Below are 72,089 nucleotides of genomic sequence, written 5' to 3'. Positions count from 1 at the left end.
GCAGTTTCCTGTTGTTTTCCTCATCTCAGTGGTGGCAGCAGTTTCTTATAGTAAGACTGTATGAGTGAACCTAAAAGCTCACGGTGCCTCCCGTGACTTTTGCTCCTTCAGCCTTGTAAACTTTTTTTTTTAAATGAACTTCTAATTCCTTCTGTTAAATTTCTTCCTACATGAAATATCCAAGGTGGTTTCTGCTTTTCTTTTCTCTTTTTCTTTTCTTTTATTTTGAGACAGAGTCTCGCTCTGTGACCCAGGGTGGAGTGTAGTGGCACAATCACAGCCCACTGCAGCCTCAAACTCCCCCCATTCAGGTGATCCTCCCACCTCAGCCTCCTGAGTAGCACGGACTACAGGCGCATGCCACCATGCCCAGCTAATATTTTGTATTTTTTGTAGAGACAGGGGTCCACCATATTGCCCAGGCTGGTCTCAAACTCCTGGGCTCAAGTGATCCACCCACCTCAATCTCCCAAAGTGCTAGGATTGCAGGCATGAGCCACCATGCCCGGCTGGTTTAGGTTTTTCTGACTGAAACCTGGATGAGATCTACCAGAGTGTACTAAGTTTTATACCCCAAAAGTACCTTTTATAGATATGATCCTTGAATTAATCACTACTGTGGAGGTCCTTCATCATGTGCATAACTGTTACGGATTCTTCTATAAAACTGAAGACTTCAGAATTCTCCAAGGCAATGAAGATAAGTTAACAACTATGTTAATCATCCTAATGGCACTTTGATTTAAAATCCATTTATTTGGTTCACGTGACCATTTCAAAAACCTTATTTATAGACATATAAAATGTAGGCTGAACCAGGTTTCTTGGTAAGAAAAGTACAATTTATAAAATTCAAACATACGTTTAGAAACTCGATGGCATTTTCATTTACTAAGAGCCATTAATAGTCATTCCTCAAGACAAACCTTTAACTTTAAATGATTGCTCTCCTAAATGTAAATGTAAATACCTTACATGTTTGTTTATTGTTCTCTCATTTAGTTTGGGAGAACTAGAAAGCTCATCTTCAAGTAACAGAAATTTGCTAGTAATTTGTATACTATTTCCATTAAATACAGAAGAAAAGTCAGACAGATTGTTATAAACACAATCGTTCTTTGCCAATTCTGCTAAAATATAGCAGGATAAAAGATGGTTCCAGGCCCCTCTCAAACCACACCCCTACTTTCAATCCCAGCACTTTTCATAAGTAGTGTATAGTATATATTTGAAAATATGATCAGAGATATTGCAGATCTGGTTACAGACCACCACAATAAAGTGAGTCGCATGAATAATTTGGTTTCCCAGTGCATATAAAAGTTATATTTATACTATACTATAGTCTATTATGTGCATAATAGCATTATCTAAAAAATAATGTGCATACCTTAATTTTAAAAATACATTTTGTTCTGTGCTCCCAGAGGTTGAAAAAAATACTGTTTTGCTAAAAACTGTTATGATCATTTGAGCCTTTAGTAAGTCAAAATGTTTTTCTGTGGAGAATCTTGCCTCGATATGGATGGCTACTGGCTGATCGGGGTGGTGGTTACTGAAGCTTGGGGTAGCTGTGAAATTTTCCTAAAATAAGACAATGAACTTTGCTGCATCTGTTGACTCTTTCTGTCACAAAAGATTTCTCTATAGCATGTGATGCTGTTATCAATGTTAGCATTTTACCTACAGAACTTTTTTCAAAATTGCAATCAATCCTCTCAAACCCTGCCACTGCTTTGCCAACTAAGTTTATATAATATTCTAAATCTTTGGTTGTTATTTCAACAGTGTTCACAGCATCTACACCAAGAATAGTTTCCCTCCCAAAAAAGCACTTTCTTTACCCATCCATAAGAAGCAAATTCCCATCCATTCAAGTTTTATCATGAGATTGCAGCAATTTAGTCATACCTTCAGGTTCCATTTCTAATTCTAGTTCTCTTGCTATTTCTACCACATCTGTGTGACTTCCTCCACTGAAGTCTTGAACCCCTCAAAGTCATCCATGAGGGTTGGAGTCAGCTTCTTCCAAATTCCTGTTAATGTTGATATTCTGACCTCCTCCTACGAGTCATTAATGTTCTTAATGTCATCTAGAATGGCAAATAATTTCCAGAATGTTTTCAATTTACTTTGACCAGATCCATCAGAGGAATCACTATCTGTGGCCTTATGAAATGTATTATTAAACAATAAGACTTGCAAGTCGATATTACTCCTTGATCTGCAGAATGGACACTGTGTTAGCAGGCATTTAAACAACATGAATTTCCTTCTGTGTCTCCATCAGAGCCGTTGGGTAACCAGGTACATTGTCAATGAGCAGTAATATTTTGAAAAGAATCTTTTTTTCTGAGCAGTAGGTCTTACAAGTGGGCTTAAAACATTCAGTAAACCATGCTGTAAACAGATATGCTATCATCCAGGATTTGTTGTTCCATTTAGAGCACAAGCAGAGTATATTAATAATTCTTGGCCGGGCACTGTGGCTCACGCCTGTAATCCCAGCACCTTGAGAGGCCGAGGCGGGTGGATCACGAGGTCAGGAGATCGAGACCATCCTGGCTAACATGGTGAAACCCCATCTCTGCTAAAAATACAAAAAAATTACCCGGGCACAGTGGCGGGCGCCTGTAGTCCCAGCTACTCGGGAGGCTGAGACAGGAGAATGGCATGAACCCAGGAGATGGAGCTTGCAGTGAGCCGAGATTACACCACTGCACTCCAGCCTGGGCGAGGGAGCGAGACTCCGTCTCAAAAATAAATAAATAAAAATAGATAAAAAAATAAAAAAATAAATAATTCTTAAAGCCCCTAAGATTTTCAGAATGGTAAGTGAGCACTGGCTTCAACTTAGAGTCACCAGCTTCATTAGGCCCTAACAAGAGAGTCAGCCTGTCTTTTAAAGGTAGACATTGACTTCTCTCTAGCTACAGAAGTCCTAGATGGCATTTTCTTCCAATAGAAGGCTGTTTTACCTATATGGAAAATCTGCTGTTTGGTGTAGCCACCTTCATCAATGGTTGTAGATAGATCTTCGGGGGAACTTGCTGCAGCTTCTACACCAGCACTTGCTGTTTTGCTTTGTACTTTCATGTTATGGAGATGGCTTTTTTCCTTAAATCTCATGAACCAGTCTCTGCTAGCTTCCAACTTTTCTTCTGCGGCTTCCTCACCTCTCTCAGCCTTCGCAGAATTGGAGAAAGTTAGGGCCTTGCACGAAATTAGGTTCTGGTTTTAAGGGAGTGTTGTAGCTGGTTTAATCTTCTATCCAGACCACTCAGACTTTCTCCATATTAGCAATAAGGCTTTCTTTTTTTTATTTTTTTTGAGACGGAGTCTCGCTCACTGCAAGCTCCGCCTCCCGAGTTCACGCCATTCTCCTGCCAAAGCCTCCTGAGTAGCTGGGACTACAGGCGCCCACCACCATGCCCGACTAATTTTTTGTATTTTTAGTAGAGACGGGGTTTCACCGTGTTAGCCAGGATGGTCTAGATCTCCTGACCTCGTGATCCACCCGCCTCGGCCTCCCAAAGTGCTGGGATTACAGGCGTGACCCACCGCGCCCAGCCTGCAATAAGGCTTTCTTATCATTCATGTGTTCACTAGAATAGCACTATAGCATTTTTAATTTTCTTCAATAACTTTTCCTTCACATTCACAACTTGGCTAACTGGTACAAGAGGCCTAGCTTTTGGACTATGTCAGTTTTCAACATGTTTTTCTCACTAAGTTTAATCATTTCCGGCTTTTGATTTAAAGTGACGTGTGCAATGCTTCTTTTCACTTGAACACTTAAAGGCCATTGTTATTAATTGGCCTAATTTCAATATTGTTGTGTCTCAAGAAATAGGGAGGCCCTAGGAAAGGGAGAGACATAGGGGAGTGGCTGATGCATGAAGCAGTCAGATACACACATCGTTTATCAATCAAGTTCACTGTCTTATATGGGTGCAGTTCATGGTGCCCCAAAACAATTAAAATAACAATATCAAAGATAACTGATCACCAACAGTATTGTAACAGATATAGTAATGATGAAAAAGTTTGAAATAATGTGAGAATTATCAAAATGTGACACAGAGACATGAGGTGAGCACATGCTGTTGGAAAATAGCATAGACAGACTTGCTGAATGCAGAGTTGCCACAAATTTGGGTTGCTTCAATTTGTAGAAAGTGCAACATCTGTGGAGTGTGTTAAAGCAATGTGCAACAAAACAAGATATGTCTGCACTCCATTTTGTATTAAAGCAGCACTCCACCCCTCCTTGATAAGATTGTAAGCTTCTTGAAGACAGGAACCAGGCTTTCCCAACTGGAGGAACTTTTGGTATGGTGTTCTGCATAGTAAAAACATCACTGAGGAAGTCACAAATTCACAGATTTGCAGAGAGAATCACCATTTGAGCCTTCCTTTAATGCCTGAGTTTTTCAAAGCCAAGTCCAGTCCTGACTTGCCTTAAACATCTAATTAATCTTATCTCTGGACTAATGAAACTGATTACATGGCACTTTGTAAATATCTAAGGTACTCCCCAAAAGATAAACAGCGGCAATGGTCAAGATCAAAGCCTTGGGTACGGAATGCAACTGTTATGGCTCGAGGGTCATGGCTGCCTGGAAGAACAATAAACGCAGGCTGGCTTTGATCATCTCACTCTGAACACAGAACCTTCAGTGGTTCCCCACTGCCTTCAAAAGCCCACACTTCTTGGCAAACTCCTCTGTGCCCCTACCACCTGGTCTCAGCCCACCCTCCCTGCCTTATCTTCCAATGCCTTTCACTACTATGAACAAGCTCACCAAACACTCCATGAACAACTCATGACTGCACTGACTAGCTTCCTGGTCTCCAAATACTTCCTTTTCTTTCCCCTGCCCCTCCCCATCTGGTGCATTCTGCATCAGCCAGCTCAGGTCCCTCCTCTTCTCAGAACCATCATGTAATGACCCTTTCCTACCACCTCATACAGTTGACACTTCTTGCATACTCATTAAGCACTTTTCATGTATTATCTCACTTCTCAAAATTATGAGGTAGGATTATTTCCTCCATTTTTGGATGAGGAAACTGAGGCTAATATTTTCAGACTGTGTAATTCAAGTCTCAGATAATATTTATAGCTCACTTATGCTCCAGAAGAAAATCTGGCCAATTTACTCCTAAAACAGCTGATGGATATCTATAAGATTTCTTAAACAAAGCAGTGAGTGCTTTCAAAATTCAGTATAATAATCTCAAAATTGCAACAGCATATATGGTATTTAAAAATACTTTACACACGTTGGCCAGGCGCAGTGGCTCACACCTGTAATCCCAGCACTTTGGGAGGCCGAGGCGGGCGGATCACGAGGTCAGGAGATCGAGACCATCCTGGCTAAATCGGTGAAACCCTGTCTCTACTAAAAATGCACAAAATTAGCCGGGTGTGGTGGCGGGCGCCTGTAGTCCCAGCTACTCAGGAGGCTGAGGCAGGAGAACGGTGTGAACCTGGAGGGGCGGAGCTTGCAGTGAGCCAAGATCGTGCCACTGCACTCCAGCCTGGGTAACAGAGCAAGACTCTGTCTCAAAAAAAAAAAAAAAAATACTTTACACATGTAAAGATGCTCAGTATCATTAATCATTAGAGAAATGAAAAATCAAAGTCACAATGAGATACCCCTACACGCCCATTAGGATGGCTACGATTAAAAAAAGAAAGAAAATAAGTATGGGTGAGAGTAGGGAGAAATTGAAACCCTTGGGCATTTGATGGTGGGAATATACAAGGTGCAGCTGCTGTGGAAAATATTTTGGCAATTCCTCAAAAAATTAAACATTGAATTACCATGTGATTCAGCAATTCCTCTTCTAGCGTTGAAAGCAAAGACTCAGATATTTGTACACCTGTGTTCATAGCAGCATTATTCACAATAACCAAAATATAGAAATAACCCAAATGTCAAAGATGAATGGATAAACAAAATGTGGTCTATACATTTATTGAAATATTATTCAGCTTTAAAAAGCAATGAAATTCTGGCACATGCTACAACACGGATAAACCTTGAAAACATAATGCTAAGTGAAATAAACCAGTCACCAAAGGACAGATGTTATATGATTCCACATAGATGTGCCGGCTGGAATAGTCAAACTCACAAGTAGAATAGTAGTTGCAAGGGGCCGAGGGGAAAAGGGAATTTAAAGTTCATGTTCCACGGCACACAGCTTCAGTTTGGGAAAATAAAAAGTTCTGGGCTGGACACGGTGGCTCACGCCTGTAATCCCAGCACTTTGGGAGGCTGAGTCAGATGGATCACGAGGTCAAGAGATCGAGACAATCCTGGCCAACATGGTGAAACCCTGTCTCTACTAAAAATACGAAACTTAGCTGGGTGTGGTGGCGCATGCCTGTAGTCCCAGCTACTCAGGAGGCTGAGGCAGGAGAATTGCTTGAACCAGGGAGGCGGAGGTTGTAGTGAGCTGAGATCGCACCACTGCACTCCAGCCTGGCGACAGTGCAAGACTCTGTCTCAAAAAAAAAAGAAAAAGTTCTGGAGCTAGATGGTGGTGATGGTTGCACAACAATGTGAATAATGCCACTGCACACCTAAAAATGGTTAAAATGGTAAAATTTTATGTGTATTTTACTGCAATACAAAATACAAAGATACTTTTATATCATGCACTTGATCCTCCCAAACACCCTGCGAGGAAGCAGAGGGGATTTACAAAGCAGAGTCGAGTTCATAGTTCTGGGTAGGGCCCGAGACTCTGCATTGCTACACTGCACCTGATGATGCTGGGGATCTACAGACCACAGCCCTGGGGCAGGACAAGGAAGTGGCAGGAATGAGATGCAAAACCTGATTCCCTATACTCACACTTTTCTTTTTTCTTTCTTTTTTTTTTTTTTTTAATACCTTATACTCACAGTCTTTTAGCTCTTTCAGGGAATCCCTCAGAAGCTACTCCAACCTCATGAGGAGGAAAGGGCTCACAGAGAACACAGATCCTCACCATCTTGATGGATTGATCAACTCAAATATTTCCAGGTGACCATCATGAGGCTCACCTATTGTTGTGAATGCCACAGACACCCTGAGGATATCTAAGTTACACCTGCCTTTGATCTTACACAGATTGCTTTAAAAAAAAAAAAAAAGACTACCTGTACTTTAGCTAAAATTAAGCTATAATAGAAACTAATTGGATTGCAAACTAGTTGAACTACTTAAAGCTTTCCTTAACAAGATTATTTGTCAGAAGTTCTAACCCCTGATGCACATCAAAATCATCGTTTATTTTTTAAAATACACATGCCCAGGACCCAGAGAGACTGATTCAATTGGTCTGCTGCTTAGTTTTGTTTTTTAAGTTCTCCAGGTAATAGCAGTCAGAGATGGAAATCATTGACCTAAGATTAAAATGCAACCTAAATTCAAGATATTTAATAAATTGCATTGGTTTATCTTCTTGATTGACATTACTAGATATCAGAATAAATTTTATTTATTTTTATTTATTTTTATTTTATTTTATTTGTTAACTCCAAATGTAAATGAAATACTTCAGCTATTTCATTGGGTCTAAATTTACTCTAGGGGCAAACTTTACGCAAAATCACGCAAGACTGCTAGCAGCAATTACATGCCCCTACCAAAACAAGGGTTAATTTTAGCATCATAAAAATCTCAAGTGGACCCACCAGTCTACTTAAAATTATGGTTAGGTTTATCTGCTTCATTCAAATCCATAGCTGCTTTACTTCCCCTGCTGAAACAGAGCTTGCCACCACAGCCATATTGATGTTACCCTTCTTATTGATTATCATCGTTCGTATTCAGCCGTAATTTGGATATTGCCAACCAACATTTCCAGCCAAGGACACTTCAAAATAATGCATATAAATTGTGTCTTATTGATCACAGAACATCTGCTGGCACTTAAGTATGTTGACATATAAACACGAACAGAAGTTCACAAGTTTGCATTTCTGATGTTTACAGAATTATAATTTATAGTAAAACAAACTTATACTTTTAAAAAAATCACCTTCATAAAGATAAAGTGGTATAAACACGAGGCTTAAATTACAAAAACCATTAAAAGAATATAAAGTCCTACAGTTTTTTTTCAAATGATTTATGGAAGGAAAACGTCATTATTTCTCTTTTATACTTGGTATCATTTAATTGCATTTTCCCACTTGCAAGATAAAAATAAATTTGCCAAATAATAATTACTGAAATCAGAAATTATAACGTAATGAAATAATGTTTTCTTAAGAGATATATATGTGTATATCTTTTCTTATTTTAAGATTTCAAGAGTTCACAGTAAGATTACCACAATGCTTGAGACACGTTTCCTGAAGATAGCTTGGCAGAAGCAGAGTAGAGCACTGTTATTAAATAAAACACATGGCCAAAGTCTCAACCCCTGTCATGAGGTGACTGCTGTTAACTCTTTATTAAGAGTTAACAGCTGCAGCTTTTCCCATAGAAAACAAGATAAACCAGGCAAACAGTGCACAGGTGCTGACCTGACCTGCTGCTGCTCAAAGTCACGGGAAGGCCCACATGACGTCATCAGGGGCACCGCCCTGACTCAGGGAAGTGCAGAAAGAGTTTCCTGGAGAAACTGAGGAACGATACGTTCACAGACGTATGTTGAGAAGCTGCCATCCTATCACTTCCTTTGCTGTGTTCCCAGAGCGAGAGAAATGATAACTGTCACCGAAGGCACTCCACGGTCTCATGGTCTCGCCTGTGCTAGGAAGCCTGGGAGAATATATGCCATGTAGACTGTGTAACAGGAATAATATTTGGAAACTATGAGTGGTGTGTTTTTTCATCCCACGCCCTAGTCACATTCCCTGCACACATTCCATAGCTCCAGGAAAGAGGGAGAAGAAATGCCATTCTGGACGGACAAGAATACGAGCCAGGCATGATGGGAAGTCAAAGCAAGCCTCCCGGGTCCAAGAGGAAGAGGATGGAGCCGATGAAGGATGGGCTGATGGATGGGAGCAGACAGTTGGACCCTGAATCCTGCCCCCTCATCCACCTCTGGATGGGAATCCTGGTACGGGGTGGAGCTGGGCTTCGGCTGGATTGGGGGAAGGCTGGAAGGTGAGGGGTCTTGGTACTCTGCTCTTCACTGGGAACTGCAGGAGGTGACTCCGGTCCTGGGCATCACCCTGCCAGTACAGGGTAGGCACAGCGGGGTGGAAGCAGCAGCCCAGTGTAAGTCGGGTAGGGAAGAGTCCTGAGTAAGTGTCCCTCACCAACACTGGCTCCTATGGAGCAAAGGGGAGTGGAGAGTCCAGGAGATAAGGTGCTAAGGGGTGAGGCAACTCTACCAGACAGGTCAGTTACAGGTCAAAGCTGAAATTCAAAAAGGTCTGCATTGCCAGGGAGAGCTAAGATGGAGAGCCAGGTAAACAGGGGAGAGAAGCTGCACCAGCTTCATGGACTGCAGCAAGACGATCCCCGTCATGAGATCTACTACTCTGTGGTCACCTCGGCACTATTGACATTTGGACCAGATAATTCTTCACTGATGGAGGCTGCCTGCACATTGTAGAATGTTTAGCAGCATCCCTGCCCCCTACCCACCAGATGCCAGTAGCACTCCCCTCCCCTCTTCAGTAGTGATCATCAAAAACACCTTGGGACACCAAATGTCCCCTGAAGACAAACACTGTAGGTTGAGAACCACTGCATCAGCCCTAGACACTGCTTGGAGAGGATGGCAAGGGAAAAGGCTGGAAAACTGAGCACCTATCCCAGAGACAGCTATTTCACACTGAGATCCCAAGGCCTGAAGAAAGTAAGATCCTATCAGTGGCAAGTTGAGGGACCTGACCCCTCCACCTCCACTCACCCATCCTTAGGCTACCCAGCCAAGTGGGTGCCCAAGAGCAATAGAAAATAACAACTCTGGGAAGAGCAGGTCATCATTCGATTTTACAGATGAGGAAACTGAGTTTCTAAGAGGTTAAGCTAACCATACAAGGTCATACACCCAGTTAGTGGCTGAGCCAGCATTCAATGCCAGTGAGGCTCCCTCCAAAACCATGCTCATTCCTATACAACTCCCTTTCACACAGTGCCAAGTTAGAACTGCATGTGTATTGCAGTGTCATCTCAAGAAGACGGAGCTCCCGTTGGGAAGGAATGATATATGCCTCTATGCCAAGCATGTCATTTGTGCTCCATAAATATTTGCTGAATGAGTGAATGGATGAAACCCTCTCCTCCACCTCTGGGCTAAGCAGGCTGTTTCCCAAGGCCTCACTGCACCTGGAAAAACAAGAATGAAGATAAAGCAAAGGCTAACAATTGCAGGACCAATGTTCCTTCTCAGAGATCCTTGAGCGAGGCAAAAATAATGTACAGCTGGCTTCCAATCAACAGCACTAATGCGTGCGTCAAGAGATAAACTCAATGAGATTGCAGAGGAGGGAGAGATGGGAGGGAGCGGTAGGAGCCAGGCAGGAGATGAGGGACCCGGAGCAGTGACTTGGGCTCAATTTGTAAGGACCAGAAAATTAGTGGGGAAGACCATTCCAGAGTTGAGTTGGCACAAGAAGTAAGAGCAGCCAGGCGCAGTGGCTCACACCTGTAATCCCAGCACTTTGGGAGGCCGAGGCAGGCAGATCACCTGAGGTCCAGAGTTTGAGACCAGCCTAGCCAACATGGCGAAACCCTGTCTATACTAAAAATACAAAAATTAGCTGGGTGTGGTGGCAGGCGCCTGTAATCCCAACACTTTGGGAGGCTGAGATGGGTGAACTGCTTCAGGCCAGGAGTTTGAGACCAGCCTGACCAACCTGGTGAAACCCTGTCTCTACAAAGAATACAAAAATTAGCCTGGCATTGTGGTGTGCACCTACAACCCCAGCTACTCAGGAGGCTGAGGCACAAGAATCGCTTGAACCCGGGAGGCAGAGGCTGCAATGAGCCAAGATCGAGGCACTGCACTCCAGCCTGAGCAACAGAGCAAAAAAAAGGAGCTGATACTGGGAAACAAGATGGCAAGATCGGGATGGGGTGGGGGGCAGGTGTGGGGTGGAGGTGCCACTGATGAGGAACATGAAGGTCAGGCAAGACATTCAGGGTATACAGTGGATTCCTGAGTAACAGTAGACTTTAACATTGATTGAGCGTTTACCATAAGCAGGCACTGCTCTAAGCGCTTTGCAGGGATTACCTCATTGGTAAATCAGTGGAAGGCTGATTTCCCAGCTGAGGAAACCTGGGGGAGCTCAGCATCCCTGAGGCCTTAAGGAAGGTACTCAGGCCACGTGACTCCTAAGTGACGGGACAGGATGGGAAACCAGGCTACTGTATGCCCCAAGAACCCATGCTGTTCGCTGCCAGCCCCTATCCCTTCCTGGCATGTGATGTGATCAAAGTGACATAAGCACAACACTAAAAAAGGAGATGAAGGCACCAAGGTTCCTTCCTCATACCCTTAATTTGCATAATAGTCAACTCAGGGTAGGGCTTAGGCAGGGGCGTGTTGGGATATTCAGGATATGTTGTAGCAAAAGCTAGAGCTTAAAAGCTACTTGCTAAATGACTGTCTCTGGTGTGTGTAAGATGCAGTCACTTTACAGTTGACTACATATTAACAGTCTTTGTTCCTTGGTTTTGTCCTTGGTAACCTGTATCATGTTAGCGTATTCATCTTAGTTTTTTTTTTTTTTTTTGAGATGGAGCCTTGCTTGGTCACCCAGACTAGAGTGCAGTGGCACGATCTCAGCTCACTGCAGCCTCTGCCTCCCAGGTTCAAGTGATTCTCCTATCTCAGCCTCCCAAGTAGCTGGGATTACAGGCGCCCGCCACCACACTTGGCTAATTTTTTTATATTTTTAGTAGAAACAGGGTTTCACCATGTTGTCCAGGCTGGTCTCAAACTCCTGACCTCAGGTGATCCACCCACCTCTGCCTCCCAAAGTGCTGGGATTACAGGTGTGAGCCACCGCCCCTGGCCTCATCTTACATTTAATACCACTAAGGAGATGGGGAACGCAATTGTATTATTCCCTTCCTTGATAAAAGCTCAGCTCAGCACCACCCTCAGTGAGTACCTTTGGGTACTTTGGGTACAATGGAATCTGGCGGCCACTGACTGTAAAAATGTGTAGCCAGCAATAATTCTGCTTCTTAGGAAATGCAATCCACATCCTCGCTGCTGAGGGCAACTGACTCGTGTGTGGGGTATTAGGAGGGGCCTTATTTGTATGTGTGTTTCATTTATTCATTCAACAAGTACTTGTTGAGCACCTACTATACACCAGGCACTGTTCTTTTATATTTATTTTTTAATTTTAAAAATTTTTTTTAGAGATGGAGTTTTGCCATGTTGCCCAGGCTGGTCTTGAACTCTTGGACTTAAGCACTCTACCCGCCTCGGCCTCCCAAAGTGCTGGGATTACAGGTGTGAGCCACCACACTTGGCTAGCCAGGCACTGTTCTAGGGGCTTGGGACACATCATGAATACAACAGACAAAGATCCCTTCCCTCACAGAGCTGGCATCTTCAGGGAGACAAGTAAGTAATTTATATAGGGTGTTAGAGGATAATTCCTGTCTTGGAAAAAGTAGAAAACAAAGGAAGGTCTAAGAGAGATCAGGATGGGTGAGGGGAGGAGTGGGGCGGTTTGTAGTATTACATGGGATAACCAGAAAAGATGACACTTGAGCCAAGACTGAAGAAGGTGAGGGAGAAAGCCAGGTAGATATGGGGAGGAAGCCTGGAGCTCAAGGCACAGCAAGGAGGTCAGTGTGGCTGGAATGGAGGAAGCTCAGGCTGAGGCCATGGTAGAACACAAGGTCAGAGCATGAGAGGCTGGAGAGTCACATCACAAAGGGCTGTTGGAAGGGCTTGGGCCCTTTACTGTCAGTAAGACGGGGAGCCCCTGCCAGGTCAAACGTACAGGTGTAGGACAGGTGTGGTGGCTCACACCTGTAATCCCAGCCCTTTGGGAGGCCGAGGCAGGTGGATCACTGGAGTTCAAGACCAGCCTGGCCAACATGGTGAAACCCCATCTCTACTAAAAATACAAAAATTAGCAAAGTGTGGTGGCAAACACCTCTAGTCCCAGCTACTCAGGAGGCTGAGACAGGAGAATCACTTAAATCCGGGAGGCAGTGAGCCAAGACCACAACATTGCACTCCAGCCTGGGCAACATAAGCAAAACTCTGTCTCAAAAAAAAAAAAAAAAAAAAAGCATAGGGCTGACGTGATCTTTCTTAGTCATAATAGAATAGCCTGTAACAGGCTATACATAAGAATAGCCTGTAACAGGCTATACATAAGAATAGCCTGTAACAGGCTATACATAAGAATAGCCTGTAACAGGCTATACATAAGAATAGCCTGTTACAGGCTATACATAAGAATAGCCTGTTACAGGCTATACATAAGAATAGCCTGTTACAGGCTATACATAAGAATAGCCTGTTACAGGCTATACATAAGAATAGCCTGTAACAGGCAAGGGTGAGCTAGTGCAGTAATCCAAGAGGGAGAAGGTGGTGGCTAAAGCCAAGGTAGTCATATTTCTCCCCCACTGTAGTGCCTGCCCAATGCTGTTCCAGAGCTGAGGAGTAACTGACGGGGTCAGAGTCAACCAAAGCAAATCCACACGAAGAGACAGCACAAGAGAGACCAATGTTGGAGAAAATGGGACACACCATCACGTACTGTGCAAATGGTAACAAAATGAAGAATCAGACACACAGATCCACTGGTTACGAAAAACAGTGTCCCGCCACCGGGACCACATTGCAGGCAAACAAAGCATTAACACCTGCAATATTGAAACCGCAGTCTCTTTGACCTGCTGCCCCCCGTGTAAGCTATCAGCTTTGTCTTTATACTGTCTGGGAATCTTTCCGTAGGGATTAGGGTTATGGCCAGTCCTTCCCCAGATGATTCCTGTCCTCATGTGAAATGCCTTGGTTCCCTGTGAGATGTCTTTCTCTAGCCATTTATAAGTACTGAAGAAATCCACTCTGTTCTAACAGGTTGCTTTAACTAGATTTCTAATGTATATTAATAGTTTCAAGAAACCACATAGGAAGTATTTTACATTTGTATTGTATTTTTTGCCATAGAAGTCACCACAAGTGCTTCTTTGCATTTTCTTGTCTCCTGAAGCAATTTCCTCTGCTATTGTTTTAGTTATAAAATGTTTTATTAATTTTAAAACTGGATTCTTTTGTGAAATTTTGGTGGTCTTGTGTTAAAATACTGATATGAAGGGCTTTGCCTGCTAAAGGAAACAAATATTTCTGAAGGTTTTAAAAGAAAGGTCCACTTGGTCCTTGTTTACACAGATCATTTATAACTACAAAACTGTGACTGAAGGCCGGGCGCGGTGGCTCAAGCCTGTAATCCCAGCACTTTGGGAGGCCGAGGCGGGCGGATCACGAGGTCAGGAGATCTAGACCATCCTGGCTAACACGGTGAAACCCCGTCTCTACTAAAAATACAAAAAATTAGCCGGGCGTGGTGGCGGGCGCCTGTAGTCCCAGCTACTCGGGAGGCTGAGGCAGGAGAATGACGTGAACCCAGGAGGCGGAGCTTGCAGTGAGCCGAGATCGCGCCGCTGCACTCCAGCCTGGGGGACAGAGAAAGACTCCGTCTCAAAAAAAAAAAAAAAAAAAAAAAAAACCTGAGACTGAAGAATGTGCATGAAAACCCACTTTGTATTTCCCACTGTTTTGTGCTCAATGGATTATCATTCTTAGATTATTCAGAATTCATTCAATTCAGCCATGCCTCTAAAGTTAAAAATGCCTAACGCCTCTTCCCCTGGGCTTTGAAGAAAAAGAAGGAATAATCCCAGGTTTTCAGGCCCTTTAGTGTCTCTCTCCAGTTTCTGACCCAGATTCCTGCTCAGGTGAAGTTGGCTGTTGGGTGAAAGTGCAGCTTGGTACTTCATCTTGGGAGCTCACCTCTTCCTCTGCCAACATGACTCTGGCACTGCCATCTTCACGTACTTCAATTTATCAGTGAAAGCTCCAGAGAGCATCCTATGACTCCCCCAGAACACCAGCAATGACCCCTATTTCCAGAGGTGGAGTTTGGGGACTGGAGAGGTCTCATGTGATGGAAAAGCAGTTCTGTCATTTGACAAGTATTTTTTAAGCATCTGCTACCTGCCTGCACCCTGCCTTCAAAGATCCACCATGCAGTGGCTCTAAAATGCTGCAGCAGGTTAGCCTTCCCCCTGGAGAGGACATTAAAAGGCTCTCGCAGGAGGTCTAGCTGTGGGACCACACTGGACACATGGAGCCATCCCTGTCAGTGCTGCCTGCGTATCAGAAATACCCAGCATGGGCTAACCAGGGGACATCACTGGGAATGATGTGATGAGCAGGAAACTCATCCTCACACCCATGGTTCAGAACACAAGGCCTGGGACCAGCCAGGTGGGAGTGAAATCACAGCCCTGCCAGGCACTGGCTATGTGACCTTAGACAGGTCACCTCCCTGAGCCTCGGCCTCCTCATCTGTAAGGTTGGGTCAGTCAAAGTGCCAACATCACAAGCTTATCAGGAAGGTTCGATGAATCCTCACACGTATTATAGGGCCTGGCACGAAATGCATGGCCAGGCCATGCTCACTGTTGTATTGGTTATCAATTCTATTTCAGCACAGGGTAACGAGCAGCAACTGTGGGTGGTTGATCACTGGTATGAGCAGGACATGGAGCTAATGACATTTTCCTCTTCTTCTTCTTCTTCTTCTTCTTCTTCTTCTTCTTCTTCTTCTTCTTCTTCTTCTTCTTCTTCTTCTTCTTTCTTCTTTTTTTTTGAGACGGAATCTCACTCTGTCACCCAGGCTGGAGTACAATGGCACAGTCTCGGCTCACTGCAACTTCTGCCTCCCAGGTTCAAGCAATTGTCCTGCCTCAGCCTCCTGAGTAACTGGGATTACAGGCACGTGCCACCACACCCAGCTAATTTTTGTATTTTTAGTAGAGATGGGGTTTCACCATGTTGGTCAGGCTGGTCTCGAACTCCTGACCTTGTGATCCACCTGCCTCAGCCTCCCAAAGTGCTGGGATTACAGCCACCAAGCCCGGCCTAATGACATTTTAAGACAAAAATATGTGGCAATCCTCCAGTGACCAGATTTGCCCTGCCCACCTCCAACAGCACCAGCCTCAGTGACAGAGAAGACACAGATGTCTGAATTCAGAGCAGAGGCCACATATGGAAGGGCTGGAACAATGTTTTGTTGTCACTGCTACTGCCGCCACAGCGGTTTCATTTGAATTGAATATGAATGCATGTGGGGGAGGACCTACCTGTGTTCTCCGATTGCCTCACCCAGCAGCTGTCCTCCTGCCTTACTCTGAAGCCTTTGGATGTCTGGCAACCCCTTGCCTCACTAAACACCCAGATGTGCCCATTCAGTGGTGGGAAACCTCTCGGTGTCAGATTGTAACACAATCAGGATTCTTTACAAGTTCTACTGCTTTGATCAAAAATGAGGACTTGCTTCTCAGCCTTCTTCTTGGCTCTTAGCCAAGGCTTTGGGTTTCTAAAGCGTGGGTGACATTTGGGCTGTGGAGGTAACGCTCCAAAAAGGGCAGGGAAGGCTCTCTTACGCTTTCTGATGGGGCGTTCTCTTGGTAGTGTGCAGCAGACCTCAAATCCTGTGAGCGATTTTTCTCCAGACGTGGATAAGAGGCCATTCTTTTTGTTCATTCTCCTGTAGACTCTGGTTGATGTCTTGCCAGTGTAGCAGGATGCTTCCCCACTCCAAATGGGCAGGAATCCAAGAAATGCCGTTTTCTTTTGTCCGGGCACAGATAGTTGAGGAAAAGCCCTGAAGCAAATGTACAGTTTATATTTCTCCAGCGCCTGTTGCAGATAGTCTCTTATTCTTAGCAACAGGACCAAGCCTGAGGCAAAATTCGGTTCAACACAAGAACGATGCTTTTCCAAACCTATAGGGTCCTACTGTGCATTGGGCTCTCGATCCCACTGTGCAGTGGTGTTTTCTCTTGTCCCATAAATTCCTCTCTACTGCTTGTGACATGAGTAACTCTGAGAAAGCAGAATGATTTTTAACATCATCTTGTAGCGAACTTAATCTGGAGGGCAAATCTGCTGCTAACAACCACACAACGGAAAGCCCACTTGATTACTTCCAAAGTCAAACCGAACAATCCTTTGCATTATCAGAGCCCTCTTCTGGGAGAGCCCACACGCAAAAGATCACATCTTGATGTTCGTAAAATAAGGCTTTGGTGAGTCAACAGGAGTCGAGGGCTTTGCTTGTGAATTCAGATTGTAGTTACTGGTTGTTTTTCCTTTAAGCCGCTAAGCTTGAATTAGATGAAGAGTGTGACTCATGAAATAGGTTTTATTTGAGGGATTTGGGGTCTTGATTTTAAATGTATGTTTATGGATATGGGAATGCTGTGGAAAAAAAAAAATATAATCATGGATAAATAATCAGATTAGAAATCCAGAATGCATTCCAGCTGTAGGATTCGTGTTGTTTTTGGCTGGCTTTGTTCTGGGGATGGGGGGAAGGAGTGCAGTCTATCCAAACTTGCCGCATGTAACTACACTTCCCACAGGATTTGTTTTTTTAACATAACAACAAATGCTTATACACTTAAAAGTGAGAGTTAGACAGTGTGTCTTTATTTTGATTAGCCATCCAGTAGTTTAACCCTGATTTTTTTCCACTCTAGTTTTCTAACCTCACCAGTGGCAAGAGTTGAAGAAAAACCCTTAGTTTTCACCGGGAACCTCATAACTTTTTTTAAACTTTTATTTTAGGTTCAGGAGTCCATGTGCAGGTTTGTTCTATAGGTAAACTCATGTCACAGGGGTTTGTTGTACAGATTATTTCATCACTCAGGTATTAAGCCCAGTACCCAATAGTTATTTTTTCTGCTCCTCTTCCTCCTCCCACCCTCCCCCCTTAAGGAGGCCCCAGTGTCTATTGTCCTTTTCTTTATGTTCATAAGTTCTCATCATTTAGCTCCCACTTATAAGTGAAAACATGCGGTATTTGGTTTTCTGTTCCTGCGTTAGTTTGCTAAGTATAATAACTTCCAGCTCCATCCATGTTCTCACAAAAGACAAGATCTTATTCTTTTTTATGGTTGCATGGTATTCCATGGTATACATGTACTACATTTTCTTTATCCAATCTGTCATTGATGGGCATTTATGTTGATTCTATGTCTTTGCTATTGTGAATAGTGCTGCAATGAACATTCATGAGTGTGTATCTTTATGGTAGAATGATTTATGTTCCTCTGGGTACATACCCAGTAATGGGATTGCTGGGACAAATGGTAGTTCTGCTTTCAGCTGTTGGAGGAATCGCCATACTGCTTTTCACAATGGTTAAACTAATTTACACTCCCATCACAGTGTATAAGTGTTCTCTTTTTCTCTACAACCTCACCAGCATCTGTTATTTTTTGACTTTCTAATGATAGACATTCTTACTGGTGTGAGATGGTATCTCATTGAGGTTTTGATTTGCATTTCTTTAATAATCAGTGATATTGAGCTTTTTTTTCATATGTTCGTTGGCCGCATGTATGTCTTCTTTTGAAAAGTATCTGTTCATGTTTTTTGCCCACTTTTTAATGGGGTTGTTTTTCTCTTGTAAATTTCTTTAAGTTCCTTATAGATGCAGTATATTAGACCTCTCTCAGATGCATAGTTTGCAAATGTTTTCTTCTATTCTGTAGGTTGTCTGTTTACTCTGTTGATAGTTTCTTTTGCTGTGCAGAAGCTCTTTAGTTCAATTAGATCCCATTTGTCAATTTTTGCTTTTGTTGCAATTGCTTTTGGTATCTTTGTCATGAAAACTTTGCCCATTCCTATGTCCAGTAGGGTATTATCTAGGTTTTCTTCCAGAGTTCTTTTAGTTTTGGGTTTTACACTTAAGTCTTTGATCCATCTTGAGTTGATTTTTGTATATGTTGTAAGGAAGGTGTCCAGCTTCAATCTTCTGCATATGGCTAGCCAGTAATCCCAACACCATTTATTGAATAAGTAGTCTTTTCCCCATTGCTTTTATCAGCTTTGTCAAAGATCAGATTGTTGTAGGTGTGCGGCCTTATTTCTGGGCTCTCTATTCTGTTTCATTGGTCTATGTGTCTGTTTCAGTGCCATGCTGTTTGAGTTATTGTAGCCCTGGAGTATAGTTTGAAGTCAGATAGTGTGATTTCTCCAGCTTTGTTCTTTTTGCTCAGAATTGCCTTAGCTTTTTGGGCTCTTTTTTGGTTCCACATGAATTTTAAAATAGTTTTTTCTAATTCTGTGAAGAATGTCATTGATAATTTGATAGGAATAGCATTGAATCTGTAAATTGCTTTGGGCAGTATGGCCATTTTAATGATATTGATTCTTTCTATCCATGAGCATGGAATGTTTTTCTATTAGTTTGTGTCTTCACTGATTTATTTAAGCAGTGTTTTGTAGTTCTCATTGTAGAGATCTTTCACATCCTTGGTTAGCTGTATTACTAGGTGTTTTATTCTTCATGTGGCAATTGTGAATGGGATTGCCTTCCTCATTTGGCTCTTGGCTTGGCTGTTATTGGTGTATAGGAATGCAAGTGATTTTTGTACATTGATTTTGTATCCTGAAATTTTGCTAAAGTTGTTTATCAGCTTAAGAAGCTTTTGGGACAAGACTGTGGAGTTTTTTAGATGTAGAATCATGACGTCTGCAAACAGGGATACATTGACTTCCTCTCTTCTTATTGGATGCCCTTTATTTCTCTCTCTTGCCTGATTACTCTGGCTAGGACTTCCAATACTATGTTGAATAGGAGTGGTAAGAGAGGGCATCCTTGTTTTGTGCCGGTTTTCAAGGGGAATGCTTGAGCTTTTACCCATTCATTATGCTGCTGGCTATGGGTTTGTTACATATGGCTCCTATTATTTTGAGGTATGTTCCTTCAATACCTAGCTTATTGAGAGTCTTTAACATGAAGTGGTGTTGAATTGTATCAAAAGCTTATTTCTGCATCTATTGAGATAATCATGTGGTTTTTGTCTTTAGTTCTGTTTATGTGATTAATCACATTCATTGATTTGTGTATGTTAAGCTAACTTTGCATACTCGGGATGATGTCTATCTGATCATGGTGGATTAGCTTTTTAATGGGATACTGGATTCGGTTTCCAAGTATTTTGTTGAAGATTTTTGCAACGATGTTCATCAAGGATATTGGCCTGAAGTTTTCTGTTTTTGTTGGGTCTCTGCCAGGTTTTGGTATCAGGATGATGCTGGCCTCATAGAATGAGCTGGAGAGGGCCAGGTGCGGTGGCTCACGCCTGTAATCCCAGCACTTTGGGAGGCTGAGGTGGGTGGATCACGAGGTCAAGAGATCGAGACCATCCTGGCCAACATGGTGAAACCCTGTCTCTACTAAAAATACAAAAATTGGCTGGGTATGCACCTGTAGTCCCAGCTACTCGGGAGGCTGAGGCAGGAGAAGCGCTTGAACCCGGGAGGCGGAGGTTGCAGTGAGCTGAGATCACGCCACTGCACTCCAGCCTGGTGACAGAGTAAGACTCCATCTCAAAAAAAAAAAAAGAAAAAAAAGGAATGAACTGGGGAGGAGTCCTTCCTCATCAATTTTTTGGAATAGTGTCAGTAGGAATTGTACCATCTCTTCTCTGTACATTTGGTAGAATTTGGCTGTGAATCTATCTGGTCCTGGGCTTTTTTGGTTGGTAGGCTATTTATTACTAATTCAACTAGAGAGACCATTATTGGTCTGTTTAGGGAATCAATTTCTTCCTGGTTCAGACTTGAAAAAGTGTATGTGTCCAGGAATTTATCCATTTCTTCTAGGTTTTCTAGTTTGTGTGCATAGAGAACTTCATAAATTTCATCCAGTTCAGGTACATTTGAGGGTTTCTTCTAACAAATGCATCAGTACTTTCCATTCCCCTTCCCTCCCACCAGTACACATAGGTTTGGTTGTTTTTAATTTGTTAGTCTGGTGTAGAAATGGAAAGATCCGTTAGGCATCAATTTGGAGTGTCAGGTTCAGATGAAGGCAAGAGGCAGGGACCATCCGTCCTTAGTATCTAAATGAACACTTCAGGATGGCCAGCCTCTGCAGACATCTTGGATCAGACACCACTCACCATAAATGTTGCCTCTCTGATGGACCACCTGTTGATCCAGGAGAAGCCAAAGCTGAAGAGGCCCAGAGTGAGGGAAGGAGGTATTCTGGAAATGTCACCTCCCATTCCCTAATTTGGGATCTTGGCTCTGAATCCTCATTTGAATGCAGGTGAATTAGACCATCTCTCATGTTCTTTCCAACTCTAAAATTTCATCCAAGCTTGATTCCCTTTATGGGCCCATGAGGTCTCAGAGGTCATGCAGGAAAATTAATAATAACTGTGCCCCAGGAATTAAAGGTCAGGACCCTGGAAATAAAGTCTGGAGACTTAAGTGTACATTGCCAGGAGAGCTCCAACATGTGATTTTTCTTCCTCTCTAAAATTATGTATAGGGAAGATGATTATCTATTAGAGGTGTTGTATTAATTAAGTGAGATAATGTGTAAAATGTACAGCACAGTACTAGGCACACAGTAGTTTCTCAATGAAAGGCTTTGAATGAATGGCTAAGTGCATAAAACCATCAAGCAAGCAACTTACCCCAAGCCTCTCAATTAGCAAGGCACAGAGCCAGGATGCAAACTGAGATCCTCTGATTTTAATTCTGGGGCTTATTCCCCTGTTATCATACCTACTGATTTGTCCCCAAAGTTGGTTGTCTGGTAGTTAATTGTGTCATTCTGAAGCAGAAGTTCTGCCTAGACATTCATTACAAATTATCTGGTTCAAGGTAAATAATCTCATCTCAATGTTGGAATCTCTCAGGTGGTTGGCAAGAGCTTGTGTCCACATTGTACACAAATCACCTGGGTCTTCCTCCTGTATTAGGTCCAGCATTCATACCTTTACTTATTTCCATTAAGCATTTATTGAGATCTTCCTTGGAGTATATGCTGTAAAGATAATAAATCTTGCGTCTGTAATCTTTCATTACAGAAATACAAGGCAGGGTCCTTAGACATCTGGGAAGATGAGGCAGGCACACACAAGAGTTGAGGTGCAGCACAAACATTATGCAAAGAGTCAAAGAGAATTCCTCAAATGAGAATGCACCATGGAACACCGAGAAGAGGGGGCTTGATGGGGACTGGGAGATGAGCTACAACTCTATCTTGAAGGGTTTTCCTGGAGGGGAAGATTTAGACTGTTCCCTGAACTATAATGTTCTTCTCTCAGGTACCCTGAGTGCAGGGAACAGTCTACATCAAAAATAGAATTCTCTACTCACCAAAATGGTGCTAATACTAGTAGTTTTCAAGCATTATCCATATCCTCTTACACAGTTGTTCTCAATGCATGGCCATGAGCATCAGGATCCCCTGGGGGTTGTGGTATAACAAAAAATATATTTGGTCTTTGTCTCTGGTTCCCAGCACAAAGCTCCTAAAACTCTTAAAATACCGTGAGTGATAGGAGCATCTTTTTTATACATAAGGAGCTCTTTTCAAGCCATATGTGAGTTTATGCTAATAAGGTGACTCTTATGGTTTGGACGTGTGTGTCTTTCCAAAATTCATATGTTGGAATCTAAGACTTGATGTGATAGTATTAAGAGGTGAGAGCAAGCCGGGCGTGGTGGCTCACGCCTATAATCCCAACACTTTGGGAGGCCAAGGCAGGCGGATCACCTAAGGTCAGGAGTTCAAGACCAGCCTGGCCAATATGGTGAAACCCCATCTCTACTAAAAATACAAAAATTAGCCAGTCGTGGTGGCGGGCGCCTGTAATCCCAGCTACTCAGGAGGCTGAGGCGGGAGAATCACTTGAACCCGGGAGGTGGAGTTTGCAGTGAGCCGAGATTGTGCCACTGCACTCCAGGCTGGGCAACAGAGCAAGACTCTATCTCAAAAAATTAATTAATTAATTAATTTAATTAAATAAAAAAAGAGATGGGGGGTCTAGGAGGCAATTGAATCGTGTGGATTCCACCCTCGTGAATGGGATGGGCACGTGTGAAAGAGCTCAAGGGAACCAGCTAGGCCTTTTGCCCTTCCACCTTCTGCCATGTGAGGACACAGTGTTGGTCCCCTCTGGAGGATGCAGCTACAAGGCACTATCTGCAGAGCGCAGCCCTCATCACACACCGAATCTGCCAGCACCTTGCTCTTAGACTTTCCAGCCTCCAGAATTATAAAAAAATTAATTTCGGCCGGACATGGTGGCTCACACCTATCATCCCAGCACTTTGGGAGGCCGAGGCAGGTGGATCACGAGGTCAGGAGATTGAGACCATCCTGGCTAACACGGTGAAACCCTGTCTCTACTAAAAATACAAAAAATTAGCCGGGTGTAATGGCAGGAGCCTGTAGTCCCAGCTATTTGAGAGGCTGAGGCAGGAGAATGGCATGAACCCAGGAGGCAGAGGTTGCAGTGAGCCGAGATCACGCCACTGCACTCCAGCCTGGGTGACAAAGCGAGACTCCATCTCAAAAAAATAAAACAAAATAAATAAATAAATAAATAATTTCTACCGGGAGGCCGAGGTGGGTGGATCACCTGAGGTCAGGAGTTTGAGACCAGCCTGGCCAACATGGTGAAACGCTGTGTCTACTAAAAATACAAAAATTAGCCAGGCGTGGTGGCGGGCGCCTCTAATCCCAGCTACTCAGGAGGCTGAGGCAGGAGAATCGCTTGAACCCGGGAGGCAGAGGTTGCAGTGAGCCGAGATCGCGCCATTGTACTCCAGCTTGGGCAACAAGAGCGAAACTCCGTCTCAAAAAAAAAAAAAATTCTGTTATTTATAAATTACACAGCCTGAGGTACTTGGTTATAGCAGCACAAATGGACTGAGACAGTGGGCCCATAGTTTTATGGGAAAGGCTGGCCACAACAGAAAGACCAGGCATGCAATTAGCGGGTTTGAACTTTCAGCCCCAACTCCCAACTTCCAGGAAAAGGAGAGGGACTGGAGATCATGCCTACAAAATGAAAACTCTTAACTGATGAGGTTCAGAGAACTTCTAGTTTAGTGAACACATTGATATGCCTTGAGAGGGATGCAACAGAGAGGGCACGGAAGCCCTGTGCCCCTACCCCTTCCTAGCCCTGCAGATCTCTTTTATTTGGCTGTTCCTAGATTATACCCTTTATAATAAGGCAGCAATTATAAGTATTGGGCTTTCCTGAGTTCTTTGAATCATTCTAGTAAATTGTCACACCTGAGCAGGCTGGGAGGCCTGAGGAAACTTTGAATTTGTAGCCAAGTTAAGCAGAAGCCCAGGTAGCCTGGGATGCTGAGACTTGTGGCTGGCATCTGAAGTGAGGACAGTTGTATGGGCTGGAGCCCTTCAACCTGTGGAGTCTAATGCTAACTCCAGGTAGTTAGTGTCAGAATAGCACCAATGTCAGAGAATTACTCTTGGAAAACAGCATAGGGGTATTTATTACAATTCAGATTCCTAAGCCCACAGGACAAACTGCTGAATCAGACTGTAGGTAGGGCCAGGGAAGCTGCCCAGGTGATTCTGAGGCACATCAGGTTTTGAGAACCACTATCATAGCTTCTGCTTTGGCAATTTCCATATCAAACCCAGAGTCTATCCTGCCAGAGGCACTAAGCTCAGAACCCTGGCAACGAACCAGCTTGCCAATGGTACTGCTCCTGTGGAATTGGAGAGACTGAACAACAGACACTTCTGGCATTTGCGTCCTGCTATTTCAAGAAGCATCTTCATCAGTCCTTCCCACCTGGCTTCTTTCTACATGATGATCCCTTGCGGGGAATTCTGTGGAGCCAAAAGGGAGGGGTGTATGCCTCAGGTTAGCTCTTTCCTATTAATAAATCCTCTCCAAGTTAGGAAGACCCTCATCAGCCCACAAGGCTTCCATATCTCCAGAGGCTTTAAGGCTGTGTCTGCTCATGTTGGGGAGGGGGAATACCCAAGGAAAGGTGTGGAAAGTCCATGAACACCCCCATCTCCACTCAGGCAGGAAAGGGCATTCCTCAGGCCCAGAAGCCTCTACAAGCCTGAAGAGCAGGGACACAGAGTTAAAACATTTCTGTCTTTGGTCAACAACATGCACCCAGATGGATGTTTTTTAATACAATAGACAATAAAAATAAAAGCAAAATACACAAAAAAATCATCTGCAATCCTGCCACACAATGACAACCACGGTTGGTCCTATATTTGCATTTGCTTCCAGTCTTTCTCTACACGTTTCATTTTATTTTATTTTATTTTATTTTTGAGACAGAGGCTCACTCTGTCGCCTAGGCTGGAGTGCAGTGATGCAATCTCAGCTCACTGCAACTTCCACCTCCCGATTCAAATGATTCTTGTGCCTCAACCTCCTGAGTAGCTGGGATTACAGGCATGTGCCACCGCACCCAGCTAATGTTTTCTTTTCCTTTTTTTTTTTTTTTTTAGTAGAGACAGGGTTTCACCATGTTGGCCAAGTTGGTCTCAAACTCCTGGCCTCAAGTGATCCACCCACCTCAGCCCCACAAAGTGCTGAGATTACAGGCATGAGCCACTATGCCTAGCCTCTCTACACATTTTAAAAACAAGCCTGAGATCTGTTTTCATGTTAATGACTAGTTTCCAGGACAGTAAACAGAAAAGCACAGTTTCTTCAGGTTCCTCTCAGCAGAGCATGTGGCTTTCGGCATCCAACAGCTTTTGTTCCTTGTGCCATGGAAAACCTACTCTCTCAAGGAAGGCTTTTTTAGTTTGTACTTGCCTGTTCATTTAAAAAAAAAAAAAAAAAAACCCAAACAATATCAAAATACATAGTCTTTCTCCATCCCATGTTTAATATGCATGGTTACAGATTCGCCTTTTCATATAAAAACATATAGGATATACATCTATACTGCTTTTTAATCTATAAAAAATTGAATAATAATGTAGATTCTCTTTGGTGACTTATTTTTTAAACCTACCAACACATTGTGGATACCATAGATTTTTTAGGGAGAAAAAGAGAAAGCAGAAATAAAAACTGGGCTAGAAAGTGAAAATGGCTTCTTTAATCTGGATGCCAGGAAGAAAGTATGTACAAGGTTTGCTATGCTAATTGAAACCACATCCCAAGACTATTATATACTTTGTGCTAAGTATGGGATTGAGAAATGTAACTACGTGGGTTGCCATTTCTTAAAGCACCCAGAACAAATAATAAATGTATGGAAATATGGCCTAAGAAAAGGTTTAAAATAAGTCTTAATCACATGCCATATGTGATTAAGCATATGGCATGAGCCTGAAATTGTACTTTCTTTTTTTAAACATACAATATTGTTAGAAAATAATGAATGCCAAAAGTACAAATTTACCTTTTCCTTTGAAAAAAAAAACAATTAATTAGTTCTCTTTTTTTAGAATTTTTTATTTTATTTTTTTGACCTTGGGAAAGTTACTTTTTTTCCATAAGTTATTGGGGTACAGGTGGTATTTGGTTACATGAGTAAGTTCATTAGTGGCGATTTGTGAGATTTTGGTGTACCCATCACCTGAGCAGTATATACTGCACAATATTTGTAGTCTTTTATCCCTTGCCCCCCTCCCACACTTCCCCCCAAGTCCCCAAAGTCCATTGTATCATTCTTATGCCTTTGAGTCCTCGTAGCTTAGCTCCCGCATATCAGTGAGAACATACGATGTTTGGTTTTCCATTCCTGAGTTACTTCACTTAGAATAATAGTCTCCAATCTCAACCAGGTCACTGCAAATGCTGTTATTTCATTCCTTTTTATGGCTGCATAGTATTCCATGGTATATATATACCATGGTTTATCCACTCATTGATTGATGGATATTTGGGTTGGTACCAAGATTTTGCAATTGTGAATTGTGCTGCTATAAACATGCATGTGCAAGTGTCTTTTTTGTATAATGACTTCTTTTCCTCTGGGTAGATACCCAGTAGTGGGATTGCTGGATCAAATGGTAGTTCTACTCTTAGTTCTTTAAGGAATCTCCACACTGTTTTCCATAGTGGTTGTACTAGTTTACATTCCTACCAGCAGTGCAGAAGTGTTCCCTGTTCACCACATCCATGCCAACATCTACTGTTTTTTTGATTTTTTGATTATGGACATTCTTGCAGGAGTAAGGTGGTATCGCATTGTAGTTTTGATTTGCATTTCCCTGATCATTAGAGATGTTGAGCATTTCTTCTTATGATTATTGGTCATTTGTATAGCTTCTTTTGAGAATTATCTATTCATGTCCTTAGGCCACTTTTTGACGGGATTGTTTGTTTGAAAAAAACAATCAATTAGTTCTATGAAGTACTGAGCGTCTCTGTGCCAGGTACTGCAGTAGGAGATGGGAGATATCAGTGAATAATAGCCAAAGGTCTACACTATTCCTGAAGGTCAGGTATTGGGACAGACAGTTGACTACAAGCATGTCAATAAAAAGAGTTAAACTCTGTAAAATATTTGAAGAGATTTATTCTGAGCCAAATATAAGTGACCAAGGCCTATGAGGTCTCATGTCCTGAGGGGGTCTCAGGACCCCTCAGGAGGTCCTGAGAACATGTGCCCAAAGTGGTCAGGATGCAGCTTGGTTTTATACATTTTAGGGAGACATAAGACTTCAACCAAATACATTTAAGAAATACATTGGTTCAGTTCAGAAAGGTGGGCCAACTTGAAGGGGGTGGGGGTGGCTTCCAGGTTACAAGAAGGTTTAAAATTTTCCTGGTTGACAATTGGTTGAGTCCATCTAAAGTCCTGGGATCAATAGAAAGGAAATGTCTGGGTTAAGATAAAGGATTGTGGAGATCAAAGTTCTTATTTTGCAGAGGAAGCCTTCAGGTAGCAGGCTCCAGAGAGAATAGATTGTAAATGCTTCTTATCAGACTTAAGGTCTGTGTAGACATTAATGCTGGAGAGGCATAATGAGGCATGTCCGACCCCCACTTCCCATCGTGGCCTGAACCAGTCTTTCAGGTTACATTTTAAGAGTGCCCTGGCCTAGGAGGAAGTCTGCTGAGATGACTGGGGGGCCTTAGAATTTATTTTTGGTTTACAGGGAAAATAAATAGGTTTTGCCTATGTTCGAAGATAACATGTACTTTTCAAAAAGAAAAAAAAGGAGCAGCTTTAAGGGGTGTAGGAGTTGGTGCAGAGGAGTGGGGCAGATTGGAGTATTAAGATGGGGGAATTTGGAATAGGCTTCACTGAGAACATAAACTTAGCAGAAGGCACGTTTAAGCAAAGTCCTGAAGAAGGTGAGGGAGCGGGCCAAGTACATACCTGGGGCAGAGGACGCTGCCTCGGTGTTGGCTATGAGTTGAATTGTGCCATCCCTCAAAAAAGATATGTTGAAGTCCTAACCTCCAGCACCCATGAATGCAACCTTATTTGGAAACAAGGACTTTGCAGATGTAGTCAAGACGAGGTCACGAGAGTGGGCCCTAATCCAATGGCTGGCATCCTTCTGAGAAGAGGGAAATCTGGATACAGATACCCAGGGAGAAGGCCGTGTGGAGATGCAAAGACACACAGAGGGAAGAGGCCACGGGAAGATGGATACAGAGACTGGAGTGATGCTGCCTCAGCCAAGGAACACCTGGGCTTCCAGAAGCTGGGAGAAGCAGGGCAGGGTCCTCCCACAGAGGCTTCAGAGGGCACGTGGCCTGCCAACACTTTGACTTCCAACTTCTGGCTTCCAGAACTGTGAGAAAATCCATTTTTGTCATGTTCAGGCACCTAGTTTGGGGACTTTGTTATGACGGTCTTAGAGACTAATCCGGTGTTCAGGACACAGAAGGAGTCCATGTGGCCTGGAGGAGAGTGGCAGGGGTGAAGTGAGGAGTGGAGCAGGAAGGCTTTGGGAGGAAGTTGAGGGCCCATGAGGGACCCAGTTGGCCAATGTAAGGACTTAAAACTTTTTCTAGTGAAATGGATTTGTGAGCAAGCGAGTGGTAAGATCTGACTGGTGTTCCAAAACGTCTCTCACTGCTGCTGCACTGAGGATAAATTAGACAGTTGAAAGGAGGCCAGGTAGGAGGCGTTTGCAGTATTCCTGGTCAGAGGTGACCATGGCCATGGTAAAAGAGACAAGAGATGGTTTGATTCCCCATGGATTTCAAAGGTAGGATTTGCTGATGGGTTGAATGTGGAGTGTGAGGGGAGAAAAAGGGTCAAGAATGACTGACATGCGTGGAGGGTAACATAACCAGAGAGCAGCTCAGCTTAGGGGACTTGGCACTTCAATCATTCAAGCAGCATGAAACAAACCAACAACACATTACAGACACTGAAGAAACAAACCACCATTGTTTACACCGCCCCAGTGAAGCACTGAGCAACACCAGGCCCTCTGATTGGTCATTAGGATGCTATTTTTAAAATAATTTTGATTTATCGAGAAATCATTTAAAACCCTATCTTTTTTGTATTTATCCTTTTCTCTGGAAAACAAAAATGTAAACACATGGTTTCCTAGTTTTTTATGCCTTAATAAGGAAAAATCACCTCAGATATACAAGATGACATCTCTGAATTTAATAGAGAATAGTAAAATATTTTCTGTCAGTTTCAGGATGACGCCATGAGACTGCGTACATGCAGACACTGATGATTCAATGAGCGATAGGGCCCCTAAACGCAGGAAACATTTATGAGAACCTGCTGCTGGTGCTGGGAGAAAGGCCTGGAGGGACAAAGGTGAAGAGTGTATGCTCCCATTCGAAGAGAGGAAGGCAAAGATGGAAACATAAATACACAAAAACAGGGGGTGTAAAGCAGAAATACAAGTTGTGGCAGCTACAATGAAATAGATCATTAAATCTTGAATTGAGATATCAGGGGATATTACAAATTAGAGATAATATTTAAATTAGGTATGAAAATATGAAAAAGCTTGATGAGCAAAGAATGTAGGAAGAATATGCAAGGCTGTGGGAGCACCTTGGGCACAAGCAGAGGATTAGAATAAACTGAGTGTTTTCTTGAGTGGGATGACCAAGGTCCAAACATAAAATAGGTGAAAGCAGGTGTTGGGGAAGAGGCATGAGAAGCACCAGACACGTTGCACGTGCCCTGTCTACCTGCCCATGCCCATTCTCTGAAGCTCTGCTGGGTCCCATTGCCTCTGCCAAGGACAGAACAGGCAACATGAAGGGTGGGTACCTTCCTCAGAGCCAACTATTTCATTAGCTGACCATCAGCCAATCAGGTGCTTCACCTCACATCTCACATAAGAGACACAGAGACTAGATACATCTTAGAGATGCTGGTGGTGACCTCTGAATTGAAATGCAATGTGGAGTAATCATGTTCAAGCCACAGTAGGGAGACAGATTTCGAAAGAAAGAAAAGCAGAAGCAATTATGAGAAAGGCCAGGGTAACCCACATGGAGAAAGAGTAAGAGACAGAGGGAGCCATTCTCTATATTTTAGCACCTGGGAGGTCCAGGTGTACTTTCTACAACCAGCTTTTATGCAATTGTCCTATATTTTATAATAAATCCTCTTTTCACCTGAGATGGTTTGAATGGGCTTCTGCTTCTTGCCACTCTAGACAGGGATCCTAGAGGTGGTGGAGTGAAGAGAGGGACATTGAATGTTGCACTTTGGAGTAAAGATTTTATTTCTATATTGTTCTCTTCATATCTCTTCATGTTAGAAGTCAGGGAGCCACCTTGTGCCCACCCTGTTCCCCAAGTCCTCCCCATGTTTGTTCCTTGCTGTGCCTCTCAGTAAATGCTATGGTTTCAGAAACTGTGTCTGTAAGACTTATCTATTGGTCCTTGGCACCAATCAGACAAGTTTTCTTTCAACATGAAAGTAGCATGATTGGCCCTGTTTTTGGCTTTTCTAGTCAGTGACAATTTCCATGTATCGACATTGGCTGTAATCCTACACATCACTTCCCCTATTTGATAATGCGTGCCCTCACCTTAAATGCCCCCACATCATAACCCTTCCCAGCTGTTTCTCCTTCTCTGTAAATTAAAGCCTCTAACTTGGTTTGTCCTATCACTGAAAGTCTCCATCTTAGATTTATACTTGTGAACTTCACATCCACAAGCTAATGGAATAAAATTATTTGTAAGCAATAATGTATAAGAAATGGAAGATTAATACTGCATTTTTATCTCAACCCATTTGCTCATACTTGTATTCTGATTTTAGCTTAAACTTTTCTGTGATTATTTTTTGCTACATCTCCATTGAAACAAATCAATCAATACAAAAGTGGTTTGCAGAAAAACAGACTTTTCTTCCCAGCTCTGTTTCCACCACAACCACAAAAGAAAACCAAGTTAACTGCCTGGAATGTATTCTTTAACGTTCTCTAGGTTTATACAAACATATATAAGGTAATACATATATATATATAATCCCATATATACATATGTGGGATTTGTCTCTTTAAAATGATTGGATTATGACATACAAGGTACTCTACAAAAAAATTTTTTTCTTGTAACAGTATGTCTTAAACATCTTCCCAGTTAATATGTATAGATTGAACTCTTTCTTGACAGTTGCATAATATTCCAATGTGTGAATAAATCATAATTTGTTCAACTGTCCTCCATCAATAAGCATTAATATTTTATTTTCAATTTTTTGCTATTTCCCATACATCTATCCTTATTGGCTGGGGCATTTTATTTCTGTAGAATACATTACATAATAATATGCTCTTTAAACAAAAATATATTGACATTAAAGATGAATTACCTTTGCTTCTCATCTAGAAATAACTCCATTACATCTCTAAGTCCTATTCTACATTGTAGAAATGGGTAACTAGAAAAAAAACCACTTTTGAAAAGAGGAAAATGACTCATGTTTTTGTCTTTCCTGCTGAGTGTTCACCACTGCTCTGGGCTGTGGTGGGCAGAAGTAGCGTCACAGTTATAGGCATTTTAATAGAAGAAGTAGGTGTCCTTCCTTCTGAAAATCCACTCTGTTGGGGAATAAAGCTGGTCTCCTTTAAAGCACCACGAATTTAAAGAAGAAGAGCAAAGGAGGCACCAAGCAGCAATTTCCCTGTAATTTCCCTCACATCACTCAACCTATTAAGCCTCTTCTCCCAAATGTGGGCCAACTGCAAAAGAGTGTTCTTTAGAAATGTCCCCACTTCTGCCAAGGCTAACCAGGGATAGTTTCTTGTAAAGGTTAGCATAACTCCTGGCATGTTGCTAAGGTCAAGTCTCAACCTTTAGCCAAGGGAATGGGCCAATTTAGAAGAAAACAAAGTTCAACTCCATTGGGTGGAGCCCAGCCTGGTGTCAGACTCTTTGAGGCCCACTCTGGGATGAGGTTCCCAACTGGTTAGACTTATCTTCATATACCGAAGGGGTCTGGCTAAAACTAAATGGGAACTGCAGAATTTTTGTAAACCATGTTGCACTTTGTAAAAAAAACTTTTAACTCTCCCCTAACTCCAAACCTAGCTAGGTAACAGCTGAAGTTGATTTTAGAATGTTAACTGCAGTTCTCCGTGCACACAGTTGCATTCTCTGCAGCCATGTGGTCATCTTTTCTAGGTGGATCTATAGGAAGATCAGGAAATTTTATTATTGCTAAATTTTTGGTGAAACACGTACTAAGATGATGAGAGATGAAAATGACAAAGTGGTGGTAATGAAAACTTCCTCCCTTCTCATCTCCCAGTGATTCTCTGTCCAGGAACAAGGGTAATATATTTGACATTTGGTTCATTGAATGTGCTTCAGAGTGAAATTGTCAGAATTGCACATGGATTGCTATTGATACTACATATGTTGCACGACTCTGCAGGGCGTGTCTCCCAGAGATCTTTCCCTAATGGTAGGAACTAGACTGTGAGCTTTTTCTCAAATATACTTTGGATGATCATCTGTTTCCCTTCAAGTGCAGGAGGAAGTTCACAAAGCACCATGGAAAAAAACCTAAGAGGAGTCCAAGGCTGAAATGAGGTAACATGATACTAAAGATACAATCAAGAAGATACTAAAGATACAACCCCTTCCCTTACTAACTTACACTCCAGGATCTGCTGGAGATACTCTCTCTAGGCAGCACTTCCTCTTACCCCTAGACTAGATGAGGGCCCTCCAGGATGTACCCACAGCACTTGCTACACTGTATGGAAACGTCTTCTCACTGGCTGTTCACTCCAGGACAAGAATGGTGCTCTTTCTTGCTCCCTGCTGTATCCATGGCACCAGGAAACAGTGCCAGGCATGGAGGAGGCACACAGTGAGGCTGGGTACAAGAGAGAAAAAGGAAGGGCTGAAGAGGGTGATGTCAATGGGTACAAGAAGGTGCAAAGAAGTTCCCAAATCTAGGAATGCAGAGCTGATTACCCACTTGTTCATAAATCTTAGAGGTTTTTTAATTGTTTGGGGGTGGTTTTTGTTTTTTTGTTTTGTTTGTTTATTTTTTGGTTTTGTTGTTGTTATTTTTGGTTGTTTTGTTTTGTTTTGTTTTGTGACAGGGCCTCATTCTGTTGCCCAGGCTGGAGTGCAGTGACATGATCACAGCTCCCTGCAGGCTTTACCTCCGGGCTCAAGTGATCCTCCCACCTCAGCCTCCCAAGTGGCTAGGGCAACAGGTGTGCACCACCACACCTGGCTAAATTTTTTTATTTTTTATTTTTTATTTTTTGTAGAGAGGGGGTCTCATTATGTTGCCCAGGCAGGTCTCAAACTCCTGGGCTCAAGGGATCCACCTGCTTTGGCCTCCCAAAGTATTTGGATTACAGACATGAACCACAATGCCCAGCCTATAAATCTTAGTTTTAGATATGTATCTGTAGATAAAGAGAAGCAATAATGTAAGATATGCTTTTTAGAGTAAAGGTTCAGGAAACACGTAAAAGAGAGCTCTCTGGGCTGAGTGTGGTGGCTCACACCTGTAATCCCAACAGTTTGGGAGGCCAAGGTGGGTAGATCACCTAAGGTCAGGAGTTCAAGACCAGACTGGGCAACATGGTGAAACCCCACCTCTACTAAAAATACAAAAATTGGCCAGGCACAGTGGCTCACACCTGTAATCCCAGCACTTTGGGAGGCCAAGGCAGGTGGATCACGAGGTCAGGAGATCAAGACCATCCTGGCTAACACGGTGAAACCCCGTCTCTACTAAAAATACAAAAAAGTTAGCGGATCGTGGTGGCAGGGGCCTGTAGTCCCAGCTACTCGGGAGGCTGATGCAGGAGAATAGCATGAACCCAGGAGGTGGAGCTTGCAGTGAGCCAAGATCATGCCACTGCACTCCAGCCTGGGCAACAGAGAGAGACTCCATCTCAAAACAAAACAAAACAAAAAAAATTAGCCAGGTATGGTGGCACCACACCTATAATCCCAGCTGCTTGGGAGGCTGAGGCAGGAGAATCACTTGAACCCGGGAGGCAGAGGTTTCAGTGAGCCGAGATTGCACCACTGCACTCCAGCCTGGGCGACAGAGCAAGACAATGTCTCAAAATAAATAAATAAATAAATAATAAAGCATAGCTACGTACTATATGAAGACCTAAAATTCAAATTACATTTTATTTCTTTTCAAAGATGCTGAAACAGTTACAAAGAAAAGTTACAATGTCTGGAATTCAAAATTACTGGGGGATTAGGTAGGTGGGGTACAGCTGAAACAAAATCATCATTTATTAAAAATTGGTGAAACTGGCTGACAAATGCATCAGGTTCTTTCTACTATTATTTTTACTTTTACTTATGTTTGGAACTTTCCATAATCTTTTTAAATTATACAACAATTAGATAGGTTGCAAGTATAGAGTGTCTTGTTACAAACCACACTGATGCCACCTAAATTTTTTTTATATACTTTAAGTTCTGGGATACAAATGCAGAACGTGCAGATTTGTTCCATAGGTATACACATGCCATGGTGGTTTGCTGCACCCATCAACCCGTCATCTACATTAGGTATTTATCCTAATGCTATCCCTCCTCTAGTCCCCCACCCCCCAACAAGCCCCAGTGTGTGATGTTCCTCTCCCTGTGTCCATGTGTTCTCATTGTTCAACTCCCACTTATGAGTGAAAACATGCAGTGTTTGGTTTTCTGTTGTTGCGTTAGTTTGCTGAGAATGATGGTTTCCAGCTTCATCCGTGTCCCTGCAAAGGACATGAACTCATCCTTTTTATGGCTGCATAGTATTCCATGGTGTATATGTGCCACATTTTCTTTATCCAGTCTATCATTGATGGGCATTTGGGTTGGTTCCAAATCTTTGCTATGGTAAATAGAGCTGCAATAAACATACGTGTGCATGTGTCTTTATAGTAGAATGATTTGTAATCCTTTGGGTATATACCCAGTAATGGGATTGCTGGGTCAAATAGTATTTCTGGTTCTAGATCCTTGAGGAATCGCTACACTGTCTTCCACAATGGTTGAACTAATTTACCCTCCCACCAACAGCATGCCACCTAAATTTTTAACTTAAACAAGCTATTGCTGTAGCTCCACCCACCCTTGTCTCAGCCCTCAGCGACTCACCCTTTCTTTGCTGACTTGCTTTTATATTTTATTTATTGTTCTCTGCAGCCATTTCCATTCATAGGGCTTGAGACATTTTTCAGCCAACAGATTGTAACTTGCCAAGGAGCCCTGACTCCTCCTATCCTGCTTCCCACTTACAAGCAAAAAGCCCTTTTGATTAATTTCTGACAGCTCCTGCTTAGATTCACTCACAACTAATTACGTTGGTACAACCTACTCAGACAAAAGCGGCTCTAAAAGTTCTTCACCAGCCCTAGATTTCAACAGTAGGCAACATCCTGTTTAGGAAAAGAAAGAGGTAGCCCCAGACCCAACGAATTCTGTCTTCTTCGATTTAAACAAAAACCTGATTCATCTCTGTGTCCCCTGACATCCAGCCCAGCACAAAGCCTTCCACAGACTGGGAGCTCGAGAAGTTCTTGTGGAGGGCATGTGTCTGGTTCCCTCAACATTCCACTTTTTCAAAGATACTCCAGAGCAGAAGCGAGCTAACAGGGGCTTGCTTCTCACTGTAACCACACTCGTCAGCTCACACTCATCTAGAGTTTTCAGCTGCTGCCAGGCACAGAGTCCTACTGAAGTCCACACCCCCACGCATATGAAGCCACCCACTTTCCTGTATCCCACACAGCCAAAATGTCACTCAGAGACACTCCCAGGTTGGTGCCACATTGTCTCCAGCTTTCAACTCCACAAAAGGGCTTCTCCCCTTTCACAGATCATTATTTTAACATCTTACTATTTTAGAAGCCTCCTATTTTAAAAATAGCAACTATCGCCAGCTCCTTCTACTGAAGCACCGTTGTCTAAAATGTTTTCACCCTCCAGCGAGGTGCCGGAAAGGGAGGAGGCTCAAAAGTTCCCTATACCTCTGACAAGGTCCTCTTCTCTGCACTTTGGGTGCATTTTCATGTCTAGAAATACATCTGGAATCAGTCCAGTGTATTAAAGATTTAGTCCTTATTTGTAACTTTGCTTTTTCTTCCTGATGTCCTATAAAAACTTGAGCCAACTTGCTTCAATCCATTGAATTTTATAAATGAACAGAAATAAATATTTTGCTTCTGAGTTTTACCGAGAACAAGAAAGGATTCAATTTACTCTTAATATACCTTTAAGAAAAAAATTATTTAACTTAGTAAAAAATGTGATTTTCTGGGAATTCAGGAGGCTTGCATTTTTCTTTTTAACTTATCTATATTTCCAATTTTTTCAATAAGGAACATGTATTATTTTGTCATTTTAAAATGTAGTTGTCATTTTTTCTTTTAAACTAAGGTTTCTCAACCTCAGCACTATTGACATTCTGGACTTGATGATGCTTTGTTGGGGCTGGGTGGCAGGGGGCAGGTGTTCAGGGGGCCCTGCTGACACCTTGATTTCTACGTTAAAAGATTGAAATGGGCAAAACATGCACCTGTCTGGCGCACTGCAAGATGTTTCCCAGCATCACTGGCCCCTACCCATGGCCAGAGCCCAGAGGTGTTCCTGCAGAAGTCTGAGAAAACATCCGAATTGGTGGAACTGGACTCCCATGCTTACCAACTGGACACCATTGCTCCTCAGATGAAAGAGAAGCAGAGCAGAGAGAAGGGGAGGTAGTTTAATGTGAGGGGAGCAATTTAAACAGCAATATCATAAAACCGTCATCATCAGAATGTGCAGGGAAGAGGGTCCTCTGCTCCTGACTCAAAGGGAACTGGAAACTCCTGTTCCTTTCCACATCAACCTTCCTTGAATTCATCAGTCTGTTCTCCACTCTCCAAGTGCATGCTGCTGTTGACTCTTCCAATGGCAAAAGCCATCCCACAATTGAACTGTGCAGGTGCCCTGAATATATGTAGCAGGGATGCATGAGGAGGAGAAACTCAGAGGAGAAAGACTGAGAGTTTCCACAGGCACCTTGGGAGATTGGAAGGGAGTGGTGAGGAATGCTCGGAGCTTTGGAAGGGCGGAGCAGGCAGTAGATGCCCCTGAGGCTGAGACGGGAGCAAAATTTGGTCATTTAGAGAAGACCAAACACTTGCTTTACCCACACAGCACCCTGGGCTGGGGCAGCACCTCAGAAACACGTGCCTGGTTACCTGGCAAGTTTGAGTCAGCACCTGAATTTAACACAGGGGCCTTGAGCCTTGGCCACATCTCCGTGCCCAGCTAGCCCAGAGAAGTAAACCTTCTTGCCTTTTCGCAAGCATATCAGTGGGGACCAGTGTGGACTAAAGATCGCCAAATTTGGGGGCAACCCTAGGGAGAATGTCAGGAAAAATGTTAAAAGACTGAAATGGGAAAAAAAATGGTACTGGGTATCTTGTCTACCACATCTTTCCTGACCTTTGAGCTATTTTACTATTAATATTTTGTAGTTGTAGAAAATAGGTAGTGTTGGCCAGGTATGGTGGCTCACGCCTATAATCCCAGCACTTTGGGAGGTCGAGGTGGGCAGATTGCCTGAGCTGAGGAGTTCGCGACCAGCCTGGGCAACACGGTGAAACCCCATCTCTACTAAAATGCAAAAAATTAGCTGGTCATGATGGTGTGCACCTGTAGTCCCAGCTACTTGAGAGGCTGAGGCAGGAGAATCACTTGAACCCGGGAGGCAGAGATTGCAGTGAGCCGAGATTGCGCCACTGAACTCCAGCCTGGGCGACAGAGCAAGACTCTGTCTCAAAAAAAAAAAAAAAAAAAGAAAAGAAAAGAAAGAAAAAGAAAATAGATAGTGTTGTGAGTTGAATTGTGTCCCCAAAAGATATGTCCAAGTCCTAACACCCAGTACTTCAGAAAGTGACCTTCTTTGAAAACAGGGTCATTGCAGGTATAATTAGTTAAGAGGAGGGCATACTGGAGTACAGTGGACCCTTAATTCAACATGACTGGTGTCCTTATAAGAAGAGAAGAAGGCCGGGTGTGGTGGCTCATGCCTGTAATCACAGCACTTTGGGAGGCCAAGGTGGGCAGATCACTTGAGGTCAGGAGTTCAAGATTAGCCTGGTCAATAAGGTGAAACCCCATCTCTACCAAAAATACAAAAATTAGCCAGGCGTAGTGGCAGGTGCCTGTAATCCCAGTTACTTAGGAGGCTGAGATAGGAGAATTGCTTGAACTCAGGAGGTGGAGGTTTCGGTGAGCCGAGATCGTGCCACTGCACTCCAGCCTGGGCGACAGAGTGAGACTCCATCTCAAAAAAAAAAGAAAAAAGAAGAAGAAGAGATACAGAGACATGACAGGAGAGCACCGTGTGACAATGGAGGCAGGGGTGAAAGTGCCACAGCTACACACCAAGGAATGCCAGGGTTTACCAGCAACCACCAGAAGTCAGAAGAGACAAGGAAGCATCCTCCCCAGATCGCATAGGGAGCATGGCCCTGGTGACACCTTGATTTCGAACTTCCAGCATCCAGAACCAGGAGACAATTCTTCTCTGTTGTTTAAGCCCCTCAGTTTGTGGTATTTGGTTACAGCAGCCCTAGGAAACTGATATAGGTAGTATCGTGGATGATTCTTGCCCACTGAAATGCAAACAAATTTTGTCTGGTGAAACAGTTGATAATTGACCTGTGGATATTGACCAGATTTGCGCCTACTTGTAAGTTCATTTCAGCATTCCTGATGGTCGATATAGTGTATGGTTTGAATTCTCCTTTGAGCCAGTAGTGACATCTTCCTGTTTCCTCATTAATGAGTTAAGTAAAATCTTTCACATTGTTCATTTTTATATTTATTTGAAAGTCATAATTTTACATTTATTTTTAAATTGTCCTTGAACAAATCAAAGGGCTCCTCAAAACATCATCAAGATTAAACTTCCTTCTCTTTACTTCCTTATCACAGAAACACAGAGTTAGATTTCATTCTACTTAGAAAATCAAAGCAATGTAACAATGATTGCACCCAACATACAAGAGGAAAACTCACTCCCACCACAGGGAGAAGTCAGCCGGATAGGTAGAGTTACCCAAAAGCCTAACGTGGAAGTCTCTGGTTTGTTTTATTTTATTTTTCTGTTTGTTTGTTTGTTTGTTTTTGAGATAGTCTTGCTCTGTCACCCAGGCTAGAATGCAGTGGTGCAATTGTAGCTCACTGCAGCCTCAATCTACTGGGTTCAAGCAATCCTCCTGCCTCAACCTCCAGAGTGGCTGGGACTACAGGCAAGTGCCACCACACCTGGCTAATTTTTTTTTTATTTTTAGTAGAGACAAGATCTCACTGTGTTGCCCAGGCTGATCTTGAACTCTTGACCTCAAGTGACCCTCGCACCTAAGCCTCCCAGTGTGCTGGAATTGTAGGCTGTTTCATTTAGTTTTGATTCAAAAGAACAAAACTACAAAGAACAGTTTCATTCATTGTTATTGGCCTTAATTTAAATCTATTTTTTCATTCAAAACTTAATTGAGTCTCCACAAGGCCAGCCCAGAGAGACTTTGAGATCCAGGCCAGTTGCTATCCCCAAGGAACTCAGAAAGGAGTGCTGAATGCAACATCAGTCACAGTGAGTATTCGGTGCTTATCAGAGATTATTTTCTCAAAAATGGGATATACCACCAGCCCATAGAAGATTAGTTCATCAGGTTTTAACTGTAGTATTATACAAAAATGTTCCCAAGTAGCAAAGCATTTTATGAATCTGTCTGTAGGTAGAAATTCTATACATTGGAAACACATCATAATACAACTTATGCAATAGAATGCCTTACTAGAATAAAGAAAATGAACTGGAAATGTTCTGCAAAATTAGTCATTTGTGGTTGTTTTTAGTCTTTGTTTTTTAAAAAATAATTTCAATGTATACATTTGAAAAATGTATAATTCCTGGAAATGAAGGAATTACAGTAGCCCTAGGCAAAGTTACATTTGCTGCAGTTTTTTCTTGACTCCCCTTTATCATCCTTCTTCTCCTTCCTGGGATACTCATAAGGCTCATCTTGTCTCTCAGAGGAGCCCAGTGCTGCTAAAGTCTTTCTGTTATCCCTTTTTAAACATCAGCTTTCAAATAGTTGTCATAAAATAAATACGTAAATTCATACTAATTGAGATGACTAAAGACATGCCATGAGTTGTCACTTTGGGAGCATATTTACGTTTTAATGAGAACAACTCAATCCATTAAGCACTTAGGAAGTATTTTCATGTCCAGGCCCTGTGTTCCTGCTGCGGACTTTATGTCAGAGGGAAGAGCTAAGGCTCAAGGCTGCTGTTCAGATTCTTTTGTCCCACGGAGTATTCCCTTGGTGTAGTACTCTCCCCCTTTTCCTAAGGATGTGGCTTCCTGGGAGCTGTAGTGATTGTTATCTCTCTTCTGGAACTAGCCACCCAGCAGGTCTACCAGGCTCCAGAGGCTGGTACTGGGAGTTGTGCGCCGTCTGCAGGTGATGTGAACCGTCTGCAGGTGATGTGAACCGTCTGCAGGTCTCTCAGCCGTGGATATCAGCACAGTATTTGGGGTGTCTCTCAGGTCCTGCAGGAGTAATCCACTTCCTTCAGAGAGTTTTTGGGTCCTCTCAGCCTTCCTGGTTTATTCCTACAGTAGTTCTGGAGCAAAAAACCACAGTGCGAGTCTCCACACACTGCTCTGTCCATCCATGTGGGAGCTGCAATCTAGTCCTGCTTCCCATCCACCATGATCCCTCTTCTCTCTTGCTGCAGACTCTAAATAGAGTCCTACTCCCAGTATGGGGGAACGTAAAGTGAGGCATCCACAGAGCTTCTCTTCTGAGCTGCAGGCTCTTCCAGCCTGATGCCTGCTTGAGACTTCCCACCTAAACAAATCTCTCACCCTCCCCACACACATACAAACTGTTCCTCCTCCCGTGTTCCCCATCTCAGTAAGTAAAATCCACTGTCCATTCAGCCTCAAACCAAAAACCAAGGCGATGGTTATGATTCGTCCCTTGACTTCCTCTCCATGTCTAATCCGTCAGTAAGACTGCTCTGCCTCCAAAATATCTCCCAAACCCAGACGCCTCTCTCTATCTCCTAGTCTAAGCCACCATCATCTCACATTAGGAATGGAAATAGCCTCCCAACTGGGCTCTGATTTCCAGCTTGTCCTTTTATAATCTATTCTCTACACAGCAGCCAGAGAAGCCTCTCAAAAACATAAATTAAATCATGGCACTCTCCTCTAATGACTTTGCATTGCATGGTGGACATAAAATCTGAACTTCTCGTCTTGACCCCAAGGCGGCTACATGATCTGGCCCCCCGACCTCCCTGCTCTCATTTCTTGTCTTTCCTGCCCTTGCTGACTCTGCTCCAGCCACCATGTTTTCCTTTCAGCTCTCTGAGTCAACCAAACTTGTCCTGCCTCAGGGCATTTGCACTTGCTGTTTCCTTTGCCTGGGCTTGCCAAAGGTTCTGGCTTCTTTGTATCATTTAAATGTCAGCCAAAGATCACCTCCTCAGAGAGGCTTCTCCTCCCCATCATGCCCTGCCACAGCTTCCTTTTCATTGACTTCATCACACTTGGCACCCTTTAGACCCCCTTGCTTGCTTATCCATCTCCCCACATTCCCCACCCTCCAATAAACACCCTCAGGAATGGAGGCTTCATGCAAGCGAGGATCTGGTCTGTCTTGTTCTTTACTACATCTCAGTTTATATTAAGCACACAGAACATGCTTAATTAATATTTATCGAATGAATGAAAACCCAAGATAGAAGGTTTGGGGGAGAAGTCCTTCTCAGCCCCTTTCTATTTATACCTATCGCTGCAGCCAGTTCCCGCAAGGGGCAAGGCCAGCCAGTCCTATGTAAAAGAAAGATATAAATGATAGTTTCCAAGTACAGGTAGCTTTAGAAACTACAAAGAAAGAAAATACCCTAGACACAGTTCCAAGTAACAGACAGGAAAGCCTGCAGGAAGTTCAGCATGAAAGGAACATTAGAGTCCCATTCAGGATAGAAACGGAAAGGGAAAAAAACCACCAGGCCCTCACTCCATTTGAGAGAAATATCAAGAATATCCAAGTACTTCTTCAGATACTCCAAAAGAAGGAGTTTGAAAAAGAATCATCAGAAAATTTTGAGCTTATATTAACATTACTTATTAAAAGATCTGAAAAGAGAGTTGTGCAGATCATCAGACCCAAACTCCCCAATGCAAAGACCAGTCATGACTCATTTGACTAAGGAGTTATATTAGGCTGCTAAGACCAGGGGGCAGGCAGCTTAACAATTGAAATTCAACCCCAGGAAGCAAGGGGAAGTGTGCTCCTTCAAGGGCAAAGGAGAATTGAAGAAGATACAAAATAATCCTTTAAATGCATCAAAGACACCTAATAGCTGAGATATGCATCGATGCCATTTGATCATCACAATGTAAAAAAATTGCTCAGGGTAACATAAAGGAGAGTGGATTCTGAATTTTCTGCTTTGATCTTAAGAGGAAAGTGGAACAGTCCTATATCCAAATAGGCGGAAGCAAACAACTCCAACAATGATCACCATGACAAAGGACAAAGGTCATTTGTCCAGAGAAGACTGGGGCAGCCACACTACCATTCCCTTCTGCATGGTGCTGTACATGAAAACAGTTGAGACCCTTGAATGCTTATGAAAGGGCCCACTGGGGGCAGGCGCGGTGGCTCAGGCCTGTAATCCCAGCACTTTGGGAGGCCGAGGCAAGGGGATCGTGACTAGCCAGGCCATCGTGGGGAAACTCCGTCTCTACTAAAAATACATTAGCCAGGCATGGTGCCGCACATCTGTAATCCCAGCTACTCAGGAGGCTGAAGCAGAAGAATCGCTTGAACCTGGGAGGCAGAGGTTGCAGTGAGCCAAGATCCACTGCACTCCAGCCTGGGCAACAGAGCAAGACTCCATCTCAAAAAAAAAAAAGAAAAGAAAAAGAAAGGGCCCATTGGGCCAATCACACTAAGGCTTCTGTGATCCTCTGGAATAAATAGATTTGTTAACAACCCCAAGCCAGTTATGAAGGTCATTTCAACTTTAAAGGATATGAAACAAGATTCTCCACCAAAGGCTATTAAAAGTTACAGACACAGAAGTGGTTCTGAGTCAGGATACGGAGTATGGATATGGCTAAGGACATCTCTGGGCTCAGAGTTGGTAGGCACCATGGAACAAGTAGGGACTTTGAGGCTAGTTCTGGGCCAAATTCCAGTTCTGCCACTTATTAACTGTGTGGCTTTGGCAAGTTCCTTAAGATCATTATACCTCCAATTACTCCTCTCTAAAATGGTGATAGTCATACTGACATAGTGGGGTAGAGTGAGGATTCAAGGAAGTCATGTACATATATACTTTTGTAAGTGTGATAAAGTCTAGTACATGGCAGGGGTTCAGTAAACAGCAGTTTGCTTCTCCCTTCATGGGGGTCAGAGCTGGACTCATCTTTAAAGGGTCCGAAAGAGGCCAATGACAGAAGGTTTTCTGGCTCCCCGCATGCCAAGCTCACAGATAAAGTGTAAAATGATTTCAGAGGGTCATGGAAGAGGAAGAAACGAATCAGATCATGTCTAAAGAAGACAGGTGACTTGGGAGGCTGAAGCATGAGAATCATTTGAACCCGAGAGGCGGAGGTTGCAGTGAGCTGAGATCATGCCACTGCACTCCAGCTTAGGCAACAGAGCAAGACTCTGTCTCAAAAAAATAAAATAAATAAAACAAAATAAATAATAATAAAGAAGGTAGGTGGAGAGTTCATGCCAGGAGGACTCCCCAGGGTGCCTGGCTACCTGCTGAGTTCAGCCCTGCTCTGGGAGGCAATGAACAGCCCATGCCAGGGTTACAGTTCTGGCCCAAAATAATCCTAACAACAACATCTCTCATTATATAGTGCTTTCTCTATGCTGCTCAGGATTCTTAGCACTTACCATATATTATCTCATTTAATTCTCACAACAATCCTACCAGATGCAAACTATTTTTATCTCCCCTTTACAGGTGAAGAAACGGAGTCACAGATAGGATAAGTGACTTGTGCCTGCACCTACTCTGTTCCCAGTCTCTGTTGCGAGTCTCATTCTCTGACCTGTGCTCACTGCTTGCTTTCTAGAATGCAGTTGAATAATTAGTATTTCCGGAGAGCCCCCACAGCTTTAAAACACTTGTCCAAGTTAGCAATATCCTTCTAAATTTAAATGCACATACATTTGACCCAGCAATTTCTTTCCTAGGAATATATAGAAATAATTACCCAAGTATATAAAAATGTTGTAGCACAACACTGCTCGTTGCAGGATTGTTTCCAATGGTAAAGAATTGGAGACAAGCTCAAATAGCTACCACCATGAAATTGGTTAAATAATTTATGGGGCACCCATGTAAATTAGGGTCCTATGGAGGCGTGGAAATAATGCGTAGCTCTCTATGCACTGACCTGGAAAGACGTCACAATGTATGAAATGAAAGAAGAAACAAATTGAATGATCTTGTTTTTGTAAGAAATAAATAATAATCATATTACATGTTATTAGTCTGAGAGAAAAAAATCTGTGTATAACCAAGCTAGTCCTAGTCATTATTATTTCCTTTCTTTTTTTGAGACAGAGTCTTACTTTGTCACCCAGGCTGGAGTGCAATGGTGTGATCTCAGCTCACTGCAACCTCCGCCTCTCAGGTTTAGGCAATGCTTGTTCCTCAGACACATGAGTAGCTGGGACTACAGGCGCAAGCTACCATGCCCAGCTAATTTTTGCATTTTTAGTAGAGATGCGGTTTCACCATGTTGCGCAGGCTGGTCTTGAACTCCTGGGCTCAAGTGATCCACCTACCTTGGCCCCCCAATGTGCTGGGATTATAGTTGTGAGCCACTGTACCCGGCCCCCTACTCGTTATTTTTAGAAATTTTCCTTTCCTTTCATATTCCTTTTATACTTTGTTTTTTCACAAGTATTATTAATAAATTACATATTAATTTAAGAAAAATTGAGACAGGGTCTCATTCTGTTGTCCAAGCTAGAGTGTAGTGAAGCAATCATGACTCACTGCAGCCTCAACCTCCCGGGCTCAAGTGATCTCCCCACCTCGGCCTCCAAAGTAGCTAAGACTACAGGCATGTGTCACCATGCCTGGCTAGTTTTTAAAATTTTTTTTGTAGAGAGAATCTCCCTATGTTCCCCAGGCTAGTCTCAAACTCCTGGGCTCAAGTGATCCTTCTGCTGGAATTATAGGTGTGAACCACGACACCTGGCACACGTATTAATTTTAAATCAGAAAAAATAAAGATATGTATCTTTACTCTGGTCTATACTTTGTCTCATTTGGTCCTGTGATTACCGGGAGGTATGTAAAACAGGAGAAGAAACTAAGGCTCAAAGGAGGTCAAATGACTTGCCCAAGGTCACCCTGCTGTCAAAGACCACCCCGGTAACAGAGTCCAATCATCTGACCCACAGTTGGTGCTGCAGAACACTAAGCCCCTGAATTAAACTTTCAACAGTGGCATTAGCCCACCCTTATTCAAAGTCATGATGCATCTTTACCTGACCGACTGTATGAGTTCTGTGGTTAGACCTCAAGAAAGATGTAAAAGGCATGGAAAAGATTCAGGGAGAAGAAACCACAACAGTCTCAACGGGTGGTGCGATTTCTATACATGGGACAGAGAGAGAGGGCTTGGATTTTAAAGCTGAGAGTATTTAAGACTAAAGTTTACTCTTTAATCTCAAAACCATAGAAGAAACAGATGCATGGAACAGAGATTTGTTCTTTAAGTTCCAGGACTCTAAAATGAGAACACATGATTTAAAGTTTGAAAATACTAGCTTTGGGTACAATATAAGGTATTATCAGTAGAAAGCATTAGACCAAAGCTGACACAAGGTGAAAATATAAATAATTGACATTTATATCATTTCATAAATAATAGGTCGATAACTGTGTAATCTGGCAGCCCAGGGCCAGGCTTGACCTGACACAAAACACCCCTCAGACTTACTGCAGGGACAGAATTTCAGGCCGTGGGCCACCAGCATGACTCAGTGCCACATTTATGATTAACTTTTTCTTCCTTTTCCATTCCTTGAGAGCAGTAAGATTTCTAATATTCTAAATCATGTACTTTGGGTTTAGGTTTCTTTTTTCAAAGTAGATCATTTTCAGCTATTCGAATTTGCTTTTGTATTGTTGCTGAAGACAACACCTTATTGAACTCATTATTATTTTATATTATTGTACCCAGACCCTCTCCTATTTGGCATTCAGCAAATCTTGTAACCTTCAGTTATTCTTCTCTTGGATATTTTTGTTTATTATATGTACTGTATTTTCAAAAATTACAATCAATATTGAATGTATTAGAGTTAACAATATCATTATCCTAAAGATTCAGGCTACTCTCATTTTATACCTGGCTCTTGTTTATTTAAACAAAATCTGGTCTTTGTCAAATCTATGTATCCCCAAATCTTTGTCTGAAATTTTCATCTACTAAATCATTTTATAATTTACTAATAGGTTCTATACTAGAATATAATTATATTAGTGTAATATAATAGGTGATATTAGTAAACTACCTTGAGATACAGAGATATAATTGGTGAGGTCATGAAGAAGGCACAAGCATGTCACTAATCTCTCCTCACGACCCTTCAAAATGTTCTTTCTGTCTTCCTCAGCATATAGAAATGAAGCAAAATACTGTGCACTTTAAGTCTTATTTTCTTTTTCACCCTGATTCTTTCCAAATTCTCCATATGCAATTTTGACAAATGCACAAACTACTTGTACAGAGTAGTTTTGCTGCCCTACACATGCCCGGTGCTCCACCCGTTTATCCCTCTCCCCTCAACCCCTAGCAACCACAGATCTTTTACTGTCCTATAGTTGTGCCTTTTCCTGATGGCATACAGTTGGACTCATACAGTACATAGCCTCTTCAGACTGGCTTCTTTCACTTAGTAGTATCCATTTAAGGCTTTTCCATGTCTTTTTATGGTTTGATAGCTCATTCTTTTTTTTTCTGTTCTTTTTTTATTAACTTTTTTCCTTTTATTTTTAGTGGACACATGTATTTGTACGTATTTATGGGATACAAAGTGATACTCCAACACATGTATACAATGTGCAATGATCAAATCCAGGTAATTCACATATACATCACCTCGAATATGTATCATTTATTTGTGTTGGGAACATTCAAAATCTTCTCTGCCAGTGTTTTGAAAATATACAATAAATTACTGTTATCTATATTCATCCTATAGTGCTACAGAACGCTAGAACTTATTTCTCCTATCTAGCTGTAATTTTGTATTCATTAACCAACCTCTCCCTATCCTCCCCTCCCCACTACCTTTTCCAACCTCTAGTAATCACAATTCTACTCTACTTCCATGAGCTCAACTTTTTTAGCTCCCATTAGGCACATTATTTATATTTCTGTGCTTGACTTATTTCACTTAACATAATGTCCTCCAGGTTTATCCATGTTGCCTCAAATGACAGGATTTTATTCATGTTTATGGCTAAATAGTATTCCATTGTGTATATATACCACATTCTCCCTACTTATTCATCTACTGATAGACATTTATGTCGATTCCATATCTTGGCTATTACAAATAGTTGTACTATAAACATGGGGTGTAGATATCTCTTTGGTTTACTGATTTCCTTTCCTTTGGATAAATTCCCAGCAATGGGATTACTGAATCATATGGTAGTTCTATTTTTAATTTTTTGAGAAATCTCCATACTGTTTTCCATAATATCTGTACTAATTTACATTCCCACCAACAGTGTATAAAAGTTCCCTTTTCTCTGCATCCTCACCAGCATTTGTTATTTTTGTCTTTTTGATAGTAGCCATTCTAACTGGGGTGAAATGACATCTCATTGTGGTTTTGGTTTGCATTTCCCTAATGATTAGTGATGTTGAGCAAGTTTTTCACACACTAGTTGGCCATTTGTAAGTCTTTTGCAAAATGTCTGTTCAGATCCTTTGCCCACTTTGTAAATTGAATTATTTGTTTTTTTTTTTTCTGTTGAGTTGTTTGATTTCCTTGTATATTCTGGATATTAGTGCCTTGTGAGCTTAATAGTTTGCAAATATTTTCTCCCACTCTACAGGTTTGTTTCTTCTTTCTGTCAATTGTTTCCTATGCTGTACGGAAGCTTTTTAGCTTGATGTAATCCCATTTGTCTATATTTGTTTTTGTTGCCTGTGCTTATGAAGTGTCACCCATAAAATCTTTGCTTAGATCAATGTCCTGAAGCATTTCCCCCATGTTTTCTTCTAGTCATTTTATAGTTTTAGGTCTTACATTTATGTCTTTAATCCATTTTGAGTTGATTTTTGTACATGGTGACAGATAGGGGTCTCATTTCATTCTTCTGCATATAGATATATAGTTTTCCCAGCACCATTTATTGAAGAGGATTTTCTTTCCCCCAGTGTATGTTCCTGACTCCTTTGTCAAAAATCTGTGATCTGTAAATAGATGCACTTATTTCTAGATTCTCTATTCTGTTCTACTGCTCTATCTGCCTGCTTGTATGCCAATACCATGCTGTTTTGGTTACTATAGCTTTGTAGTATATTTTTGAAGACAAGCAGTGTGATGCCTCCAGCTTTCTTTTTGCTCAGATTGCTTTGGCTATTTGGGATCGTTTGTGGTTCCATATAAATTTTAGAATTTTTTTTCTATTTCTATGAAAAAATGTCATTGGTATTGGTATTTTGATAGGGATTACATTAAATCTGTATATTGTTTTGAGTAGTAGGGTCATTTTAACAATATTATTTATTTTAATCCACCAGCATGGGATATCTTTTCATTTTTGGTGCCCTATTTGATTTCTTTCATCAGTGCTTTTTAGTTTTCATCATAGAGAAGATCTTTTACCTCCTTAGTAGCTCATTTCTTTTTAGCACTGCATAATATTCCATTGTCTGGATGTACTAAATGGGACAGGGAAAGAGATGAATAGGTGAAGCACAGAGGATTTTTAGGGTATGAAACTATTCTGAAGGATACAAGAATTATGCTTTTGTCAAAACCTGTAGAATTGTACAACACAAAGAGCAAAACTTTATGTAAACTATGGATTTTAATTAATAATAAGGTGTCAATATTGTTTTGTTAATTTTAACAAATGTACCACACTAATGTGAGATGTTAATAACAGGGGAAACTAGTGGATGGTGGGGCTTCATAGGACCTGTCTGTACTATCTGCTCAATTTTTTCTTGGATCTAAATCTGTCCTAAAAAAATAAAGTATATTAATTGAAAAAAAAAAACTTTCTAAGTGTTTTTCCAGCATGAAGATGCTGCTGCCAATGCTCTAAGCCCCTCCTCCAAGAGCGATGGTGAAGAATTAATGTTTTTTCTTCTAACTCTCAATGGCCTGTCCTGTGAGCAGGGAAATAGGAGTATCTCTTTTCAGGGGTAATAGGCAACTACCTTACCTTTGGAGAACTAGTCCTTCCCCCATCCCATGTGGTCTTGGTAGGATGGCCAGTCACAGTGTCTCTTCTCATCCAAAGGATGAGCATGTAACCAGAGAGGCCAACCACTCACCCTCCCAGAAACAAGGAAACACAGAAGCAAAAATGATAGGAATGAGTCATTCTAATGAAAGAGCCACAAAGAGAATGTTCTTTCATTCCTGCTGCCTGCTTCTTCCCAAGACCTAATGATTCAACTCTATCTGCACAGGTATTCAACATGTTTGCAAAAATTCCTTTTTTCTTGAATTAGCCAGAGACATTTGGGTATCTGACAACCAGAACTCCACTGAGACATGTGGGGAAAAAAATGCTAAAAGCCCAGTCTTATTGCTATGGTTTGAATATCCCTTCAAAAACTCATGTTGAAATTTAATTGTTAAATTTAATTTAAATTGTCATTGTAGTTGTATTGGGAGGTGGAACCACCAAGAGGTGATTAGGCCATGAGGGATCTGCTTTCAGGAGTGGATTGATGTCATTATGGTGAGAGTGGGTTAGTCATCATGAGAGTGGCTTGCTATAAAAGCAAGTTTGGCCCCCTCTTGTTCACTCTTGAGCTCTCTTGCCCTTCTACCTTCCACCATGGAATGTCACGGCAACAAGAGCTTCAGCAGATGCCAAGCAGATTATGGCACCATGTCCTTGGACTTCCCAGCCTCCAGAGCTGTGAGCCAAATACATTTTTTTCTTTATAAATTATCTACCTTGTAGTATTCTGTTATAGCAACACAAATGGACTAAGACACTCAATTTATAATAATTTCTGTCTAAGTAAAATGGTTAAAATTATCTAAAAGAGAAAACAAGGGATGAGGAAACGGCATATTGCTAATGTTTAAGGAATGCCTTCTACATGCCAGACTCTGAGCTGGGCACAGGCATGCAGAGATTAGTAAAATATAGGTTGTATTTCAGGGACACAGAATGATCAAAGGTATAGAATGTGGGCTTGGGACAGACCTGGGTTCAGCCTCTCCAGTCTGCTCTTACTTCCTGTGGGCCCTTGTTCAAATCACTTAACCCTCATGCAGCTTAGTTTCATCATCTCAAAGGAATTTAAAAAGTCTATAGCCATACCACCCTGGATGCACCTGATCTCATCAGAGAAATAAAAAGAGCCCAGCTTTCATGAATATTGCTGAAATTAAAAATAATTATGTACAGCACCACTATGGCACCTTGTGCAATGAAGACATAAAATAGACTGACTTAAGAAGTGGAAAGTTACCGTGACCTTTGAAGACTTGGGTTGCCCATTCCTAATTGCCTCTCCCTCCTTTCTCTCCCACAAAGAAGTAATCTTTATCATGTCTTATTATGCTCTTTTTCTTGTATTCCAAAGAAAATATTGCTTGGGCCAGGCATGGTGGCTCATGCCTGTAATCCCAGCACTCTGGGAGGCCAAGGCAGGTGGATGGCTTGAGCCCAGGAGTTGTAGATCAGCCTGGGCAACATGGTGAAACCCCATTTCTATGAAAAATACAAAAAATTAGCCAGGTGTGGTGGTGGGCGCCTATAGTCCTAGCCACTCAGGAAGCTGAGGTGGGAGGATGGTTTGAGCCTGGGAGGCAGAGGTTGCAGTGAGCTGAGATCACGCCACTACACTCCAACCAGGGCAACAGAACGAGACCCTGTCTCAATTTAAAAAAAAAAGAAAGAAAAAGAAAGAAAGAAAGAAAGAAAGAAGAAAGAAAGAAAGAAAGAAAGAAAGAAAGAAAGAAAGAAAGAAAGAAAGAAAGAAAGAAAGAAAGACAGAAAATATTGCTTGGTTTTGCCTGCTTTCAATCTTTAGATAAAAGGACTCATGCTTGCTTTTTCTCCCTCATGCTGTGACTTTCCTTTGTTCACTCAAAGCGTTTTTGAGATTCATCCATATTGACTGTGCATCTGTAGTTCATTCATTTCCTTTCACTGCTGAATGGTATTGTATGGCATAAATATACCACAACTTAATTATTAATTCATTCTCATGTTGATGGTCATTTCAATTGTTTCCAAATCTTTGCTGTGAACATTATTCTGCAGGTCTCCCGGTGTTTCAGTGCAAGAGTTTCTCAGGATCTCTGACTGGAATTACTGGATGTGCACACATTCAACTTTGCCTAGGTAATGACAACTTGTTTTCTGATGTGGTTGTACTAATTTGTACCCCAAATCCCATATATGAGAGTCTGCATTGTGCCCAACACTAGATATCAGACTACATTTTTTGCCAATTCGATGGGTATAAATAGTATCTCACTGTGATTTTAACTTCCATCTCCCTGATTACTAATAAGGTTGAAAATCTTCTTATATGTCTATTGGCCATTCACGCTTTTGGAGAATTCCTATTTGTGTCCCGTAACTAATTTTCTATTGAGTCATTTGTATTTTTCGGCTCTATTCTTAGGCATACTCTGTGTATTCTGGAAACTAACCTTTTGTCAGTTGTACATGTGCAAGTACCTTTTCCCAATTTGTGGCCTGTCTTTTCAATCTCTTTATGGAATCTTTTGATGAACATAAGTTTTTAAAGTCAGTGGAGTAAAATATATTCTTCTTTTCCTTCATGACATAATTTTTTAACGAAAATATTTTTCAATTCACTTCTGATGCATCTCTCTTAATTGTTAAGCAATTTTTTTCCTGAAGCCTGCATATCATCAAGGCTAAGCCATGAGGCTTAGTGTCCCAGGGAAGAAGGGCAAGTCCCACCTCGGGTAGGGAAAGAAAGCAGAAGGAAATGACATAAGGGTGAGTTCCCACCAGGGAGAATGAGGAATCTGAAGCCCTTCCAGGAGAGGTGGTGGTAATGAGAGAGATTTGGAGTGAAGGAGGCAAAGAGAAGATGCTACCTGAGTCTCTCAGAGACTCAGCACTGCCTCCTCCTTGGGCCTTACACTGGCCAGAAGAACATAATCCAAAATAAGAGAGAAGGTGAAAGTGAATGGGGCTCGTGCCACTTCTCTGAAACTGTGGAACAAGACCATCTCACAGGGTATTCCTTTGTCAAGATGTGACACAAAGAGTTCCACGTCTCTCCCAGTTCCTTTGTAGAATGAAGGGGATTCAGATTCAGATGGTCCAGTGGGCTCTCCCACTGAGTGACACAGAAACTAGTTGACCACTGAGGGCCAAGAGGACTGCCATATGGCTGGCAAGGCTAGTGTGAAAGTGATCCATAGCAGAGACCACAGAATGGACATTCCAGGCCAGAATTGGATGGAGAATATGGAAGAGGATTAGAGCATCTGCACAGCCAGCAAGGGTCAATGTGGAGCTCAATCAGCAAAAAGAAGACTACCAGCTCCTGATCAGGCCAAAGGATAGGCCATGAGTTATGTCAGCTTCAGCCTTCAACAGCAGATGCCAGCAGGATGCCTGGAAATGAGATGATTAATTCACAATTCTGAGGAGGCCAGCACGAACACAGACAACAGCACAAGGACCATCACCTGAACCAGCCATCCTCCCCTACTGCCATGAGGATGTGTAAACCTTCCCTATGCCTCTAGAGAAAGGATAAGAGAAAGGCTTTTAAAGAAGAGAAACAGCTCCTCCCCACACACACACAGCCCTCATGAAAATGGGGCCTTGAGACTAAGATGAGAGTAGTTAGAGAAAATAAAAGCAAACTACCTTTTTCTTTTTGCGTATTTGAGAGATTCTATGTATATCTCTATTCTGCTTCAATAGTTATTATTCTGGCCCTCATTGTATATGGGAAGCCTGAACATGCAAAAAAAGATTATAGGACAATCTACATACAGTAACTGAGCTATATACAGTATACATAGAGCCCATAGAAGAGGCAGAAATTAGCTACATATATTAGTTTTATATTGCTGTATAACACTATTACCACAAACTTAGCAGCTTAAACCAATACAGTTTTACTTATCCACAGTTTTACTTTCCATGGTTTCGTTACTCATAGTCAACTGTGGTTCAAAAATATGAAATGGAAAATTTCGGAAATAATTCATAAGTTTTAAATTATGCACCATTCTGAATAGCATAATGAAATCCTGCACCATGCCACTGCATCCTGCCCAGGACATGAATCATTCCTTTGTCCACTGTATCCACACTGTATACACTTCCCATCTGCTAGGCACTTAGTAGCTGTCTTGGTTATCAGGTCAAAAAAGCATAGTATATATGGAGTACAGTACTATCCACAGTTGCAGGTATCCAGAGGGCGTAGGTATCCACGGGGGGTAGGTATCCACATAGCTGGGTCCTCTGTAAGGCTTCAATCAAGGTATTGGCCAGGGCTGGGTCCTTATCTGAAGGCTTAAATGTGGAAGAATCTGCTTCTAAGCTTACAAGGTTGTTGGATGAATTTAATTCCTTGGTGGTGGTGGACTGAGAGCCTCAGTTTCTTCTTGCTGGTGTCAAGTTCCCTGCCATATGGGCCTCCCCAGCATGACTGCTTGCTCATCAAAGCCAGCAAGGAAGTTTCTCAGTAAGAGAGATATTAGAGTCTTATGTATTGTAACCATGGAAGTGACATCTCCTTTGCCATGTTTTATTAATGTGAAGCAAGTCACACATGCTGCTTACACTTAAGAGAAGGAGATGAAGGGTGAATGCCAGGAGACAGAGTCATGGGAGTGCCTTAGAGGCTGTCCACCATACTAGGCAAGGTGGGTGGCTGGGGAGGACATGCCAGATGTAACTTCTCAGAGGAGACACAACCTGAGCTGGCTTTTAAAGAAGGTTACGGGCCCCAGAATTGCTTGGCAGCCCCAGAACCTAATCAATGTTTAGCGTTACAGGAGGCAACAACAAATGTTTGCGAATGACAATATTGACATCGGGAGAAAAGTCTGGTCACCCTGATAAGAAAGAAGATGGTATTTTACATGAGGCAAAAACAAGAAAAATAATTGTCAAATCTCATCTCAATAGCAATAAGTAACATTAAAGCCCTTCTAGCAATATTAAAACGAGAGAGGCCACTGCATTAATGTCTCAGCAAGCCTCACCAGGAAAGCGTAATGAACATCAAGGGCACTGAAAGGACAGGAGATGATCTAATGCAGGAAGCTCCCCAAATACTATATTTATACAAATGATAAATAGGTTTCAAGAAAGGAGAAACCAACTAATGTTGATGACTAGGGAGATAAATAATATTAGAATTTTACACTGCAGTAGCATCTTTCATCTGGGATCCTAAAAAGCTTTGAGTAATTAAATTTGGGTGCTGCATCAAAGTAGACCCATTTTTAAAACAAAAATATGGATTTTATGCCCTTCAGCAGATGTAGCACTGAATAGTCTCACAGATAATGAAACAAAACCTGGAGATTATTTTCTCTTGAAGAATGTTTTATCATTGTTTCCAAGGTTCTAAATTCGTAACTAGCTGAGTCTTAACAGAAATGCATGGTGGAGCCACATTTCTTTCTATATATTGGAAAAGAGGCAGCAGTTTCAGCCCAGGTGGAGTGTGGGGGGATTGGGGGTTAGAAGCAGTCCCCATGGAAAACCCACCTAGGGAACAGGAAGCAAACATTGGGTCACCCTTGACATATGAAAAAATGACATGACATTTGGAAAGCATCCATCTGTGTCAAACTCTGTTCTGGTTTTCAAGTATTATTGTTGGAGTGCCTCTGAGTCTCAAAAGCCCTCTGTGTATCACATTGTTTCCATGTCAGAGACAAGTTTAGTTACTTGGGAGCAAGCCTCCATTCCTGGTTGGTGGTCTCAGTATGCTACCAGATCTTGCCATCTTACCATTTTATGGAAAATGAAGCTCCTGTGACCGTGTTGAACCCACTCACAACCTGGGTGTGTCTGTGGGAAGCCTGCATCCCACGGGGACATTAACACCCCTGCTGGGAGACTTAGTGATTCAGACAGGAAGTTTCATCCCCAAAATCAAATCTCATTGCTCCCTTCTGTGTTCCACTGTGCCTTCAAGATGTGTGAATCAGCTTGCTGCTTTGGCAGCAGAACGTGGAGACAGCTTTCCACCCCCGGTTTTCCACGGGGCAATACATGGACCATCATGTGAGCTGGCGGTGCAGAAGCATAAAGCTCCTTGGCCATCATTCCGTTCACAACAGGGCCATGCTGCATCTGAGGAAAGGCCCGTGATCATGTGAGCATGAGTGGTCATGGTCTATAAGGAGAATACAAAAGAATCTGAGAAATAGACACCATTTATTCACCAGCTCCTACTAGAAGAAATGAGTTTTGAGCCCTTGAACTAAAATAATGTGAAGAAATATTCCTGAAGTTAGATAGGCAGAGGATTAGGAATGTGGGAAGATGCTTGACTGAAGGTTCAACCGATGTCCTGTGTTTAATTTATTAATGGAGTTCTAGCTGGGCATCTGATACTCAAAGACAAGGGAACAAAGCTTCACAGCCCATTATAGCTTTGGACTTGGCCCAGGCTCATGCCCATCTTCAAAGTGGTCAAGTCCTATTTGTCCTATAAGAAGCACATGCTGGCCGGGAGCAGTGGCTCACACTTGTAATCCCAGCACTTTGGGGGGCCAAGGCAGACAGATCACAAGGTCAGGAGTTCGAGACCAGCCTGGCCAACACAGTGAAATCATGTCTCTACTAAAAATACGAAAATTAGCTGCGCCTGGTGGCAGCCGCCTGTAATCCCAGCTACTTGGGAGGCTGAGGCAGGAGAATTGCTTGAACCCAGGAGGCGGAGGTTGCAGTGAGCTGAGATCGCACCACTGCACTCCAGCCTGGGTGACAGAACGAGACTCCACCTCAAAAAAAAAAAAATTAAGATACACCTACCATTGACACCCTCCCCAGGCTTCTCATCTATGAGTTATCCACCCTCCCAGAACTCCTCACTATTTTATACATGCCTCCCTCGAGACCCTCATCCCTGTGTCCATTCAATTTTAGTAGTTTATGTACACATCATATCCTCTTTTCAATCAGAAGTAACTCGAGGGCCCTCGCATTTTGGCTCATATATACTAAGTACTCAGTAAACACCATGGAAAATGAGTGAATGGCTGTTTAATACCTATTAAAATACACAGACCAAACCTACCCTCACCCCTGCAGATCTCACTTGGGGAGCAGTGCCTTTGTGCTCAGAAGGGCTGCCATGTTCCTAAATACTTTGGAATACACAGAATTCTGGTATGCTTTCTAGAGACCAGATATACCCAAGCTTCAGCCCAATTTCAGTTTTTAAAAACAGGATCAAGAGGGCCAGATGTGGTGGTGCACACCTGTGATCCCAGCATTTTGAGAGGCGTTGGAGGGCAGATCACCTGAGGTCAGGAGTTCGATACCAGCCTGTCCAAAATGGTGAAACCCCATCTCTACTAAAAATTCAAAAATTAGCTGGGTGTGGTGGTGCACGCCTGTAATCCCAGCTACTTAGGAGGCTAAGGCACAAGAGTGGCTTCAACCTGGGAGGCAGAGGTTGCATTGAGCCAAGATTGCACCACTGAACTCCAGCCTGGGTGACAGAGTGAGACTCTATTTCAAAAAAAAAAAAAAAACGGGATCGAGACTCACGCCTTCCTGAAGAAGTTGAGTCTGGGGTCACAGTCATCAGTATCATGCTTCATAATGACCTTAAGCCTCTTTCAAGTGTGTGGTATTCTATTAGGTTGATGCAAAAGTAATTGCGGTTTTTGCCATTCTTTTTTGTTTTTTTAAAGGCAAAAACCGCAATTACTTTTGCATCAACCTAATATATGCACAGTTTCATAGGCTCTCTGAGGGCAGGACTTGTGCCTATTCTGTTGATGTTATTGTTACCCACACACACTACCTTGTAAGGAAGTCTGCCCACACTGGGCAAACATTAACTATTGACTAAGCGTATCATTTTATTTTAACACAATTAGATAGGAAGCCCTGAATTCCAAGGAATCCCTTTAGCCGAAAGCTGCTGAGTTAGGTCACCAGACCCAGCACACACCTTTTCTTATCTGCTTCTTCAGTCCCTATGAGACATACAATGCATTCTCTCCTGCCTAGAGTTGGCAATTTCAATTATTTCTTTTCCAGAAAGAAATAAAAGTATCTGGACTGAAATAGATTTCCCTGTTGGGAAACTAATGCAATGAGGGGTCTATTTGTTACAAACACTGATAGGCAGCCTTCTTCGCAGAGGTGAGCCATCCTTCCCCATGGGCTCCTCTTTGCTCCTTCCTCTACAGGAATCCATCTACTCTGATTCATGTACAGAAGGTTACTGTGGTTTTTCCAGGAAACTGCTGCCTGATGAGGAAGGCAAATTTTCTGTATACAAAATGAAGGACCATTTGTGCAGAAACAGACATAAGTAACAGAATATAAGCCATATTAATGTTTTTATGACTATACTTGGGCCTTCTCAACAATGGTTAAGTGTTGCCAAACTAGCTTTACTTAGTGTTGGCAGAACAGGAGCTGTAATATATAGTTCTTTTTGTCTTGGCAATAAGGCTGGCACTCCTGCCAGAATCTACTCTAAAGGAAATGAACCAGAGACAATAAGTCCATTCAAATGCACTAGGGATTTCTTCCAGCAGGGATTTTTCAATTTCTAAGTTGATACAAACTTTAAAACCACCTATTTTAAGTAGGGAGTGGGAGATTTATTTTCCAAAAGAAGATGTTATATTTACCAATGTATTTCTGACATCTGTTCGCAACAAGAAATATTATAGTGCCAGGTAATTGAGAAGGTGTCAGAACAAAACAAACATAAAACAAACAAACAAAAACAGAGAGAGATGTATTCCTTTCAAAAGGATGTAAACACAAAATATAATTGATGGGCTTCATTCAGTCAGCCGTTTAATTTGAGGTGTTTAAGTACTTACATAAAATGACATTACTGCTGTGCTATTGTCTCACTGGTTCCATGCATTTTATTTATGACCATGTGTCTTTGTGAGTGAATAAAAAAAATGTGGAGTAGCTAGCAGCAAACCTTACACATTTCAAAACCCAAACCCAAGAAATCCTTGAAGGACCACCTATAAAGAAAACTTTGTTAATGCAAGGTTCAATATTTGCCTGGGTTGGCACAATCCTACTTGGAGGGGAAAAAGGAGGTGGATTTTTCTAGCTTTAGGAGGCGGGATTTCAGGTAAACCACTGTGAAGATGCCTGTCTCCGCCTCTGAATTCTAGAGCCTAGAGCCCCCTGCTGGCTGAAGGAGAAAGCGACCTGAACGGACCCAATGGCCATCATTTCAAACTCCTCATTTTCCCCCAATTCATTAATTCATGCAGCAAATATTTGTTGAGGCTTGCTCTGTGCCAGGTACTGTTCTAGGCTCTGGCGATAATCTGTTCAACAAAACATACAGGACTTTGCCTTACTGGAGTTTACACTGCAAAAAAAGAATTCAAATGGCCGGACGCGGTGGCTCACGCCTGTAATCCCAACACTTTGGGAGGCCGAGGCGGATGGATCACCTGGGGTCAGGAGCTCGAGACCAGACTGGCTAGCATTGCAAAACCCCATCTCTACTAAAAGTACAAAAAAATTAGCCGGGAGTGATGGTGCACACCCTTAGTCCCAGCTACATGGGAGGCTGAGGCAGGACAGTCACTTGAACCCCAGGAGGCGGAGGTTGCAGTGAGCCAAGATCACACCATTGCACCCTGGGCAACAGAGCAAGACTTCATCTCAAAAAAAAAAGAAAAAGAAAACCAAATAACTATAAACTATAATGTCACATAGAAATTGATACTGTTAGCTATGAATCACAGCAGAGCAGAGAGAGGAAGTAGAGAGTGATGGGAGGAGAATGTATTTTTAGACAGAAGACTGAACATTGAACTGAATAAATAAAATGAAGACGAGGGGGAAATTGGTAGGAGGAGCTTCCAGGAAAGGGGCGGAGCAAGTGTGAGAGCTGGGCGGGGGTCAGGGAGTACACGGAGCAGTTAGCAGTGCAGAAGGCCCGGGTAGCTGAGCGATGAACCGAAACTTAAAAATAAGCCGAGCCCAATGATGCGGAGCCTTTCATGGTAAGAATTTTGGATTTTACAGTAATCCACTGGAGAGGCTTGAACAGAGAATTAACTAAATTTGCTTTCCATTTTAAATAGACCATTCTGTGTGCAACAAGAATTAACTGCCAGTGTGAAATCTGAGAGGCCCATTTTGGAGGCCACTGACATCATATTTCAAACAATTCAATCAACGAATTTCACCAAACTGAAATTCCTGCTGTTTACAACAAGGTTCAGAGAAGAATAAGATATCTTGGTCTCTGCCCTCAGAAAGCTTTCAATCAACTTGGGAAAATAAGATAGGCACACTTCGAATTAAACTTACAAGAGACAGTGAAGGATTGTTCTGGCTTGTACACAAGAGCAATAATAATGAAGATGAAAAAGGTGGTGTCACCAGCAGCCAAGCGCCAGCTTGAGGCAGTTTAGCTTAATGGTTAAGAGCACAAGCGCTAGAACCAGGCTGCTGGGGTTCATAATTCTGGTGTCATTTACTAGCTGTGTGACCTCTGGCATGTGCCTTGGTTTTCTCTGTGCCTCAGTTTTATGACCTGTAGAATGGATCTAACAATAGGGCCTTCCTTATAGGGTTGGTATGAGGAATAAATGTGTGTCAATGTCATATAGAAGGTGCTTATATCAGTGTTAGGCAATTTACCAAAACTACTCAAAAGGAAGAAATGTCTCCAAAATCATTATTACTGCAGTAGGTCAGATGTGGTGTGATAGTGACTTAAATATCAGTTGTGGAAACAGAATAAAAGGGGCAGTATTTCTGGAAGGTTCACTTAGAAGGTTTGATGACAACAAGATGGTAAATGAAGCACATAAAGGGGTTCAAGATGAATGTGAGATCTCAAGCATAATGATTGGGAAAACAGTAGAAAGGAGAGAAAAAGAGAATTCAGGACGGGAAATTGGTTTGAGAGGCAGGGCAGGTTAGATTTCAGGCATACTGAGTTTGAAGTGGACAAGTGATTACAAATGTCAGACTAGGGCTCAGAAGAGAGATCAAGAGTATCCCTATGGATTGGAACCTCTTCCTTTGGGGGATATCTTTGAAGCCATGGAGATGACAGATAACTAAGTCAGAAGTGGCTGAAAAAAAGAGCTCTAAGAATGAAATTCAGGAGACATGACCATAGTTATGGATTAGAAAAGAGGCTGAAGAGGCCAGGCATGGTGGCTCATGCCTGTAATCCCAGCACTTTGGGAGGCCTAGGCAGGTGGGTCACCTGAGGTGAAGAGTTCAAGATCAGCCTGACCAACATGGTGAAACTCCATCTTTACTAAAAAAAAAAAAAATACAAAAATTAGCCAGGTATGGTGGTGGGTGCCTGTAATCCCAGCTACTAGGGAGGCAGAGGCAAGAGAATTGCTTGAACCTGGGAAGCGGACATTGCAGTGAGCCAAGATCACGCCACTGCACTCCAGCCTGGGCAACAGAGTGAGATCCTGTCTCAAAAAAAAAAAAAGATAAAAGAAAAGAGGCCAAAGAGAGGAAAGCATCAGAACATCAGGAAGAGACATGTTATTTTAGCAAAAAGATTGAGAAAGATGGAAAGTTACTGTCAAACACTACTAAGAGATAAAGGATAACTAAGGATGCCTTTGGAGGAGACCATTAAGAAGACATTGACGGGCCAGGCAGGTGGCTCATGCCTGTAATCCATCCCAGCACTGTGCGAGGCCAAGGCGAGTGGATCACCTGAGGTCAAGAGTTCGAGACCAGCCTGGCCAATACATTGAAATGCTGTCTCTACTAAAACTATAAAAATTAGCAGAGTGTGATGGTGCCCGCCCATAATCCCAGCTACTTGGGAGGCTGAGGCAAGAGAATCTCTTGAACCTGGGAGGCAGAGGTTGCAGTGAGCTGAGATCAAGTTACTGCACTCCAGCCTGGGTGACAGAGCCAGAGTCTGTCTCAAGAAGAAGAAGAAAAAAAAGTCATTGATGGCATCAAGAAAGAGTTTCTCAAGTGCAGCTTATCCTAAGGGTCTCTGCTAAATGTATGTCATGAATGCTGTGCTGTGCCACCCAGATTTCTCCATCAGGACCCAAAGTGCTGTCCCCCCGGGAAGGGTTGAAGCTGACAGCTCCCAGCCGTTTGGCTGAGGAAAGCCATCTTGCCCAAGGTCATGCCCCCATCCTGGGGCAGCCCACATCAATGGCTGGTTGACTTCGGGGTATAAAAGCCCAGTTTCTTCCCAAAAAGGGACAACTCAAAAGGGCCATTCTAGGTTTAGAGCCATGGAGTCAGCTAGGGCTGAGTCACAACACACCGTGACTGCACTGCTGCTAGCCTCCCCTTCCCCACACAGTGTTGACGCCAATGAGAAGAAAAGACCCCCAGGACACTTTAAGCAGCAATGCCAATCTCTGAGTTGGGGTCTGCTTCCCCAGGAATCCAGAGGCCACAATGTATTAGAAAATTCAATACAAATAAAAATGATAACATCAGGGAAGAGTTTTGGCACAAAGAGATCAATATAGCATTTAACATGCTGGGTGCAGTGGTTCATGCTTGTAATCCTAGCAATTTGGGAGGCCGAGGCACGTGGATCACTTGAGTTCAGAAGTTTGAGACCAGCCTGGGAAACATGGTGAAACCCCTATCTCTACTAAATTACAAAAATTAGCCAGGAGTGGTGGTGCATGCCTGTAATCCTAGCTACTTGGGAGACTGAGGCACAAGGATCACTTGAACCCAAGAGGCAAAGGTTACAGTGAGCTGAGATCGCCCACTGCACTCCAGCCTGTACAACAGAGCAACACTCTGGAAAAAAAAAAAAGAAGAAAGAAAGAGAAGAAAGAAAGAGAAGAAAGAAAGAAAGAAAGAAAGAGAGAGAAAGAAAGAAAGAGAGAGAGGAAGGAGGGAAGGGAGAAAGAAAACACAAAGAAATAGTATTTAACAGATAAATGAAAATAGTTCCTTAGAAATAGAAATTCTGAAATTGAAAGGGTCAAATTGAGGGAAGTGAATAGGAATGGGCTTTTCTCCAGAACCCCAAACCTATCAGACTTGCAAAAAATGAGATGGTGCCATTTACCTTTGGTGAAAATAGAGTGCTGGGTTTCCTAACCCGATTGATGGTGCTGTCACCGTATAACCTCACAATCTCTTTTAATCTCTGCACTCTTGTCACTTTGCTGCCATCTGGAGAGAGGATTAATTTCATTTGTCCCCCAAGGAGATTAATGTATCTGATTGGATTCCAGCACACGGAGGGATACCATTCTCTAACCCATCAGCACTGTCCATGGCCAGGTTGCAAAAGCCCATCCCACTTCTCCCAAGAAAGAAGCAGCTCTGAGGATCCCGAGACACTGTGGAGATGATGCTTGCAAAGTTCACTTTCACATTGCGCTGTCTTTCTAGCCTTCCCAGTGTTGAAATATCTCTCCACACGCCCAGTGGACCTTCCCATAGCGTATGGGGGTGGGGCAGGGGAAATTCACTGCTTAAGTAAAAGAATGTTCTTTCATGCAACCAAATGCACTATCTAACCCCTCAGATGCTTGGAAAGGCAGGGATCATGCCTGTTTGTTTACCTCTGTACCCCAAGAAACCAGCAAAGTGCCTGAACACAAAGAAAGTGCTTGATTGTTGAATAAATGATTTAAAAACTGGGGCAAGGTGGATCACGAATGAAGTAAACAAAACAATCAGTAAATATAAATGATAAAGATGGCTAGAGACAGTTTGGCTCTGTGTAAATTATGATTAAGTTGGAGTCCTCTTTCTATCACCTCAGTGAATGTCTCAGTGATCCAGTTGCCCATGGTAGATACTTAAGAAAAGCTCTTTGGACTGAATTAAACTACAATAAAACCTCATTGGTGGAAGCCCAAATAAAAAAAATATTCATTGGTGCAAATACTTCAGAAGAAGGGACATTATTCATTATTCAGCACAAGGATATGAGAGTGACAAGGAAGAGAAAGACAGGGTCAATTTTTAACAATGAGAAGAAAGGAACCCAAACGTGGGGAGTCTAAGGAAAATGATCGATTATCCACATTAATGGAACTATTCAGTTTAAAGCTTCAAGAATTGGCCTGAGGGACCACCATGAAATTTGCTATCTCAATTAATCCTTGCAAAGTGAAAATAATACATGTTAGCTGTTCTCACCATTCTAAGGACTTTACATGTATCCTCATTTGATTCTCTCAAGAACTCTGTGTGTTAAGTTTGCCAGTACTGCCATCCCCATTTTACAGATGAGGAAACCGAGGTCTAGAGAACTTAAGTGACTTGCCCAAGGTGACACAGCTGGTAAGTGAAGCCATGGATCATCGAACCTGGACAGTCTGACTCCAAGGCCATGCTCTTAACCTGTTCACGGTATCACCTCCTGCAAGGACAAACATTCCACCTTCTTTTCTCCTCTTCAACCCACAGGTAAGTTCCGTATTTCCTGGTTTTTAAACTCTAGAAAGAATGCTCTTGGAGAACAACCATATGACACTTTTTAAAGTGCAGTTGATATTTAAGAGTCTATCTCTACATTGAGATTCCTAAGAAATAGCACTTTTAATAATATAGATGTTTAAAACAAACAATACAGAAAGTGGGCTGTATCTGAGGGTAATTTTTTTTTTTTGTCTGTTTTGTTCACAGCTAAATCCGTGGGCCTAGAATAGTGCCTAGCACATGGCAAGCTTTCAAAAATATTTGTCAACCTTGTGGTTGAACCAAAATCAGATATACAGAATCCCCTATATGGGTACTCCCACATAAACTTTATGGCACAATTGAGACTCCACCTCCAGGGCATGGTTTCTTAGAAGAACCCAGGTGGCTAAGTCTTGCCTTGTATTTGCCTTGTATTTTATATTAGAATCATCCTGTGAGGTAATTAAGGCAGTTTTATGATGGTTAAACAAAGACACACAACTTGGCCGGGTACGATGGCTCACACCTGTAATCCCAGCAATTCGGGAAGCCGAGGCAGGTGGATCACTTGAGGTCAGGAGTTCAAAACCAGCTTGGCCAACATGGTGAATCCCTGTCTCTAGTAAAAATGCAAAAAAAAAAAAAAAAAAAAAAAAAAAAATTAGCCAGGCGTGGTAGCACACTCCTGTAATCCCACCTACTCAGGAGGCTGAGGCAGGAGAATCACTTGAACCCATGAGACAGAGGTTGCAGGTGAGCTGAGATCGTGCTACTGCACTCCAGCCTGGGCAACAGAGGGCGACTCTGTCTCAAAAAAGAAAGAAAAGAAAGAGAGGTAGGGGGTGGGAAATGGGAGGAAGGAAGGAAGGAAGGAAGGAAGAAAGGAAAGAAGGAAAGAAAGGGAGGGAGGGAGGGAAGGACACACACACAACTTGCTAAAACATATCTTCTAGCAAAGATGCAAGTATAGTCAAAGTTTTCTTAGCCCAATGTGTCCAAGTCTGATGTGTCCAAATTTGAGTTGCTTCATTAATTACTTGACAACTTGACACATTTTTTTTGTTTTTTGGGGTTGTTTTGGTTTGTTTGTGTGTTTGCTTTTTGAGACAGAGTCTTGCTCTGTTACCCAGGCTGCAGTGCAGTGGCACAGTCTCTGCTCACTGCACCCTCCACCTCGCAGTCTCAAGTGATCCTCCAACCTCAGCCTCCTGAGTAGCTGAGACTACAGGTGCACAAAACCACGCCCAGCTAATTTTTGTATTTTTTGCAGAGAGAGGGTTTCACCTTGTCTCTACAAAAAATTGGTTAGGTTAGTCTGGAACTCCTGGGCTCAAGCAATCCTCCCACCTGGGCCTCCCAAAGTGCTGGGATTACAGGTGTGAGCCACCGCACCAAGCCTTTATTTGTATTTTGAGGCAAGATTGCTTCACGGTTAAGAGGCATGGGCTGAATGACCAGGCCTGTGTATGTTTCTTAACCTCTCCGAGCCTTAGTTTTCTTGTATGTAGAATTTAGGTAATTTATTAACATCTATATCAGTCAGGTTCCAACCAGGAAAAAAGAAACCACTCTAGGCATTTCAAAGAGGGCATTTAATATGTGAAATTGGTTCCCTAGATGAGGGAAGAGTGGGGAAGCTAAATGGGATGGTGAGATGACCTGGATATGAGCTGCAGCAGGAAGCCACCACCATCCATAGGGCTGCAGGGACAACCAGAGCAGGTGGTGACATCAGAGCCCAAAAGCCAGGGCTACTGTGCACTGGGTCCATAGGGGAGACACAGCTGCTCCTGGAGTCAGCACTGGCATCAGCACAGGAAAGAGATAAATCCCCTCACATCTTCCCTCTTCCTGCCCTCCAGCCTCTGCCAGTGCCTCTTATTGGCTGAACCCAACGAGAAGCCAGGGAGCCTGGGAAATGTTGATGGCTGCGGTACGGAGCAGAGCAGGACAAGAGCAAAGAATGGACCTGAGAGCAAATGAGCAAATCACCAGCTCACGACCTCACCGGGCTGTCATGAGATTTAAATGGGTTACACATGTGGTGCTGAGCACTCCCCCCCCGGCACGTCATGGTGCTTAATGAAAGTTATTATTGTTATTATATGTAACAGGCCCAGGGCTAGACATGGGTAACAGAAAAGACGTCGACTCTACTACCAAGTAGCAGCCAGTCAAATCACTGTAGCCCGTTTGTTTTTTAGCAATGACCCATTCCATGGACCTCTAGTGTGAACCTTCTAGCAGTCTTTATCCCCCCATATTGATACAGGTGACCAACTTCAGAGTATGCATATCAACCATCAGCATTAATGAAGAAAAACAGGCTAACATTGGCCTATAAGTGTTTGTTCTCCCAGAATAAAAGGGGTCCTTAAAAACGCAAAATATTTTATGTAAGATACAAAATGATCTGTCAATAAAACAGGCATTGACTCCACCATCTTACCTGATAAAGGATTGATTTAGTGAGTGTGTCATTTATGCAGCTGATTGCATGTCTAATTTTAAGGTATTTGATGATTTCCTTAAAAGACAATGGCTTTACCACTAGAAGCCCATTTTAAGAAAGAATTTTCTCAAATCAGACAGGTTCCTCATACTGATGACATGAAACCTTAGATGAAGCATTCATGAGTCTGGTCATGAGCAGAGTCCACAGGTGCTGCCAATTAGAGGGCAGGAAATCTTGTCTCTCCATCTCTTCATTTTTATCCCTGGCCTTGGAGTCACCAAATACTAGTTCTGGAACCCAAAAAACACATTCGCGTGCCTAACATGTAGAAATTACTCCAAACCACCAATGCCAATTACTGCTAATATTCATAGCTAATAGAAAGATAAAGTGGAAATTGAGATAGTGACTTCACCCTGGCAGTGGGGCCCAGCTACACCAGGAAAGCATAGGCTATTTCTTGGCTTCTCATCCTGTCTCTATCTACTCAGGGAGATGCAGAAAATTGGCTGTGAGAAAAAATTATACTCTTTACTGTTGGAGTAATAATGCTATCTTAAATATCAGGCATCCTGGAGCATTTTAATTAGGTGGGAAGATACCAGAAGGCATCATCTGTATCTTCTGTAGGATGACTAAATGAAATGCTGGGAGCTTTAAGTTCATCTTTAAAGAACATGAATGAAAATAATATTTTATATGGAGAAATAAAGGGGAAAGATGGAGTGAGGTCCCAAAAACTACACATAAAATTGGGCTGGATTAATGGTCTCTTTCCTATACAAAGCGAATCGGTCTGACAGCTCCATGAGTCAGAAGTCACCATAGGTTTCAGAAAATGGAACGACTTTGCCATTCTCAATGCTGATCAAAAACCTTTCAAAAAGCAGATTTCCTGGACACAACAAATTTCCTTCTAATTTTGTTTCCTGGTTCTGTCTTTCTGATCCTCAGTATAAATGATGTCACCATTCCCATTAGTTAGGCATGAGGTACTGCCAACTCATAATTATAAATGCCTCCTCCCGGCATTCTGTTACATTGAGCTGTCAGTGAGTTTCATCTCCAAATTGTAATGGCACTATTTGCTTTATTTGGTCTTAGGTGATGTAGGATGGATGCCCTTCTAAAACAGCATGTGCATTTAAGATGGCAGAGCAAGAATGATTTATATGGGGAATAACTCCTTAGTCTGCCAAAGACCTGGCAGAATCTTTCTGGGAAACTAATTGCAGCCAGTTCCTTCCCCAGCTCGGAGGTGAACTATTGGCATCTCTGCCAGCCATTATAAGATACAATCTACCAGCCATAAGAAGAGAGGAAACCAGATCCCTCATTCTCAACATTGGTACATGCCTGATAACGCTGTTTCTCAAAAGCCAATTATTGAGATTTAAATGTCCCCTATAAAAACATTCACCATTTTCTTTTGATCACTACAAAAATCACATCACCTTTCTGAACTCCTTATGGTGCATACAAAAATCATTTTTACTCTACAGTCATGCTGTGAGCTGCTGTGAATGTCAGGTCTGTGATGCCCCTGTAGTCTCATAAAGGGCACAGAGCGGGCTGAGAATTCAATGGGAAAGGGTAAGGAAATGATAGGTCCTCAACATCAGAGACGCTTTGCCCTGAGTTCAAAGTTGTCCTGTCCACTGAATGTTCTCCCTGCTCTCCTTATCATGGTTCCTTCTCCTCTGCTTCTTCTCCTGGACCACTGTTTGAATGAGATACACACTGAACTCCTTGTTTGTCCTCTAACGCCGCAAAACCAAGGCTAAAGAAAGGGGCACAGTGCAGAACATGTCTCCCTGGAAGACCCAGAGATGTCCCAACATCCCTGGGAGAGGCCCAAATCCAATCCTGTCTCATTATCCAGACCAGTAGTTATCAGTGGGGGTGACTGTCCCCCAGGAAACATTTGCAATGTCTGAAGACATTTTTAGCTGTTACAACTGGGGATAGAGGGCGTTACTGGCATCTAGTGGATGGAAACCAGGGATTCTGCTACACATCCTACTATGCACAGAACAGGCCCCATAACAAAGAACTATCTGACTATGTGAATAATGCTGGGGCGCCTATAGTCCCAGCTACTTGGGAGGCTGAAGTGAGAGGATCACTTTAGCCCAGAGGGTTTGGGGCTACCCTGGGTAACAAAGCAAGACTTCATCTCTTGTAAAAAAGTCAGTAGTGCCAAGGTTGAGAAACCCTGATCTAGATTTTAATCAAGGTTTGCAGATAAGAGGGTTTAGGCAAGTGGCCCTCTCTTCCAGTTGGCACCAATCCCACATGGAAGCGACACCCCAGGCCCCACATTTGCCTGATTCAGCACATCACACTTTAATCATGTAATTCAATTTTTCCTCATTTTTTTAATGTTATTTAGGCCCTTTAATATAATTTGGCAAGCTATTATAGTTGTTACAGCTGCTAGTTCTGCCCTCAATACTGATTTCACTTATGACCTCAGCTGGAATAAGATTTAAAGTTTGAGATGATGTAAGTGAATAAGGATTATTAGATTTATTCGTATGGCAATTTAAATAAGAAACTGCCTGGCTTAGAATAAGTGGTAAATGAAAAATGCTAGTGATTTATAGACCTGTCCATTTTAAAGATTTATATGATGTGTGGGATGATTAAGTAAGAGACAGGCCTGATTTTATGAAATATGTAATTTTTGTAAATGCAATATTGGAAGCAAGCTGCTAAACAGAACTGCATAGCAACTCTCAGCTAAGCCATTTTTATTACACAATTATTATAAACTGGTATGCAGAGTCATGTGTGAATTACACACAGAGTCCTTGCTCTAATTCTTTTTAGCTGGATGGGAGCATGTTCATAGGAAATGCATCTAAAACTTCAGCCTTGAAACATCAGTCCCATTGGTATCCCAAAAGGAAGGGCAGGCTGGGGATTTCAGACCTGTATCAGTGACTGTCAGGCTTTGAACAATGCTCTCCTTCATAAAGGGCATGGCCACCATGCCCAGGTCTCAGCACTTCAACTTATGAAATGGAGATGCTCCATGTGTCATATTTTAGTGATACACTTTAGGGAAAAATGACAGCAGTCAGAAAAAGAAATGTAAGACATTGTGACATAGTTTCCTTTCCTCAGTTCAAATACTCCCCTCATCAAGGTAGCACGTAGTACCTGAAAACTCAGAGAGCCCAGGATGATTCACCCAACTCAGGTCAGGTTGCTGCCCCCTTTCCAGAGCCTCGGAATCCTATGGAGAGAGTTGAGACAAGGCGCCTCCCTGAGGTTTTGGATACAGTCCCAAAGTCAGCCCTAGGATTGCCATAGAGGAATGAGCGATGGTTCAGTTCTTATCTATCTCTCAGGAGTGGAGAATATGTAAGAAATGTTAATATTTAAGTTATTTTGACAACTGCTTGGTACAAACAAAAAACAGAACAAAGCACCTGTCTTAGGAGAGTAGAGAGACCTGGTAGGAGTCAGATTTCTTCCAGAAACTGAGTGTAGGACTTGGTAAGGTAAATTGCCTGCCTCTTTAAACTCAGAGTTGTTAGAACTCCTTTAGCCACATCTCAGGGCTAGTAGGAGGTGTTAAGGGGATAATGGAAAGGAGAGCCCTTTCGAAAGCATAGGACAAAGCTTCAGAAGACAAAATAGAGGTCAAAGCAGAAGCAGGAAGGCACCGTCCTTCAACAGACATTTATGGCAGCCCTGGAACCCTGCTGGGCCCTAGGGTTGCCAAGAGGGGCAAGCCACCAAGTCCTGGGACGCCCAGGGCTGAGTGTGAGGATGATCTAAACTCTAAATCTGCAGTGTTTACACAACAGATTAAGTGCTGAGGGTGAGCTTAATTCAGCTGGGGGGTGGGGGCTGTGGTAACAAAGTAGAAAACTTCACAGAAGAAATAACATTTAAACCAGCTCTTACAGAATGTGGAAGAATTAGAGAAACAGAAAGAAGCCTCTGGTCCACCCAGATGTAGAACCAAACTGCCCCTGAGCCCACCGTGAGAAGGAAAGGAAAATTACCAGCATGCATTCGGTTTGATATCAGGAACCGGAAACACACATACAGTCAAGCTTGTGGAGGAGAGTGACAGAATGTTCTGTGGGTCTAGAAACTTCCAAGGCCGATGGGGATCAGAAACTCTTAAATTCTTGAAATTTAGAATCCATCATAAAATATGTGGAATTGTTAATGAATTATAACAATTATACTTCTTTCTCTGATAGAATGTGTCATTTGCTAATCAAATATAACATTTTTAACTTTTAGCACGCCCATGAATTTTAATAAATAATCCCCAATATAGTGATTTTATTTTTATTTACTTATTTATTTTATAAAAACAGGGTCTCCTGTCACCCAGGCTGGAGTGCAGTGGTGCAATCATAGCCTTGAACTGCTGGGCTCAAGTGACCCTCCCACCTCTGCCTTCCAAGTAGCTAGTATAGGCATGTGCCACCACACTTGGCTAATGTTTAAAAATTGTTTGTAGAGATGAGGTCTCACCGTGTGCCCAGGATGGTCTCAAATTCCTGGTCTCAAGCGATCCTCCCTCCTCAGGCTCCAAAAACACTAGGTTTACAGGAGTGAGCCACCGTGCCCAGCCAACATAGTGATTTTAATAAGATAAGTATTTTATTTGACTTAAACAGTAAATGTTTTGGTCCGGAGTCCTGATAAACTGATTAGTATTTCTGAAAGATGCATGCTGCCTATCTTGATTAAATGTGATAGCATGAAGACAGAATTTTATTTAAGCCAAATGAATTGTTTTTTTGTTTTGTTGCTTTGTTTTGTTTTGTTTTTGAGACACAGACTCACTCTGTCGCCCAGGACTGCAACCTCCACCTCTTGGGTTCAAGTGACTCTCATGCCTCAGCCTCCCCAATAGCTGGGATTACAAGTGCACGCCACCGTGCCTGGATAATTTTTGTATTTTTAGTAGAGATGAGGTTTCACCATGTTGGCCAGGCTGGTCTTGAACTCCTGGACTCATGTGATCTGCGTGCCTCAGCCTCCCAAAGCGCTGAGATTACAGGCGTGAGCCACCGCACCTGGCTGTTTGAATTGATTTTTTTTAATTCAAAAATATCTAATCTGTTAGCTCAAAATTTATTTTAATAACCCCAAAATATATGTCCAGTTTCTCCAAGATGAAGGCAATAACAAAAGGAACCCACGCTGTCGAATTACGGCTATCTGCACTCAGAAAAGAGAAATATTTTTAGTTGCTAACTGAAGACATTGCATGGAGCAAAAATTATAGGTCAAGAGAGAGAAGAGCAAATTAAATAATAAGATGCACTTGTTTGTTTGAACTTCATCCT

At 42.4% G+C, this 72,089-nt stretch overlaps 1 long non-coding RNA gene across 1 annotated transcript; it reads left to right on the top strand.

Moving 5' to 3' along the window:
- Nucleotides 1–59,800: 59,800 nt before the first annotated feature.
- LOC134731450 (uncharacterized) lies at nt 59,801–66,761 on the top strand. Its single transcript, XR_010113728.1, has 3 exons — nt 59,801–59,926; nt 64,136–64,316; nt 66,173–66,761. It is a non-coding gene; the product is annotated as an uncharacterized lncRNA (long non-coding RNA).
- The last annotated feature ends 5,328 nt before the right edge of the window (nt 66,762–72,089 follow it).

This window comes from Symphalangus syndactylus, chromosome 9 (assembly GCF_028878055.3).
Source record: "Symphalangus syndactylus isolate Jambi chromosome 9, NHGRI_mSymSyn1-v2.1_pri, whole genome shotgun sequence".
Lineage (NCBI taxonomy): Eukaryota > Metazoa > Chordata > Mammalia > Primates > Hylobatidae > Symphalangus > Symphalangus syndactylus.
The sequence above is the reverse complement of the archived record's forward strand: the minus strand, read 5'-3'. Positions and strand labels throughout refer to the sequence as shown.